The sequence below is a fragment of the Corythoichthys intestinalis genome, chromosome 3 (genome assembly GCF_030265065.1).
Source record: "Corythoichthys intestinalis isolate RoL2023-P3 chromosome 3, ASM3026506v1, whole genome shotgun sequence".
In the NCBI taxonomy this organism is placed as follows: Eukaryota; Metazoa; Chordata; class Actinopteri; order Syngnathiformes; family Syngnathidae; genus Corythoichthys; species Corythoichthys intestinalis.
Genome location: NC_080397.1, coordinates 55,118,539 through 55,190,627, shown reverse-complemented (window position 1 = coordinate 55,190,627; position 72,089 = coordinate 55,118,539). Strand labels below are relative to the sequence as shown.

The 72,089-nt window shown below is 43.1% G+C and overlaps 1 protein-coding gene across 1 annotated transcript; it reads right to left on the bottom strand.

The window, feature by feature from the left end:
* Positions 1-43,438: 43,438 nt before the first annotated feature.
* Positions 43,439-64,443, bottom strand: LOC130912850 (mitochondrial import receptor subunit TOM70-like). The gene is made up of 3 exons (XM_057830932.1): positions 63,989-64,443; positions 52,841-53,060; positions 43,439-43,655 (listed from the first exon to the last, which is right to left on the bottom strand). The coding sequence occupies exons 2-3, from the start codon at positions 53,018-53,020 to the stop codon at positions 43,455-43,457; spliced, it is 381 nt and encodes a 126-aa protein (XP_057686915.1). The 5' UTR covers positions 53,021-53,060; positions 63,989-64,443; the 3' UTR covers positions 43,439-43,454.
* Positions 64,444-72,089: the final 7,646 nt, after the last annotated feature.

Sequence of the window (72,089 nt, the reverse complement as noted above, 5' to 3'; positions counted from 1 at the left end):
AACGCTCTGAAAATAGAGCAAGGCTTTATTTTGGGCCCCGCCTCTCCGCGCAAGTTCAGTCAAAGTTTGCTTTCCGTCCAAGACGGCCGTCCACCGCTCACTTTCGCCGAAAAGTCCGATCCAAACTATTGTAATGCCCCGGATATGGGGAAGAAGGAGAGAAGTCTGGATTTGCTTACCCACTTTATTGTGGTAACAATAATAAAGAAAACCAATAACAAAATAACAGCGGGCTGCTACGAGATGTGACCGCTATCTCTCTCGTTCTCCCATTCTTCCTACTCGTTCCCCTTGCGTCTCTTAAGGGGGGCCTGCATAGTTACGAACATTAGGCTACAATACACAATGAATAGGTGTCGCTGAACTCCCCCCACTCGGCTGACGCTAGTTTGAAGCAGCCTTAAAATTTTTTTTTAAATAAAGATAAATAAAATAAATCTCATTTGCCAGGCGTGGCGGCTTTTAATTTAGTGTGGCGGTGCGCCACAATCTGTTGAATATAGGGGAATCCCTGTAATAGAACAATAAACAATAATAACACTATGAATTAAAAAGATAACCCTCTCTGGGTTCTTCACAGAAAAAGCCAGGAAATAACACTATTGAGGGGGGGGGGGAATCAAAATGCTCTCTGGTTTTGTTCAGGGGGCCGGACCAAATGTGGAGGCGGACCGTAGTTTGGGGAGCCCTGTTCAAAACCATAGTGATCCTAGGGTAAAACTGTTTACGGATGCACACGCTTACATTAACTATTGTGCACTTATTTTAGTGTTCTTTACAATAAGACATTTTCTTCGATAAAAATTTGTATACAAACAAAATATTTATAATATCGTAGCTTTAACAAACCGATGCAGGAACCCTGTCATATGTGACCAGAGAAGCTAACGCAGCTAAAGTGACTAGCGTAATAAGCGCACTTTCTTTCAAAAGAGTTCTGACATGACAAGGTATATGTGATGGGAATGATCACACAGGTCAACAGTAATCCTCTTCCAGGATTGGTCAGGTAGTGGTGTTGGTATGAGAGGTTCTTTGCACTGTGTGCGTGTGTCTTAACCTGCGACAAACTTGACAGTTCAGGACTTTTTAGCCTGCTCTCTGCATTTTGTCAGGCCTTAATGTCCATGATGGATCCGGTCCAGGATACCAGCTCTTAACAAGCTTATAATTACCATATAGCATGTTTCTGAAACATTTCACATGCCCAGACACCTACCAGGTTTTCTTTTTCAATCTCTGCAAACCTGGTTTCGGCCTCTGACAGACGACGTGAGCAGTATGCAACAGGCTTCCGTTCCTTGTCGTGTAGTAATTCCAAAGCTGCTGGCATCAGCAGACACAGCTGTATGCCTGTTCAGGTCGTAGAATTTTAAAACTGGAAAAGTGCACAGGATGTCTTTGATGTGTTGGAATGCCTTCTGCTTTGCATGATCCCATGTCATTTTTTTTTTTTTTTTTTATCTCAAGAGCAGAGGTTGCGCTAGACTTTTTCGTTGTCTGTCATTTTGACTGACAGTGTCATAAAAATCCGGTCATAATCTTTTTTTTACCCGTCACTTACATTTTTTAAATGATAATAATGACATTCAATAGTATTTAGTTTTTATTCATTTTTAATTAATATTCTGTCCGAACAAGCTTAACAAGAGGCAGACAGACAGCAGAGTGCACCAATCAGTGACGGGCAGACGTGCCGTTAAGCAAAGCGACGAGGGCAGGATGATGGACTTGCGCGCGGAAGTAAACATACGAGGAGAACGGAGTTTATTCAACATGGCTAGCGCGAGACAAGACTTGTCAATGTGTCGTTTCGATGTATTTTAGCTCATTTAAAACTGAATTTACCGCAGATTGGAACATATTCTTGGCTCTCCCGCCATCCGTGCTGTTGTAGAGACGACTTTCGGCGCGCAAGAGTGACGTTGCTCGTGAAGAACACGTCACGCAAATAAACAAATCTGATTTGTCGATTGATTTTGTACCTACTTGAGAGTCCGTGTCCCAGACTTTTCTCTCAGTGTTTGAAAAATACAGGGAGAACAGTCTGGCCGTGCCAGGCAAACACTCAGTTGCCTTGACATTTTTCCGAGTAAGGCCGACGACGTCATGCATCAAGAGAGACAATAGATAATTAATATGCTCACTCACCACCCTGTGGTCTGGGGTGTGAATTGCAACCTGTCAAAATGACGGATGGACTTCAGTATTTTCCGTCACCGTTTTAAAAAACCGGTCAACGACGGAAAATATTTGGTTAACGCGACCCCTGCTCAAGAGTTCATAAGGTGGTTGCCCCACAGTTGACAAATTGGGGATGTATTTTCCCATGTATGTGAACATGAACAAGGTTTTGTCTCAGTTTAGGTACATTCTGCAGCAACAGTAAAAGTCTGATGGCTTTGACTTTTTCAGGATCAGGTTTTACACCTGTCATGTCAATCACTTGACCAAGGAAGTGAAGCTGGTTCTGCTTTGTGAATTTTCGTGGGGGGTGTTGGTGATCACTACATCCTCTCCATTTAATTCACCCACAGAATTAATGTGGAGGATGTGTTCCAGGGGGAACGCTTCGACGCACGGTTTCCAGGTCAGACAAACAAGAGACACAGGCAGCCGAGACGCGACACACCAGCTCAACTCGCCACTTCCGCCTCATAACAACTGCGGCATGTCGTATTTTCTTAACACAACGTCAAAGTGATTCTGATTATTCTCGGATTACGTGAATGAACGCTTTTTTTCGTCAGAAATGTTCTTCTTTCAAGAAGTGATATTGTTCAAAACATTATTTAAAATCATTTTCCCCCTTGATTTTGGTGAAAAATGACCAACCTTTAGATGTATGGGCTTAATAAGAACAAATGGTTTTACCCAAAGTAAATTAAATAATCTGACCCATTAATCTGATAGTCTTTAAAAAACCAAGATGGAAAAAATTATTCGAATAATAGATTTAAGAAAAATTATCAGATTGAAGAGTTATAAATTTGCAGTGTGAAAGTCAATACAGATTTATTTTTGCATTGATCATTTAGCCTATCAATTCCTTAGGTCAGGGGTGTCCAAACTTTTTGCAAAGGGGGCCAGATTTGGTGCGGTAAAAATGTGGGGGGCTGACTTCCTTTACATAGGATAATATATTGAAGCAAATTTTAGCAAGCCATTCTGTGTGTCACATTTGCTTTAAAATAATCAGTAATTTCAACAATCTTGCAACTAGCCTTTGTGGCGTTCTCTTTCCACTCTCGGGCTCTGGTGAAATACTGCTGCTGTGAAATTCAACTAGCTTCAAGTTGCTTCAATTTCTCGCTGTGTATCTTCCCTATAATCGTGTCGTACATGTCAGCGTGTCTTGTTTGGTAATATCGCCTCACATTGAACTCTTTAAAAACAGCGACTGTCTCTGCAAATGAGGCAGACACGGTTGTTGCATATTTTAGTGAAGAACTAGTCCATTTCCACCTATCCTTGACTTTCTTTTGTTGATTGTCACTATTTTAGAAAATTGGAAGGGTCACACGGGGTAATGAGTGCTGCTGCCTTTTAGTGGGTAAATTTAGTGTGTAAGGTACTTCATATGCTCGTAGCAGTACTGCTGACCAATTTATTAAGTCTGTGTGTGGGCCAGACGTTATTGATTTTATGACAGAGGCTGGGGGCCAGATGAAATTTGATCACGGGCCGCATTTGGCCCCCGGGCCGGACTTTGGACATGTCTGCCTTAGGTTCATATTGGTGAGAAATCAAGCTGACCCCCGTTCACCGAATCAGTTTGGTTTTATTGATGCCCTTTTCCCAGCAAAAAGTGTACTTGCTGGCTATGCAGTTATAACGTCCCCATCAATATTGAGACTAGAGCTGGGAATCTTTGGGCACCTGAAGATTCGATTACGATTCAGAGGTCCCGATTCGATTATAAAACGATTATTGATGCACCCCCCCTCTTTTTTTTTTTTTTTTTTTAAATGTTTTGTACATTAGTTCCAAAATTGTTCAAAAATCCTCAGGCTAAACCAAACTACTATTTCAGTATCAAGTTAACATATAACAGAAAACAAATATACAAAAATAACAGTAAATAAAATACTCCAGTCCCTATTCTGTAACAGCAGCTTTAAACTACATTCAATTAATTTAATGTTGCGAATCAACTGTTAAAGTTGTTAAAATTGCTCCCGTTATTCCATAATTTCCCTTCTGTCTACTTTTGTCAAAGTTTAAAAACTATTTAATCATTTAAAGATAGATTCAAGACAAGATTCTGCTGATTTAGGAGTATTTTAGATAAAAAGTTAACTTGGTTTACTACAACAGAGCCTTTTAGAGAAGTCACTGCTTTAGTACTGCTTTAAGATGGCGGCTGTTTACTAAAGCTGGAAAGTGTCATTTTGCATCTCTGTTCAATAATACATGTTGTAACACCGTCGTCGTCTGTCATTTTGCATCTAGTTCTACATACAGTGCCTTGCAAAAGTATTCTGCCCCCTTGAATCTTGCAACCTTTCGCCACATTTCAGGCTTCAAACAAAGATATGAAATTTAATTTTTTTTGTCAAGAATCAACAACAAGTGGGACACAATCGTGAAGTGGAACAACATTTATTGGATAATTAACACTTTTTTAACAAATAAACTGAAAAGTGGGGCGTGCAATATTATTCGGCCCCTTTACTTTCAGTGCAGCAAACTCACTCCAGAAGTTCAGTGAGGATCTCTCAATGATCTAATGTTGTCCTAAATGACCGATGATGATAAATAGAATCCACCTGTGTGTAATCAAATGCACCTGCTCTGTGATAATCTCAGGGTTCTGTTTAAAGTGCAGAGAGCATTATGAAAACCAAGGAACACACCAGGCAGGTCCGAGATACTGTTGTGGAGAAGTTTAAAGCCGGATTTGGATACAAAAAGATTTCCCAAGCTTTAAACATCTCAAGGAGCACTGTGCAAGCCATCATATTGAAATGGAAGGAGCATCAGACCACTGCAAATCTACCAAGACCCGGCCGTCCTACGAAACTTTCTTCTCAAACAAGGAGAAAACTGATCAGAGATGCAGCCAAGAGGCCCATGATCACTCTGGATGAACTGCAGAGATCTACAGCTGAGGTGGGAGAGTGTCCATAGGACAACAATCAGTCGTACACTGCACAAATCTGGCCTTTATGGAAGAGTGGCAAGAAGAAAGCCATTTCTCAAAGATATCCATAAAAAGTCTCGTTTAAAGTTTGCCACAAGCCACCTGGGAGACACACCAAACATGTGGAAGAAGGTGCTCTGGTCAGATGAAACCAAAATTGAACTTTTTGGCCACAATGCAAAACGATATGTTTGGCGTAAAAGCAACACAGCTCATCACCCTGAACACACCATCCCCACTGTCAAACATGGTGGTGGCAGCATCATGGTTTGGGCCTGCTTTTCGTCAGCAGGGACAGGGAAGATGGTTAAAATTGACGGGAAGATGGATGCAGCCAAATACAGGAACATTCTGGAAGAAAACCTGTTGGTATCTGCACAAGACCCGAGACTGGGACGGAGATTTATCTTCCAACAGGACAATTGCCACGTTTACATGGAGCCAAATATTCCGATTACTATCGGAATATTTGTTCAAACCGAATAAATGTGTTCCATATAAACACCTCATTCGGAATGAACAGGCCCAAACCGAATGGAATTTCATTCCGATTCACAGGGGTGGAATATTCCTTTTCTCAAACCGATTAGAAGTAAAATTATATCATGTAAACACGGAAGCGGAATGGTGTCTGCTTGCGTTCTTTCTGCACATGCTCCGTACTGACGTGGTGACGTCACTTGGTGACGTAAGTAACGTCACATGCAACATAGCTTCCAAGCACACGCACCCGCACAACTTTTTAAATGAACGGCGTGTCATTCTGAAGTTTTGTTTCCACTCGAAAAGTTAGAACAGCAGCTGATCTGACGATCGATCTCCATGTTTTGCAACGTGACGCTTTGTTTTGATTAATCTGCGCACGTCAGACGGCAGCTGTCAAACGTCCTTTTGGAATAAAGGCAGACACATGTAAACGCTGGATCGGAATAGATGAAGTGACATGTAAACAGCTGATGTGAAATTTCCATTCGGAATGATTTGAATCGGTATGAATAAAAGTCAGCATGTAAACGTGGCTAGTGATCCAAAACATAAAGCCAAATCTACAATGGAATGGTTAAAAAAATAAACGTATCCAGGTGTTAGAATGGCCAAGTCAAAGTTAAGCCTGTCGCAATATGCAATAATTCCATTTATAGCACAGTAAATCAAAATTAAGGCGATAATTTTTCCGCTGCGATTTATCGCCTCGCGTGCACCTGTGTGCGCGCGTGCGGCTGACGTGCAGTAAAAGTTCGGCATCCTTGTTACCAACTACGCAAAATGCATTTTAGTTCTGTTTTTAGTTTAGTGCAGTTTAAGTTTAGTGCAGGTGGAGAAAAAAAAAAGAAAAGGTGACGCTCACCATTGAAATGAAGATGTGAATGATAGCAAAATATATGGTGTGTGCATCCATGAACTGGGTCGTAGAATGCCGATCTCGGCCGGCGGTCCCCCTCCGTTCGCCAGTCTTTATAAGTTAAGGTGACAGTTCTTATTGTGGTAATATCGTCAAAGAAATCGCCAGCTTCGTCAGGTTTCTAATCATTTATTCCATCAACTCGTCGAGTGTCCACTGCTGTTGACGCCAGGATCGAAACAGAAAGTAAAAAGCGATCTGCTCACCGTCAGCCCCGCGGTGCGTTCAGGTGCAGCAAAAAAAGTCCGCCACATTAGAACCCGATTTGTTACATTATTACAGGTACTGTACTGTATTATTACCGTATTTTTATTGCTATTATTATATTATTGTTATTCTGATTTTTATTCATATTTTATTTTTTTTGGTCTTTGTAATTGCTATTTGCAATAGTAACACCAGTAATTATTAAGGATGTAGTGTGGGTTTTGGGGCTGTGGAACGAATTATTGGAATTATAATGTATTCGAATGAGAAAATCTTGCTCGACATACGGCCATTTCGATTTACAAAAAAGCTCCTGGAACGAATTAACTTCGTATGTAGAGGTACCACTGTATTACACATGGAACGCCATAGCAGAAGCTATGAGGGGAAACGTTTTCATTTGCCTAGATGCTTAATTTATTAAGTGGAATTTTATTTTTCTTAAAAAACACATTTTATTTCTTCTGTTTCTGTGCAGTATTAATATTGTTGTCTTTTACTTAAAAGAGGCATGGTCTATTGTTTTTAGTTGTGATTTCCTAAAAAGTATTTTTGAATTTAAGAGTAAACATTTATCCATCCATCCATCCATTATCTTCCGCTTGTTCCGGGGTCGGGTCGCGGGGGCAGCAGCTTTAACAGGGAAGCCCAGACTTCCCTCTCCCCAGCCACTTCAACCAGCTCCTCCGGCGGGATCCCAAGGCGTTCCCAGGCCAGCCGAGAGACATAGTCTCTCCAGCGTGTCCTGGGTCGTCCCCGGGGTCTCCCGCCGGTGGGACATGCCCGGAACACCTCTCCAGGGAGGCGTCCGGGAGGCATCCGAACCAGATGCCCGAGCCACCTCAGCTGGCTCCTCTCTACGCGGAGGAGTAGCGGCTCGACGCCGAGTCCCTCCCGGATGACCGAGCTTCTCACCCTATCTCTAAGGGAGAGCCCGGACACCCTGCGGAGGAAACTCATTTCGGCCGCTTGTATCCGGGATCTTGTTCTTTCGGTCACGACCCAAAGCTCGTGACCATAGGTGAGGGTAGGAACGTAGATCGACTGGTAAATCGAGAGCTTTGCCTTCCGGCTCAGCTCCTTCTTCACCACTACGGACCGGTGCAGAGTCCGCATTACTGCAGACGCCGCACCGATTCGCCTGTCGATCTCCCGCTCCCTCCTACCGTCACTCGTGAACAAGACCCCAAGATACTTGAACTCCTCCACTTGGGGCAGGATCTCATCCCCGACCCGGAGAGGGCACTCCACCCTTTTCCGACTGAGGACCATGGTCTCGGATTTGGAGGTGCTGATCTTCATCACAACCGCTTCACACTCAGCTGCGAACCGCTCCAGTGAGAGTTGGAGGTCACGGCTTGATGAAGCCAACAGCACTAAGTCATCTGCAAAAAGCAGAGATTCAATGCTGAGGTCACCAAACCGGACCCCCTCAACGCTTCGGCTGCGCCTAGAAATTCTGTCCATAAAAATTATGAACAAAATCGGTGACAAAGGGCAGCCTTGGCGGAGTCCAACCCTCACTGGGAACGAATTGGACTTACTGCCGGCAATGCGGACCAGACTCTGACACCGGTCGTACAGGGACCGAACAGCCCTTACCAAGCGGCTCGGTACCCCGTACTCCCGGAGCACCCTCCACAGGACTCCCCTAGGCACACGGTCGAACGCCTTCTCCAAATCCACAAAACACATGTAGACTGGTTGGGCGAACTCCCATGCACCCTCGAGGACCCTGCTGAGGGTGTAGAGCTGGTCCACTGTTCCACGGCCCGGACGAAAACCACACTGCTCCTCCTGAATCCGAGATTCGACTTCCCGACGGACCCTCCTCTCCAGTACCCCTGAATAGACTTTACCGGGGAGGCTGAGGAGTGTGATCCCTCTATAATTGGAAGACACCAGCCCGGTCTGCCAATCCAGAGGCACTGTCTCGGCCGGCGGTCCCCCTCCGTTCGCCAGTCTTTATAAGTTAAGGTGACAGTTCTTATTGTGGTAATATCGTCAAAGAAATCGCCAGCTTCGTCAGGTTTCTAATCATTTATTCCATCAACTCGTCGAGTGTCCACTGCTGTTGACGCCAGGATCGAAACAGAAAGTAAAAAGCGATCTGCTCACCGTCAGCCCCGCGGTGCGTTCAGGTGCAGCAAAAAAAGTCCGCCACATTAGAACCCGATTCGTTACATTATTACAGGTACTGTACTGTATTATTATTACCGTATTTTTATTGCTATTATTATATTATTGTTATTCTGATTTTTATTCATATTTTATTTTTTTTGGTCTTTGTAATTGCTATTTGCAATAGTAACACCAGTAATTATTAAGGATGTAGTGTGGGTTTTGGGGCTGTGGAACGAATTATTGGAATTATAATGTATTCGAATGAGAAAATCTTGCTCGACATACGGCCATTTCGATTTACAAAAAAGCTCCTGGAACGAATTAACTTCGTATGTAGAGGTACCACTGTATTACACATGGAACGCCATAGCAGAAGCTATGAGGGGAAACGTTTTCATTTGCCTAGATGCTTAATTTATTAAGTGGAATTTTATTTTTCTTAAAAAAGACATTTTATTTCTTCTGTTTCTGTGCAGTAATGATATTGTTGTCTTTTACTTTAAAGAGGCATGGTCTATTGTTTTTAGTTGTGATTTCCTAAAAAGTATTTTTGAATTTAAGAGTAAACATTTATTGCGTTTAAATGGGTGTACATGATCTATTAATATACACTGTATTCTCAGTGTTATTGTAATTTTTTTTTTTTTTTTTTTTTTTTTTTTTTTTTTAAATTGGGGGATGCAATAATATCGCATATCGCAATAATTTATAAAATAAATTATCGCACACTAAAATTTGTTATCGCGACAGGCCTAGTCAAAGTCCAGACCTGAATCCTATCGAGATTCTGTGGAAAGAGCTGAAGACTGCTGTTCACAAACACTCTCCATCCAACCTCACTGAGCTCGAGCTGTTTTGCAAGGAAGAATGGCCCTGGGCAAGAATGTCAGTCTCTCGATGTGCAAAACTGATAGAAACATACCCCAAGCGACTTGCAGCTGTAATTGGAGCAAAAGGTGGTGCTACAAAGTATTAACGCAAGGGGGCCGAGTAATATTGTACGCCCCACTTTTCAGTTTATTTGTTAAAAAAGTTTAAATTATCCAATAAATGTTGTTCCACTTCACCATTGTGTCCCACTTGTTGTTGATTCTTGACAAAAATTTTTTATATCTTTATGTTTGAAGCCTGAAATAAGGCGAAAGGTTGCAAGGTTCAAGGGGGCCGAATACTTTTGCAAGGCACTGTTTATATGATATCTACTGTAGCCGTATGTTTGTAGCAACTAGGCGTTGTTTGTATCGGCTGTCGGCCACAGTCAGGTATGATTGTTTTTTTTAGCTGGCGGCATGAGTTGAACATAAAATTTACTCTCGGTCCGTTCCTCATTGCGTCCCAAAGACCGCGCTGGCTGTGTTTTACCTGGTATAATTCAATAATCGGAATTTGGATGTTTGTGAATCGTTCTCTGAATAAAATTATCAAATAGGGTTTTGGAACTATAAATAAACTAAAGACTTTTTTTGTCAATGGCTCATTTTTTAAGCTGTACCATCTCAACACACAAAAGACCCTCCCCCCCTCAGTTACTTAATGGCAATGCTATTAAAGGTGTCAAACTTTTTGCTTAATGTAAAACAAAATCATTGTGAGTTCTTAAAACGACCATCACAGTTACAAACCACAATTCTCATTACAAGCCTTAACTTCATATGTGACCTGACCAGAAGACCCCAAATCATTATTCACAACAAAAGGCGTGTGTGTGGCTTACCTGTAGTCAAGGGCGTTAAAAATCCACACCGACGCAATGTTCATAATTTTTAGCAAGATCCTTTGACGGAGCCTGGGAGGAAAACCATTGTCTGATGCAGGCGCTGCAAGTATCTCACCGTTTTAGTCTAAATTCCTGCACGTTTTCGCCCTTGGACAGACGAGAGATGCATATAGCATCGTTTCAATGCCTTTTGACTAAATTTGGAATATGGGTTCCTTATTTTTTTTGTTCATATTCGCTTGTGTCGGAGCTGGACGCGGTCGACGCCATGTTGTGTGCAAACAAGACTTCTGATAATGGCTCCCAGCATCATAGTTTGCATATTGTGACTAAATATTGCAATCCAGTGCATTTGTTGAGCTAAATGAGTTGCTAAAATGTTTCAATAGAATTTGACAGAACTCTTAGGTTTTATGTTCATTATGCATATGGCAGAAAACACTCAGGTGACTTGAAGTTCCGATCTGAGACCCCCAATTTGGCCAACTTTCAAAATTGTCCGATATGCATGTGTGATATATCATTGGAAAGCTTCAAATCTCAATTTTCTGGGGGGGGGGAAAAAATTTAACAGGGGGGCATTTAAAAAAAAAAAAAAAAAAAAAAAAGTTTTTTAAACGGCAAAACCCTATCTGGAGGTGAGAGCACGCTAAAGCATAATTACAGACGCCATGACTTTAACGATATATTATCGCGTACTTGCCTTGTTTCGATCCAAAAACTCCATGTAGTGTGTATCACAGTGTCAAGACACAGCTGTGAATGGCCACAGATGGATTTTATGGGTGAAACATGGTAATATAACAAGGGTCGCGATGCAGTAACCGCAGACACCAAGGAGTGGTCGAGATGTTCTTTTCATACATTTACCCTTTGAAATGTTTTTCTTCCCCATTTTTCTTTGTTTGGATCGATTATTAATCTCAAATAACGGGGAAAATGCTCCAGTAAGAGAGAGAGAGATAAAAAAAAAGTACAATTAAGCAAGTTATGAGGTAGATATCCGTGACTTTTTACAGATGCCATTTTTTTTTTATTGTGACGTCATTTTGTTTAAAAGTTTAAAATATGCGAGTGAATAATTTTTTTAAAGTCTTTTTTTTTTTTTTAAACGAAATATTACATCAATTCATGATTCTAAGCTAAAAATGATATTTTGAATCATTACCTTTGTTTTATGGGTTGGGTTTAGGCCTGAACGATATTGGAAAAAACTATTGTTGCGATTTTTTTTAGGTTTGCAATATTATATTGCGATATTTAAAAAAAAAAAAAAAGATCTTTTTTAAAGAAATGTTCACTAAATGACTTGAATAGCTGTTTGGAAATACTTTACATAACACACCGTGACCACAGTGTATTCATACAGGTATAATGCCGTTTAATTTGTGAATGATGAAGATTTCTGTATGAATGTATCCAGGAAGTCATGTCTGCACAAAATAGATCATTTATTGAATACAATATTTTACACTTCAACAGCAGCAAATACATTAAATGAGAAATAAAAGAGCAGGTGCATTAGTCCCCGAAGTTTTTGACAAAATATAACAAATAAAAACTTCTGTAAAATAACAACAAAGTTGTCAACATATTTGAACAAAAATATTAAATATGACAAATAAAAAGAGTTGTTCACAAACTATAACAATAAATAAAAACCTCAGTTAAACAACAAAGTTGTCAACATATTTGAACTTAAATATTAAATCTGACTAATAAAAGTGCAAGTGCATTAGTTGTTTACACAAAAATATAACAATATAAAATTGCAAAACGGCAACAAAGTTGTAAAAATATTTCAACAAAAATATTAAGTATCAAAACTTTATGTGCAGCTGTACTATATATATAGTTATTTGAAAAATACGGTTTACAATAAATTTAAATATAAAAGAAACAAACTCAATTGAACTTGTAAATAATTGAACTGAATAACTGCAAATAACTGATGAACAGAACCATTTTAACTCCCAAATTTCCTGCCTTCCTGATAGCTGTCACATGAATAAAAAGAAAAGACATTCCTTCAGCTGTGTTATGTATTTGTCGGCATATCGTCCACCTTCCTTGCTCAGCAATTCTCAACTGGGTCTCATAGGTTTTTGGCCAAGACTATTAGTTTATCCACTATAGCAGGCTTGAGACAAGAACGTTGGCACGTAACAATGTTCCCACCTGTGCTAAAAAGCCTCTGATGGGGAGCTCGTAGCAGCAATGCATAGATACCTGCGTTTTAAATGGTCCCACATGTTTGACAGATTACTTCTTGTTGAGGCAACCATGGCGAGGCACTGTCGACAGGGCTGTTTTTTGTCCCTTATAGTCTTGTTCTTGCCAAAATACTTCCAAAACTCCTTTTGGATACAGTCTTCCTTGCTCCTCCAACGTGTTGATTGCTTGCTTGCTTTCACTTTGAGAACGGGCCCTCCTCCCTCCGCTCTGCTGTTCGGCCCCTCCTCCCTCCACTCCGCTGTTGCAGGGGGAGGGGGAGGAGCCGATGACTTGCTGGAGGGAAAGAAGCTGTGCGCTTTTTTTTCCCTCTCCTTCCTCAAAACAAACGTTTGTGGATTAAAAAAAAAATGAAATTAAAAAACTATCGCACGTCCTTGCGATGGGACTATTGCACATGCGCACATCGCGATGGCGATGTTTAAACGATATATCGTTCAGGCCTAGTTGGGTTGAAACAAAAGCGGTTGAGCGAAGTCTGTAAACGGGTTTCCAGGGTAAAACGGACAAATTAAAAATACTTCGGAGGCTTAATACACCATGAATCTGCTATGGCAGCATATAGACATTGTTCTATCAAACACAACAGTTGTTTTGGCTTAAAATACAGCAGTTTCTTTTAATGAGGATTGCAAGAGCAGAAACTGCTTTTTCAGTCTTGTCTGTTTTCTGCCATATACTGTATATTTCCACTATTTTGTACTGTATATAACCTGTTTTGACCATATTATATGTAACGGCCAAAAACGTCTATGACCATACTTGCTGTTTATGTTGACTTGTCAAACATTAAACTGTTCAGTCCTTTTTTTTCGATTAAATGTTTTAGGGCTGCAGCTACTGATTATTTTAGTAGTAGATTAATCGATGAACCATTTAGTTCGAATAAGGAACATAAAAATTAAAATACCCGAGCCGAGTCTCAAACGGTATAAATGAGGATCTATGTACAGCAAAAGAACAGTCGGATAACTTACATAGCAAAAGTCCGCTAGCTTAAATGCAAACTTTTTTTTAAACAATGCTCTTAAATGGTTCAGACACATAGACCCTACTCACATGACGTCACAACCACGCCTCCGCGCCATATTGTCCGTCAACTCGTGTTGACGCATTACCGCTACGTAAATTCCTCCTATTATGGCGTGTTTTTCTGCTCGTTAACATTAATAATCAAAATGGTGAAGGCGTGTGTGGTGGTCGGTTACAATAACAGAGAAGATAGACGGAGAGACTTGAAGTTCTACCGTATTCCGAGAGACCCGGAGAGGAGAGCGAGATGGACTGTTGCAATTTGACGAGAAAACTGGGCTCCAAACGATTACCACAGATTATGTAGTAGTCATTTTATATCTGGTAAGATGCATTTAATATATATTTAGAGGGTTTTGGGCTGACAACCACAATTAAGATCATTGCTAGGCTAATAGCCGACAACATACAGTTTCAAATTCAAGATGCTTATTTTTTCCACCATCTTTATTTTTTGAATAATATTTAGCTGGTAACAAGTGAAAGAAGCTGGCCTCGTCTACGGATCATCGGTTAAACAGGGGTGTCCAAACGTTTTGCAAAGGGGGCCAGATTTGGTGTGGTAAAAATGTAGGGGGGCTACCTGGGCTGATTTACGTAGAATACATTTAAAGAAATTTTAGCAAGCCCTTCTGTGTGTCACATTTGCTTTATTATTTTTTTTTCTTCTAATTCATAATTTCAACAATCTCGCCTTTGTGGAGTTCTCTTTCAACCCTCGGGCTCTTGCGAAATACTGACTGCTGTTGTGAAATTAAATTAGCTTTAAGTTGCTTTAAGTTCTCGTTGCGCATCTTCCGCGACTGTCTCTTTGCAAATGAGGCGGACACAGTTGTGTATTTTATTGAAGAAATAGTCCAATATGCACCTATCCTTGACGTGTCGCAGTCAACTTTTGTTTATTGTCGCCATTTTAGAAAATTGGAAGTAAAGGATCACACGGGGTAATGTTGCTTAGAGTGCTGCTCTTTCGTGAGAATAGGCTGAGTTTCTGTGGACAAGATAGTTGTAGATATCAGGGTAGCAGATGTCAGGCAGAGAGGGCGAAGACAGCGGGGGTCGAAAAATATCGATTTAGGCATCAAATATGGATCTGGCGAATGGATAGACTGAAGCTTTTCCACATAACGCCTTTTATGCAACACATCCCATGAGTTTACATCGTCTGAAAGCACCGGGGCTTCCATGAATTGCACGACAAATTGAAACCATTGAGAATATGGATTAACACTGACGGACAATATGGCGGCCGGATACAGCGACACGTCATTCTGTGACGGTGAGTAGGGTCTATTCCCACAAAAATATACCTATATTAGTAAATCACGAATGCATTAAAAAAAAAAAAAAAAATTAGCTCAAACAAAAACCTAGCATATGTTGGTCTTAACAGGGAGCAGATGGATTCAGCCATTTGAAATTAGAATAGAGGGCCGTTTATCCACCCAGATCAATAAAATTAAATGCAATCACTTTCAAAACAAACCATTAAAAGGCCACTTTATATACTCGAAGCAGCAACATTTGAATCCTTTTTTTTTCTAATCGAATACTCGAGTTAATCGATTAATCGTTGCAGCACTAGAATGTTTATCCTAACAAATTAAATAAATATTATCAAGCTGTAAAACTGTTGGTAGACCATGTTTGGTTTTCAATCGGACGTCACCATTTTTCAAGTTCTAATTTGTGCGGTAACCTCAACTCTTGCCCGAACTTTAAAAAGGTGTCATTCAAGAGAATGGACGTGGACAACAATGTATTTTTCTCCTTTTTTTCTTTTTTGAACTTCTTTCAGTGTATAAAGCTAGGCACAGAAAATGTTGTGTTAGATTATGACAATCCTCTCAGTAAAACACAGTTGAAATTTAAAACATCCCAGATTAATATTACTCAACACAATCACCATTAGCAATAGCACGAAACAGTCTTACCAGCAGTCTTTCCATTAAACTGTAAGAGTTGAGTGTTTGTTCTAATTGCACTGGTGCCCATGTGCTTTAAATGAGAGTGGTTAGTGGGTGGCTACCCTAATGCACCCAGGTGTTTTCAATTGGAGTGAAGTAATTAGAGATTGTTTAATGCGATTGATTTGCCTCTGCCGCCATCTGGTGTGCAGATTTGGAACTGCGGAATTTCAGGTTTGGCTTAATAACAATAATAATTTTTATTTACACCATGACAAATTTTGAAAAAAAGATTTTGGGAAATTTCTTTCTTAAAGGCATGCAAATTCGGCCAAAATTGGTTTAGGTGTTAAAAGGTTAAGTTTATTTTGAGCTAGCTATTTTATTTTAACAAAGCTGAAAATTTATTGAGCACTGGCAGATAATTTCACTTATTTCTAGTAGATTTACACTGAAAACAAGGGAAGTTTATTTATTCATTTTGGGGGGTGGAGTTTTGCAGTGCATGTGTAATTGTTTAGGTGGTACACAGTTTGATTCAAACCTTTGTTTTCAAAAACTACCAAAGACGCATTTTGAAAACTTCCAGAATAAGTGTCTGGGTCTTATAAGCAAATTTTAATTGGAATATCTGAACAAAAATTATATTACCAATCATACTCAACAAATACAAACTTGTTAATCATCTGTTACCTATCCAAGAATGAAAAAAAAAAATGGTTCTGTGCATGCGTGTCATGTTAAAAATGGCCGCGAATGCAGCGGTTCCAATGTCAACACTACAAACTTTCTTTAAAGCAGTACTTCTCAAATATTTGGGCGCGACCGCCCCCTCCTGGGGGGTGGCGCATGTGACCTGGGGGAACATACTTGCCACTTGGCGGAATTCGCAATGCTATTGGATGCCATTAGCGCCAGTTACGTTAAGTTCTTTCATGTGCCAATGGCCAAAACCCTTCAAAAGCGTTAAGCACATCTTTTGAAAATTCTTACACAGGCCAGGCCCGTCCGCAATGAGTTCCCAGCAGACGCAGAGTGGTGCTCTTCAGCCGAATCCGTGAGATAAATTACTTCTTTTTGTGGTTTTAGGTTAACTATAGTAGAAGAGTGCCTGACCAGACCATGGGAGACCCGCCCAAATAGTAACCATGCATGATTTAAAGTTTTCATCTCAAAAACAATAAACTATTTGCAGAGATAAAAAACTTTCTCTTTTCTTTTCCAGCTCGTATTGGCTGTATGTAACCAGCCGCCTGAGAGTGCTCCGGATGGGCACCGGAGACACGATCCCAAACATGTAACTATAAATTATCTTTTTATTTTTTTTATTTTTTATTTTTATTTTAAACCTGTCCTGTTCAGCTGTTTGACACAGAGAATGGAAGACTAAGTACCCGAATAGTCTGAACAGTTTTAATGTTTCACATTGAGAGTCTGACATACTCCCATTGTGATCATTCAAAATACCTTTTTATTATGACAAAACAGCGAACAGGAAGGGATTATGGGGGGACAGAAGAAAAGGAATACAAAAGAAGAAAGAAAAGAAATACATACACAAACAAAACAAGAAATACATTGAACAACTAGACGAGTCACTAATATGTTGGGGCTATCGTCAGCGAGGTGTATTTCCGGTTTACACCATGTGGGGGCCTATTGGCCAGTGAAAGAGGGGGATGTAGGTGGGGGTGTCTATAAGTTTATAAGCCAAGTGCTTGAAAGGGGTAGAGTGTACACAAATCAGTTCTGTGATTTAGAACCCAGTAATCGTGTGAATCTCTTATGAGTGTGAGCCCGTTGGCGACCAACCCTACACCGCCGCATCACCAATCCCGGCACCGGGACCCCCAACCCGAGCATGCCCTACCACATCCAGCAGCACGCAAGCCCCACCGGGCGCGCCAACCACGCAGACGGGCGGAGAAGCCGCGTGGGCGCCAACCCAGGGTGAAGCGCAGCCTATCCCTCCTCCCGCAGCCCAGCAAAGGAGCGGTCCCCCCCCTCGGGGCCCAGGGTGGTCCCCCAGGCCACCCGCGCACCCATCAACCGGCCTTCAGGGATGGCCGGAGGGGACGCACCACCAACCCCACGCCTACCCCCACCCCCCGGGCCACGAGCCACAGCCGCAGCCCCCCAACCGGCACAGCACGCCACGGGACCCCCAGCGGCCCACCAAGCCCCAGGCAAGGCAGGGTCCCCCCGCCGGTGCAGGCGACACCCCGCAGATACACCGGCGCCCAGCCAGCGACCCGCAACGGAGCACAAGGCGGATGCCCAGCCAGAGAAGAGAGGGGGAGGCGGAGGCAGGAGAACGCCCAGGAACGGCCACGGGGCGATGCAAGATCAGAGCCCCGACCCCCCAACCCGCCCCCGCGGCTGGCAGCCCAGGCAGAAGGGAGGCCACACCCCAGGAGCCACGCCATATGGAAAAAGTGTGGGACCCACCTACCACCCTATTACTGTGGCTGCCAGGTTCCCGACTGGCAGCCATCACCCAGCACCGTGATGGGAGTGTGAGGGGAGGGTAGTGCAATGTATGCATTAAAATAGGAGAGCTTGGCTTAGGGCAGTGGGACCGCAGCATGGAGTTTCTGCCCAGCCGCCCGTCCCACCGCCCTTTGCCGGAGCTCTCCTGTGGATGATGTGTGGTGCATTTAAAAAAGGTGCAGGGATGGTGGGGCCTGTGGTGAGGAGGCAACCGTGAGGTACCCCCCCCCCAATAGGTCCCAACCATCCCACAACCTTGGTGTGTGGTGCTTTAAAAGCAGGGGGGAGCCGGGCCGGGACTGTAAAGCCCCGTCCCAACTCTCCCCGGAGAAATGTATGAGCATGTAAGTGCCAGGGTGAAAAATATTTACAGTGCCGAAGTGAGAAGTGCGTGAGTTCAGAGGCAGGCTCCCGCGGGCGTGGCCCCGTCCACCAGAACCACCGGCCGCAGGGCGGAAGAAACGTCAGGGCCCCAATCGATCCCCGCCCCAGACCACCCACGGCGCCTCCGCGACAGCCCCCCCCACCGAGCACCCACCCCGCACTCCGAGCAGGTGCCACACCAAGCGCCGGCGACCAGGGGACGACCACCCCACCGGCAAGGGACAGCAAGCCCCACCCAAGGCCCCGCAGGCCCCAAGAGGCCCCGCCGACGACCCCGCCGGCCGGGGGGCAACGGCGGCTGCCGCGGCCCAGGGAGAAGGACAGGGGCGGAAACAGACCAAGGGGACGGAAGCGCACCCCCCACAACCCATCCCCGGGCCAGGAGGGGCGCGCGGTATGACACCAGAGGGCACCTCCCCGGCACCCGGTAAAGGGAGACGCGGCTCCGGCCGTGCGGACCCGGGAGGGAACCATGGCTGTGGCATACACCCCCCGGCCCCCACCCCCACCCCACCCCGGCCGGCCGGGGAAGGGCCGCGGCCCCGGACCGGCACCCGCGCGGCACCCCCACCCGCCCACGACCCCAGCGCGCGCCCGACGGGACCCCCGCACAACCAGACGCAACCAGACAAGCCCCGGCCGAAAATCCCGGGGGCCAAGACCGGCGACGGGACGGCCCAGGGCAGGACGCCAACAAACTTCACCTGTAAAGCTGACAGAAGAAGAGGTTTATTAAACACCATTAGATGTATGCCAAGGACCGGTGAAGTGTATTATTTACGTATAGTTCCTTAATTGTTCCAAGTCTGATAAGTAATATATAGGGTGTCCCAAAGAAAAGTTGCATACGTTCTCCAGCAGCTGGAAACCAAGTTGTCTATGGGTTTCTTTGTAAAATAAGCCCATTGACCGACTAAACTGTGAAGGAAGAAAAATTATTTATTACATGCTGCTGGGAGTGTATGAAACAGTTCAGATTTAAACATGTCCAGTTTGCAGCTGCAGAAGGATGCATACAACTTCCCTGGACACCTCGCATACATTAATTTATGTATACATTTTTGTTATTTTTTGTGGCATTTCTTCGCAGGTGAGAGAGAATCCTTATTCTATGTTCATCATTCTTGCGACCGTTTCCCACTGTTGTTCGTATTTGTCCATTTTATTTGTCTGTTTGGCAGATATTTTCTCTAATGTTATATATTCAATGATTAGATTTAGCCATTGGTTAATGCTAATGTTTTGTTTGTTTTTCCAATTCAACAATAATGTTTTTTTTGGCTATCGTTAAACTTGCTAGTAGTGGACGGGTTTGATGGGTAGAGATATTCACTGTATTCAGATCGCCAAGCAGACAAAGAGTTGGAGACAATGGAATCCTGCAGTTCAATAGGGAAGAGAGTTTCTTCGTTACCTGTGCCCAGAAATCTTGTACTGGTTTGCATTGCCAAAGAGCATGAAAGTATGTATCTGAAGTATCTTCGTTGCAGCTTGTACATTTATCGGATTGGGAGAACCCCATTTTGTGCATTTTAGATTGAGTAATATGCCATCTGTGCAGTATTTTGAACTGTATAAGCTGAAGGTTCTTATTCTTTGTCATTATAAATGCATTTTTACAGATGTTGGACCAATAGTTATTATCTAATGTTACCGAAAGTTCGTTATTCCATTTTTCGATTGGTAGGCAAGTAGAGTTGTTACATGAGAGGGCTATATATACTTTTGAAAGTATTTTTTTGTTGTTGAGGATGTATATTTATTATTTTATTTACGAAAGGTGGTGGGTCTAACGTACCCGTTAGTGATGGAAATTTGCTTCTGATGGCTGCTCTGATTTTATTGTATTGAAGGAAATTGACCCCTTTGATCTGGAAATCTTGTATTATTTTTTCATATGACCTGAATGTATTATCTTTAAACAAATGCTGTAACTGGTTTATTCCCGTATCATCCCATGTGCTGAAATAGATAGGAATTTTATTAACACCAAAGTCTGGGTTGTGCCAGATTGGTGAAAATTTACACGGGACTTGTTGTGATTGCGTAATTTCCATACCTCTCCACCAGGCTTTCAAGGTACATGCTATCATTGGGTTTTTGAAGCAGCTATGGTGCTTAATACTAGAACTAATAAAGGGGAGGTTTGCCAATTGTATATGGTTGCAGTCTGTTTGCTCTAGCCATGACTGTTGTTCAGTGTTAAGATATAACCACCTAATAAGATATTGTATTTGATTTGCTATATAATAGTGTTGGAAATTAGGGGCCTCTAGACCCCCCTCTGGTTTATTTCTTTGCAATTTGGCGAGGCTAATTCTGCTTCTCTTGTTTTTAAAGTAGAATTTTGTGACGGCTGAGTCTGGGTCTTGAAACCATTTTTGAGTGGGTTTAAAGGGAATCATTGAGAACAAATAGTTTATTTGTGGTAATACTTTCATTTTGACTGTTGCTATCCGGCCCAAAAGTGAGATGGGTAGATTATTCCAGTGTGTCAAATCTTCACATATTTTTGCTAAAAGGGGTGTATGATTTAGTTTAGTTAATTCTGTAAGTTTTGGTGAAATGTTGATTCCAAGATACTTTATATTCCCTATTGGAATATTGTGATTTAAATTTTGATCTGCAGGATTCCATGAGTTTGTTGATAAGGGCATTATAATTAATTTTGACCAATTTATAGCATAATCTGATATTTGTGAAAATGTCTTTATTAGTTCAAAAGTCTCATGTAGGGAGGATTCCGGTTTTTCTAGATATAACAGTATATCGGCTGCGTATAAATTAATTTTGTGTTCTGATGTTTGCGAGCAGATCCCTTTGATATTAGCGTTTTGTCTTATTGCAATTGCTAATGGCTCAGTAAATAGAGCAAATAATAGGGGTGAGAGTGGACAACCTTGTCGAGTTCCCCTTTGAAGACAGAAACTTTGTGATGTTACCCCGTTTGTGTTTACCGTAGCTTTTGGGGCGTTGTAGAATATTTTTATCCAGCGGATAAATGGCTCTCCGAAGCCAAATTTTTCCAAAATTTTGAAGAGAAAAATCCAGTCGACTTTGTCAAATGCTTTTTCCTGCGTCCAAAGAGAGGATAATTGCTTTCTGTTTATACTTCTGTGCAATATTAATAAGATTTAACAAGCGTCTTATATTATTTGTAGAGTTACGTCCTTTAATAAAGCCGGTCTGGTCTTTATGAATTATAGTGGGAAGAGTTTGTTCTAATCTAGTAGCTAAAGCCTTTGCAATAATTTTAATATCTGTATTCATTAAGGATATTGGCCTATAGTTTGCTGGTTGGGTTAGGTCTTTCCCCGCTTTTGGCAGTAGTTTGATTACTGCAGTGTTCATATTGTCTCTGATTTGACCCTTGGCACTGATTTCTTGAACCATTCTATAGAAAAGTGGTGCCAGCATATTCCAAAAGTGTTTAAGATATGATGTTGAGAACCCGTCAGGCCCCGGTGCGCGACCTGTTGGCATGTCCTTTACGGCATTCCACAATTCAACTATAAATTATCTTTTTCAAACATGCAGAGATAAAAAACTATCTTTTCTCTCTGATGATTAGATCAGAGGATAGGTGGGATTGGTTCTTATCCTGGCGTCTGTCCGAATTTGTGAAGGAAGCGAACAACCCAAGAAGATATCGTTACAAGTAACTATATATGATATTACAGTTTTCATCTAAAAAACAATAAATTATCTTGTTCGAACAACATTCTAGACTTTCGCAGAGATAAATAACTTTTCTCTCTGACAACAGAATTGGTGTCCGGCCACCCTGCTCGAAGGAGGCACTCTGCGAGCGGACTCTGATCGATAATGCGGCGATGTAACTATATATTATTTTACAGTTCTTATCTCAAAAACAATAAATTATCTTGTCCAAACAACATTCTTGACTCTTGCTGAGATAAAAAAAACTAACTTTACTCTCTGACAACAGTATGGGGCCCGACTATCGTGATGCCTTAGAGGAAGAGCTGAGCAGCCTCCAGGAACAAAGATTGCAAATGGAGTATGATGAATATGACAAACATTACAGACTGTCAGCAGTAAGCACAGATTTAGGTAACTATACATGTTTTTAATGGTCTGCTTTCCCAGCAGACGCAGAGTGGTGCTCTTCAGCCGAATCCGTGAGATAAATTTATTCTTTTTGTAGTTTTAGGTTAACTATAGTAGAAGAGTGCCTGACCAGACCATGGAAGACCCGCCCAAATAGTAACCATACATGATTTAAAGTTTCCAGCTCAAAAACACTGAATTATCTTGTTCAAAACACATTTGAGACTTTTGCAGCGAGAAAAAACTAATTTTCTCAGTCCATCCTCACTGAAGAAGTCGGAGTTCTATGAGATGTATGTTATATGTATGTTATATTCATGCTGTTGTTCAGATTTTCCAAATTTGCTGTAAAAAAATAAAAAATTCTGTTCAATGGGAAAAAAAAGTTTGTTTTTTTAACCCATACGCCTTAAAATGACATTTTAGAGCTATAATTGCAATATCGTTGTACTGTGAAACCGCTGTATATTGGCTTATGGTTATCATACCGTCAAAATCTCAGACTGGCACATGCCTATTTGTCATGGTATTACATATTTCATGTATATTTAGTTACCTGCTAAGCATCTAAACAGAGTGAATTGGAAAGATTGATCTGTACAATCAGTGAGAGAAATAGTTTTATAGGGTGTGATAACAATAATGTGAGAATAAGGCCGTGTGTCAAAATAGTACAGTCATTGCTCATCCTCTTCCTTCTGGAGAATGCATTAATAATGGTGGTATGATCAGAATGCCAAAAATCCAAATTGCAATTTATGCACAAAAACGAGCTTTGAGAATTTCTGTGGCAGTGAGATGAGAAAAGTAAGTTTTTTGGGGGGGGTCAGTAAGATAGAGCAATGTCACCTCTTAGTCCAGCAATGTCCCCACCGGAACACCATTGATCCCAAGGATGCGGTCTCTAACGTGGATGGCATTCCGCACCATACCATACCATCATCTTCCGCTTGCTCCGAGGTCTGGTCGTGGGGGCAGCAGTTTTAGCAGGGAAGCCCAGACTTTCCTCTCCCCAGCCACTTCAACCAGCTCCTCCGGCGGGATCCCTTGGCGTTCCCAGGCCAGTCGAGAGACAGTCTCTCCAGTGTGTCCTGGGTCTTCCCTGGGGCCTCCCGTCGGTGGGACATGCCCGGAATACATCTCCATGGAGGCGTCCAGGAGGCATCTCAACCAGATGCCCAAAGCCACCTCAGCTGGCTCTTCTCAACGCGGAGGAGTAGCAGCACGACGCCGAGTCCCTCCCGGATGACCGAGCTTCTCACCCTATCTCTAAGGGAGAGCCAGGACACCCTGCGGAGAAAACTAATTTCGCCGCTTGTATCCAGTATCTTTTCTTTCGGTCACGACCCACAGCTCGTGACCATAACTGAGGGTAGGAACGTAGATCGACTAGTAAATCGAGAGCTTTGCCTTTCTGCTCAACTCCTTCTTCACCACTACGAACCGGTGCAGAGTCCGCATTACGCTGCACCTATCTGCCTGTCGATCTCCCGCTCCCTCCGACCCTCACTCGTGAATAAGACCTCAAGGACTTGAACTCCTCCACTTGGGGCAGGACCTCATCCCCGACCCGGAGAGGGCACTCCACCCTTTTCCGACTGAGGACCATGGTCTCGGATTTGGAGGTGCTGATCTTCAACCCGACCGATTCACACTCAGCTGCGAACCGCTCCAGTGAGAGTTGGAGATCATTGCCTGATGAAGCCGAAAGCACCACATCATCTGCAAAAAGCAGAGATGCAATGCTGACGTCATCAAACCGGAACCCCTCAACGCTTCGGCTGCGCCTAGAAATTCTGTCCATAAAATTTATGAACAGAATTGGTGACAAAGGGCAGCCTTGACGGAGTCCAACCCTCACTGGGAACGAATTCGACTTACTGCCGGCAATGCTCCCGGAGCTGCCCCCACTGGACTCCCCGAGGCACACTGTGGAACGCCTTTTCCAGATCCACAAAACACATGTAGACTGGTTGGGTGAAATCACATGCATTCTCAAGAAGGTGTAGAGCTGGTCCACTGTTCCACGGCCGGAACGAAAACCACACTGCTCCTCCTGAATTCAAGATTTAACTTACCGACAGACCCTTCTCTCCAGTACCCCTGAATAGACTTTACCGGGGAGGCTGAGGAGTGTGATCCCTCTATAATTGGAAGACACCAGCCCGGTCTGCCAATCCAGAGGCACTGTCCCCGATGTCCACGTGATGTTGTAGAAGTGTGTCAGCCACGACAACCCCACAACATCCAGAGCCTTTAGGAACTCCGGGCGGATCTCATCGACCCCCAGGGCCTTGCCACCAAGGAGCTTTCCAACCACCTCAGTGACTTCAACCCCTGAGATCGGAGAGCCCACCTTGAGTCCCCAGACTCTGTTCCCTCAAAGGAAGGCGTGTCGGCGGGATTGAGAAGGTCTTCGAAGTATTCTCCCCACTGACTCACGGCATCCCGAGTTGAGGTCAGCAGCACCCCATCTTCACTATACACAGTGTTAACGGTGCACTGCTTTCCTCTCCTCAGACGTCGGATGGTGGACCAGAATTTCCTCAAAGCCGTCCTGAAGTATTTGTCCATTGCCTCGCCAAACTCACTCCATGTCCAAGTTTTCGCCTCAGCGACCGCCGAAGCTGCAGTTGGCCAGCCGGTACCTGTCAGCTGCCTCCAGAGTCCCACAGGCCAAAAAGGCCTGGTAGGCCTCCTTCTACAGCTTGACGACATACCTTACCGTTGGTATCCACCAGCGGGTTCGGGTATTGCCACCATGACAGGCACCAACTACCTTACGGCCAGAGCTCCGATCGGCCGCCTCAACAATAGGGGTGCGGAACAGGGTCCTCTCGGACCCAATGTCCCCCACCTCCCCCGGGACAAGGGAGAAGTTCTGCCGGAGGTGGGTGTTGAAACTCTTTCTGACAGGGGATTCTGCCAGACGTTCCCAACAGACCCTCACAATACGTTTGGGCCTACCAGGTCTGGCCAGCATCTTCCCCAGCCATCGGAGATAACACACCACCAGGTGGTGATCAGTTGACAGCTCCGCCCCTCTCTTCACCCGAGTGTCCAAAACATGCGGTCGCAAGCCCACTGACACAATTACAAAGTCGATCATCGCACTGCGGCCTAGAGTGTCCTGGTGCCAAGTGCACATATGGACACCCGTATGCTTGAACATGGTGTTCGTTATGGACAAACCGTGACGAGCACATTAGTCCAATAAGAGAACACCACTCGGGTTCTGATCGGGGGGGCAGTTCCTCCCAATCACGCCTCTACAGGTCTCACTGTCATTGCCCACATGAGCGTTGAAGTCCCCCAGAAGAACGAGGGAGTCCCCAGAGGGGGCGCTCTCCAGCACACCCTCCAAGGACTCCAAAAAGGGTGGGTACTCTGAACTGCTGTTCGGTGCAAAGGCACAAAAAACAGTCAGAACCTGTCCCCCTCTCGAAGGCAGAGGAAGGCTACCCTCTCGTCTTCCGTGGTAAACCCCAACGTACAGGCACCAAGCCGGGGGGGAATAATTATGCCCACACCTACTCGGCGCCTCTCACCGTGGGCAACTCCAGAGTGGAAGAGAGGCCAACCCCTCTCGAGAGGATTGGTACCACAACCCAAGCTGTGTGTGGAGGAGAGTCAGACTATATCTAGTCGGAACTTCTCTGCCTCACATACCAGCTTGGGCTCCTTCCTATCCAGAGAGGGGACATGTCCCCAGAGTTAGCTTCTGCTGCTGGGGGTCGGACCGCCAAGGCCACCGCCTTTGGCTGCCGCCCAAATCTCTGTGCACCAACCCGTTTGGCCCCTCCCACAGGTGGTGAACCCATGGGAGGGGGAACCCACGTTGCCTTTTCGGGCTTTCAGGCCCCATGGGGACAGGCCAAGCCACCAGACGCTTGCCTTGGCGCCCCACCGTCAGGCCTGGCTCCAGAGGGGGGCCCCGGTAACCCGCGTCCGGGCAAGGGAAACCTGAGTCCATTTATTTTTCTCATCATGAGGGGTCATTTTGAGTCATGCTTAGTCTGGCCCCTCACCTAGGACCTGTTTGCAATGGGTGACCCTGGCAGGGGCTTAAAGCCCCAGACAACATAGCTCCTAGGATCATTGGGACACGCAAACCCCTCCACCCCAATAAGGTGATGACTCACGGAGGAGGGCATTCTGCACCTCAGGGCTAATGAGCATCCCTTTGACCCTGGTAGTGCTACCACAACACCATGTACAGTGTCAGCACAACAGGAACACATGTTCATACTGATGTTTAAGGGTATGACAACACCGGGAAAAAATGCTAATATTCCATCATTTATCCATAAACGCATGTCTTTTGGATTCATATCATGCCACTTCGTGTAATTACACACATTGCAACACCAAGAAAATGATAGAAATTTGGATCGATTGTCAAGCTAAAAGGACCCGCCCCCAAGATCCCGGAAATTTAGCATATTGTGTGCGTGACATCACTACAAGGAAAAAACCGGCTCAGTGCTTAGTACTGAATGGCGGCGATGATGGCGGACAATTTTGTTTCCAGTTGCAGCGACGAATCCGACATAACGAACATTTTTCTAATGGTGACGAGCAGAGTTATGAACCTTTCTTTGGTGTTTTGGGTGATCAATTTGAGCCCAAACGAAAGCCAATGCAGCCTAATTAAAGGATCATTGAGGGGAGCAATCGCACTGATGAAACACCGGCAACATTGTGTGGGAAACACCGAAGAGTTTGTTTTGCATTTCTTTTTGTGAAGCTGATACACCGTGACCGTAAAATAATGTAATTTATAGAATAATTATCATTTATTGTGCTATCATAGGTTTTCGCTCTGCCAAGAGACACACATATGAATGGGATTCGATAATTTGTTCTATATATTTTACGAGTGATAATTTATTCATGTGTCAAGTCCTATATCCAATGCGTGATATGTTTTTATTATAAAAGAGTACTCACTCTGGCCATTTCGAGCTTGGCTGCTCCGCTCCTTTGGTTAGCCTGGGGTGGTCTCATCAGAGCCAGTCGTCCTCTTTCTTGATATCTCGGGAAATTTAGGTGGCTGCGCGTGTATGGTGGCTGCTTTCATCAGCAATTTCTTAGCAAAACCTGATTTCATTTGTACATTGTTTGGATAGCTTTCTGGTGTAAAATGCGCACAACACAAAACCGTGCCGGAGGCTGGGTCTGCAAAATTAGCCCTCTTAGGACGGACGAACTTTACTCATTGTCTGCGTAGTCCAGCTCTTTTTCTCGCGTTCGGGAACTCATGGGTACGACATTGCGACAAATGGCAATTTGTAGACCACAAAGCATGACAGGTTTGAACCATTTTAGCGATATTTTGATAAAACACGTACGCAACTCTCTCGTCGATAAACAACGATTGCACCTGCCTCGAACTTTCGTTACCTTGTTATGACTTCTCCGCCCCATTCGGCTGTTTCCGGAATACTTTCGGAAATGATCGTCATTTTCGATCTATTTTCGATAATTGCTCATGAATGAGATTTATTTATATTAATATTTGTTATCTTGCCACATAACGGTTCTATTGCTATCTCACAGCCCCTTAGTGTTTTAATACCCTTTAATGACTGTCACCTGAGCCTAATGGTAACAATACTCCATTTATAATCACAACCGGGACACGTGTACATCCTCAAGTAGGACCAAGGCAGTGATAAAAAAAAAAAAATTTAAAAAGAGTGTCACTCACTCTTTGTCTTGGACACTCGTGGAACCGTTGACGTCCCGCAGTGCCGAAACAGAAAAGCCCCTCTTGCCGGTGGCCGCTGAGGACATTGAGATGAGCGTCACCAGGTGTGGGTGGGAATCCACGACAGGGTCGTGCGAGCGCTTTTCCAACAATGGCGTGAGGATCACCTGCTTGTCGCACTTCCCGCTGCTTACAAAAGCAAGAGTGGGTGAGATCACATGTGATCACACTCTTAAGGAAGCGGCGCTGAGTGTCATGGAAAATTAACGTAGCCTTTGAACTGAATCCATTGTTCGTGAAACACAATGAGATTGTGACGGAGTAGCCCCGTCAGATCCCGGGGGAAACTCGGCGTCCGCAATATAATGGATTAGACATGGCAAACCCAACCTCAATAGAAGTTATAGGACACACACACGCTCGCACCTTACCTGTTTATTTGCCGGTTCCACTTGTTAGGCATCGCGGGGGGTCTGGTGTGCACACTAGACTGCCGCTAAAATAACTTGATGCCATGTGCTTAACATTTACACAAGTATTCCTCCACCGCTCACAGGCTGAACTGTCAAAACCGAGCACGCACGCACTTACTGGTTTTATGACGTCGCGAGCGGGACATCAGCATGTGACGTCACCGTACGGGTTGAGTTTTTTGGCAACGAAAATAGATTTTTCTTTCCAAATGTTATCTAGGTGTAATGGCAACTGTATGTTGTTTGTTGTATTTTTGTTAATTTATCATGAAGCTAATTTTGCACAAACTGCAGTTGTTGGGCAGAAAACTAGACTTTTTGAGTTAATTGGTTTTGAGGGGAGGGGCCTGGGAAATATAAAGACGGACCAACCTAGCCTCCCTAGGTCATTTGAAGTCACGCAGTGGTGCAGATCAGGTAACAGACTTTTTTTTTTAATGTTATTTGTTATGCCATGAATGTTTTTGTAAATATGGTAAATTGTGGTTAAACTGTTGTAAATAATCACTCTTGCACTTTGTCACAGAACACTGTTGGGAACGCTGTTAATAAAAAACACTGAAAAACCATCAAACCGCTTCGGTTGCCATTCATTGCGAGCAAGAACCCCGCCACACATGGTGGCAGTGGTGGGATAAAGTTGGAGGAGGAAGAATTCTCAGAGGACCAAGGGGCAGCAGCAGCGCAACAGCCTGTAGGGGAGCCCCTTGGCCTCATGAAAGAGTTTTTGGCGGGTCAGCAGAGGAGAGAGGAGGGGATGTTGGACGAGATACGCAACCTTCGTGTTTCGCTGAGACCAGCTACCCCGGCCTTTTCAGCTGAACATGACGGGTTATCAAGCGTGGGCAGCATACGGATGGCGTTGCCTACACCGGCTTAATCAAGGCAGCCTCTAGGACAGTCCACGACATTGCGGGCGGGACCAGAAGAGGGCGCCGCCGGAGCTGACTGTCCACCGCCAAATATGGAGCTCAGGCCATATGCCGCTGAGCTGAAAATCCCACCATATGAGAAGGGGGAAGACCTCGTAAATTATCTGTTACGTTTTGAGAGATTTGCGAAGACTTGGCGATGGCCAGAGACTGAGTGGGCATGCCGGCTTGTGCCACTTCTGTCGGGGAAAGCTTTGGAAGCATATGGAGCCATGGATGAAGGGGAAGCGCACTGCTACTCAGACTTGAAAGCAGCCCTGTTAGCAAAGTTTGATATTTCGCCCGAAACGTACAGACAGCAGTTCCGCACCACAATGATTCCACCTGGAGAGACACCGACCGAGACCTGCCACCATCCGAAAGGCCTTTACCGAAGATGGGTGCGCCCAGACCAGCTTACCAAGGAGCAAATCGGGGAGCTCATTATCCCAGAGCAGCTGCTTCGTGTCCTGCCTGCTGACGTCCACACCTGGTTCCGAGACCATGAAACTGGAGATAGTCTGACTGCAGCAAAGCTGGCATTGCAGTACCAAAACACTCGCTGGGGAGGAGTTTCACGACCCCATCAGCTCAGCACCGAGACCTGCCCAGCGTCTGCACCAGCACGGCATACGAGGGAGCCAATGTACAGCTCGCGAGGTACACCCAACTCCACTCCAAACCAGCTTGGGATGGGTAAGCCTTTTATCTGTTATTACTGCCAGCAACAGGGACATAAAGCCTCTGTGTGCCCAGTGCGAAGGGATAAGCTTACGGGGGCCTGTTTTGCACCTCGTGCAGAGGGCAGACCGTTCGCTAAAAGGGATTCGAACAACCATATATTAAAAACTGTGACTTTAAACGGCCACCCAGTGACAACACTGCTCGACAGTGGGAGTATAGCCTCACTGGTAAAAAAAAAAAAAAAAAAAAAAAAAAAAAAAGTTTGGTCCCACTGACCTGTATTGACTATAACCAGAAAACCGATATTGTATGTGTTCATGGTGATAATCATACGTATCACAAAGCGGAAGTGACTGTTAGAATTGATGGACTATCATATTTGATGACTGTTGCAGCAGTAGAAAACTTATCAGTTCACCTGGTCCTTGGCACTGATTTCCCTGTACTGCTAGAACTTTTGGGAAATGCAAAAGGGGAGGTAAATGGGTTGAATCACAATGGGTTTTGTCCTGTTGTCGTCGGCTTCACACTCGTGTCCGAGTATTAGTTTCAGTCGCTTTTTCAAACCTATTTTCGTGGTGGGTGTTTATATCTCATATGACTTGAGAGGCCTAGTCTATGGTGGAATAATCGCTGGCATTGTGTACAAGGGAGGGTCGGTGGAGGACGGGGTTGTTGTTGTCTCTCTTGTCTTTTCCTCTGTTTTGACTCTTCATTTTCTGTTCGTTTTTTTTCGAAAGCATCAATGCCTTGGTGAATGGTTCCCCTCCATGTTTTGCGGTCCATGGCAGTTTGCTCCCATGACAAGGGGTCGATGTCAGTGCGTACCAGGGTGCGCTTGAGCTGGTCTTTGTAGCGCATCTTTGGGGCGCCTCGCGGTCTAGTGCCATTTGCGAGCTCGCCGTACAGCATTATTTTGGGGAGTCGAGAAGAATCCATTCTCCGAACGTGGCCTGCCCAGCGGAGACGGTGGTAGATAATAGTGGCTTCAACACTGGTCACCGAGGCTCGTTTTAGGACATCTATGTTGGTGGTGTGACTCTCCCACGGTATTTTTAAAATTTGTCTGAGCTTGTACTGCTGGAAGCGCTCTAGGCTTTTAATGTCACTGCTGTAGAGGGTCCACGTTTCACATGCATACAAGAGAGTAGACAGGACTATTGCCTTAAAGACCATGATTTTTGTAGAAACTGTTAGTGCATGATTGTTAAATACCCGATTACGGAGCTGCCCATAGGCAGTGTGGGCTGCCCTGATTCTGTTTTCAACATCCTTTTTACATGTGGGAATCGAAGTAAGGATGCTGCCTAGGTATGGAAATCGGTCCACTTCCTCTAGGAGATGTCCATTAATTATGGTATTTGTGTTTGGGAGTGCCCAGCCAGGTGGATTTTGAATCATTATTTTGGTCTTGTCAGTGTTAACTTGCATGCCAAAACGTTCGTATGCGGTATTGTATGCATTTGCTGTTGATTGAAGATCTTCTGCAGCTTGGCACGGGGTGGCATTGTCATCAGCATACTGCAATTCTCGTATTGTTGTGACGGTGGTTTTAGTAGTTGCGCGAAGCCGGGCGAGATTGAAGACTCCTCCATCCATGCGAAAACGCAAGTTTATTGTAGGTGCGTCTGGCGGTATCTCGTTCATCATGGCTGCAGTGTACAATGAAAAACAAGTTGGCGCTAGTACACACCCCTGTTTAAGGCCACTGTTGATAGGGAATGGGCCAGAGAGAAAGTTTTGGTGGCATACTCTGCCAACCATTCCATCATGGAGGCCACGGACTAAGGCGACAAAGTCTGGTGGACAACCATACCGTGCAAGTACTGCCCACATTGCAGGGCGGGGTACTTTGTCGAAGGCCTTTTTTAGGTCCCAGAAGATGAGCAGCAGTGGTCGTTGTTGCTCACGGCTCTTCTCTTGTAACTGCCGGGCACAGAAGATCATATCTATTGTCCCACGGGAAGGTCGAAAACCGCACTGGGACTCTGGAAGGACGTCTTCTGCCAAGATGAGGAGGCGGTCAAGGAGAACGCGGGCAAAGATCTTGCTAGCGATGCTTAACAAAGAGATGCCACGGTAGTTGTTGCAGTTCTCTCTGTCACCTTTTTTAAATATGGTGATGATGTTTGCATCGCGGAAGTCATTTGGCAGGGTCTTTGTTTCCCATATTTTCAGAATCAGGTGAAAAAGGTGGTTTCTCAACTCAGGGCCACTTTGAGTGAGGAGTTCCAAAGGGATATTGTCAGGTCCTGGGGCTTTACCTGGTTTCATTCGTTTCAGTGCGTTGTTGAAGTCTTGGATTGAGGGTGGTACTGACATCCAGTATTGGACTGGGTGCTGCGGGGTCATTCTCAAGAGGTCATTAGGGGTATCAGCTTGATCGTTGAGAAGGTTCTCAAAATGGGACTTCCATCTTGCCAGGATGCCCTCACTGTTGGTTATGAGAGTGGCCCCATCTGTGTCCTTTAGGCCACCCACTGATGATCGTGTGGGACCAAAAATTTCTTTCGTGGCTGCATAAAAGCGGCGCAGGTCTCGCTGGTCAGCGTAGTTTTGAGTTTCTGCGGCTTTTCTTTGCCACCAGGTGTTTTGGGCGTCCCTGATTCCCCTTTGGCAATCTGCTACAGCTTCTTTGTATGCTTGTTTGTTCTCAGCTGTATGTTGGTTCTCTAGTGTTAGTCGTGCCTGACGCTTGGCTTCAATGAGAAGAGAAATTGTTCTGTCATTCTCATCGAACCAATCCCGCTGTTTCCTCTTGCTGAATCCTAAGGTTTCTGTTGCTGCCCGGATTATGGCATCTCTAAGGCTGGTCCAGCGATCGTCTACTGTAGCCTCGACTGCAGGTTCTGCTAGATGTCTTTCACAAGCTGCTTTGTAATCTTGTGCCAACAGTGGATCTTGGAGTTTACCACAGTCAAAGCGGGAATTTGGCTTGCTGTCAGGTGTCCTTCTGGTTGGTTTTCGAATTTTGAAATTAAATCGGGAAAGTAGGAGTCTGTGATCTGTCCAGCAGTCGTCCGCCCCGGGCATAGATCTAGTAATGCAAATGTCTGCTTTGTCTCTTGCCCTGGTCAGGACATAGTCCAATATGTGCCAGTGTTTGGATCGCGGATGTCTCCATGTTGTCTTTTGCCGGTTCGGTAGTCTGAACATAGTGTTTGTCACAACGAGTTTGTTTTCGGCACATAAGCCGAGTAAGAGTTGGCCATTTGCATTGCACTTCCCCATACCGTGGTGGCCGATGATACCTTTCCACAGGCAATGGTCGTTGCCTACTCTGGCATTAAAGTCCCCCAGCACAATGAGCTTATCATTGGCTGGTACTGTCTGGGTAATGTGGTCTAGTTGGTTGTAAAAGGCAGCTTTATCTTCGTCACTTGATGTTAGTGTGGGGGCATATACTGAGATCAGGGTAAGATGCCTGTCCTTGAGGAGTGGTATACGGACAGTCATCAAGCGCTCGCTGATGGCAATTGGAGCGAGGTTGTGTTGTTGCACTAACTGTGAACGGATGGCAAAACCTACACCATGTATGCGTGGCTCTTTTGGTGCCTTTCCCTTCCAGAAGATGGTGTATCCTGATCCAGTTTCCCTGATGTTGCCCTCTTCAGGTAGTCTAGTCTCACTAAGGGCTGCTACGTCGATTTTGAAGCGGGCAAGCTCCTTACAGACTAGTGCTGTGCGTCGTTCAGGGCGGTTAGTGTTTGCTACGTCCTGAAGGGTGCGAATGTTCCACGTACCAAGGGTAAAAAAATTTCTTCGTGTACTTCTTAGTAGTTTGACCGCGTTGTTGGGATGTCCGCCAGCTGCGGTTAGCTGGCCAGACAAGTTTGCCGTGTCCGATGTTTACCCCACCTTTTCTAGGGGCCTCCCCATGTGGGGTGGGCTGCGGTGGTCCTCAAAAGGCCAGCCCAGTCACGGATCCAGCTGCCGAGCTCTGGTGTCACGGCACCGTCATCAGAGAGCGACCATCTTAGACCCGCCGCCGGTGTGCAGTTGTGGGCTAGAGGCTTCCAGCTTTCCAAGCCTGCCTCCGTTACCCACAATACTGTCGCCACAGGACTTGGTAAGGTGGTGAAATGAAAAATGAAGGATGAAAATAGGTGGTGAAAACGACAGAATGCCATTCGCTGGGAGTGTTGTTTAAGGTGGTCGTGGCTGCGCGACTCCCACGCACACACACTTGGCCCACATCATTTCCACTGCGGCTCAAAAAGATGAGACAGGCAGCCTCCACAATGTTGGTTGCATCGGGCTGCCGGATTCTTGTTTGCTGAAGATCCGCCTTGCCGCCTGCCCGACAGGCGTTGCCCTCTTCCGCCGTTGCTAAGTAGCTTCGTCGTTGGGGTCTTGTTGGGTTTTATTTCGGAGTTTCCTTCTCCTAGCCTTTGCCTAAAGAGGCAGACCCTACAAGGCAGCAAGGGATTTGAATTAAGAGTTTTCCTTCTCTTAGCCTTTGCCTAGGAAGGCATACCCTACAAGGCAGCAGGGGGGGACTGAATATACCGTCAGTCCACTCGGTCACTTGCTTGCATTCTGTGATGAACAGGGGGGACCACGGGAAGGTAGCAAGCAAGCAGTTAGGAGGCAGAGGCTGTAATGGGCTTAAGACTAGCTTAGCCTAAGACGCATGCAACTCCAATCACCCCCCCTGTCCTGTTGTAACACGGTCTCAAACAAAAATGTGCTTAAAGTAGGGTGACCAAACGTCCTCTTTTGCCCGGACAAGTCCTACTTTCACGTAGTGTCCTCGTGGTCCGGGCGGGTTTCATAAATTCATAAAAATGTCCGTTTTTTTTGTTTTTTCACGGGACCAATTTGAAGATAATCCCTCCGGCCGCTCGATGGCAGCACTTGACATGGCTCCTACTAGAATGGAAGGAAGTAGTAGTTCTTCTTGTTTTTGTTGGCAGTTTACCCCTATCATGGGTTGACGATTTGGCCACAATGCCTGTTTTTTTTAATGACAAATATGTATATAATGGCAACTGTTGACTTCTGTCGGAGCTTTGACTGTAAAATTCCGTTTGGTGTCGCCTCGGCGCGCTGCCGATGATTGTAAACTTTCATAGCAAAGTTTGATTTTTGCCTCAGCTAGCCATCAATAAGCTAAACCGCGCTAGGCATTATGGGAAACGTAGTTTTGAACTGCTACGTTTGGAAACATGCTGATTGAATAGTTTGTCAGTTTATTTCGGTTTTTGTTTGTGTGCAATCTAGAACATTGAATGAGAACATCAATTGAATGGGAGTAACAATTTGTCAAGGACAATTGTCGTGAAAGTAATTTATAAAAATGTTTAGTTGGCACATAGCCTACTGTGTGTATGGGTCTGCATTATATATATATATATATATTTTTTAAGTCATTCTTTTTTTTTTTCAAACTGCATTTTTCCATCCAGAGTGAGGAGGCACACTTTAAATATATTAAACTGATATAGGCATCTTTGAGTGAACTACGAGTAAGATTCAAGTATCTTGAGGCCGGGCTGAGTGTCCTCTTTTTTAGAAATCAAAATATGGTCACCCTAGCTTAAAGCCCTTACCAGACTTGGACGATAGCATCTGTGAAGGAGGCCTCAAAGGGCCCAGAAAGTCCAAACGCCAGCGGCGAAGCGAAAAACAGCTAAAGCTAAGTCGCTCAGACTCCAGCAACTTGAATATTGAGGAGGGGTGGAAGATACCCGAGAATATAGCAGAATTGCAAAGACGGATTAAGACCCTAGAAAACTGTTTTAAGAATGTGAATGCTAAGGCTATTGCTAACTCTAGTGCCACAGGAAAAGACCAGTTTATTCTCATTAATGACTTACTATACATTGTTAACAATACTCAAAAACGTCTGGTGGTTCCTGCGTCCTGTTGGCAAATTAGTATTGCATGTTGCGTGGGTTGGACATCTTAGGTGTCACAAAACATACTTGCGTGTGAGTGCTCGGTTTTACTGGCCAGGCATGTACAATGACATACAGACGTATTGCACCACATGTCCAACCTGCCAAAAAACATCGCCAACTCGGAGATCTGACAGGGCTCTCCTCCATCCACACCCGATAATATCCACACCATTTCGCCGAATCGCCATGGACATTGTTGGACCGTTGGTCAGAAGTGCTCGGGGCCATCAGTATGTAGTCTGTGACTATGCCCCTAGGTATCCAGAAGCCTTTCTGTCACGTACAATTACTGCTCCAGCTGTCCTCCATTGCCTCGTACAGTTATTCTCCCAAGTTGGGATCCCCAATGAAATCCTGACTGACCAAAGAACCAATTTCACTTCTCGTCTCTTACAGTTGTTCCATAAACAGTTAGGGATTACAGCCTTGCGGACCACACCTTATCATCCTTAGACAGACGGCCTTGTCGAGAGATTCAACCAAACGCTGAAGAGGATGCTGCAGAAGTTTGTGGGCGACACAGGAAGTGTTTGGGATAGATGGCTGCCATTCCTTTCTTCGCCTACAGAGAGGTACCTAAGGCTTCCACTGGATTCTCACCTTTCGAGCTTTTGTATGGATGGGACGTGCAGGGACCCTTGGACTTGCTAAGCAAAACATGGACAGCATTCGAGGCCAAAGCCAGTGAGAGGGGAATCATCAGGTACGTGCTGCAAATGAGGGATCGCCTGTCAAACTATCTCGAGGAGGCTGAAGAGAACCTGAAGGAGGCACAAAAGAAGCAAAAGCTATGGTATGACCAACAAGTCAGACACCGTGACTTCCAGCTGGGCCAGAAAGTACTGTTGTTGCTTCCATCCTCCAACAGCAAGTTAGTAGCAAAGTGGCAAGGCCCCTACACCATTCTGCGACGAATGGGACCGGTCACTTACGAAGTACATCAGCCTGACAAGAAAAAGTCCAAGCAGACCTACACCGTGAACCTTTTCAAGGAATGGAAGGGGGCTTCTCTAGCAAATCCAGACATCACCTGTTTAGTGACGAAGGTGGAGGTGGATGATGAAGATGCTGGTGTTCCTGTGGTCACCGATGCATGACCCTCACGTCATTCACCTCACGGTTGACCAAGCTGCCGGCCTTCAAAACATCTTCGAGGAAATACCATCAATCTTCAGGGCGGAGCCTAGCAGGACCGCCGTAACAGAGCATAAAATCCGGTTGAAGAACACCAACCCCATTCGTCAACGCCCATATCGGATCCCCCAACAACTGACAGACCAGCTGAAGAAGGAGGTGCAGTCGATGCTGACACTGGGAGTTATTGAGCAAATCAACATCAGAATGGTGCAGCCCAGTTGTCATTGTTTTTAAGAAAGACGGGTCTTTGCGCATCCGCATTGATTTCTGAAAGCTGAATTCCATCTCTGCTTTTGACGCTTACCCTATGCCCAAAATAGACAACCTCTTGGATCGCATCAGCTCAGCAAGTTTCATTACAAAATTGGACTTGTGTAAGGGCTATTGGCAGGTACCGCTGGAAGCCTCCAGCCGGCCATATACTGCCTTTGGAACACCTATTGGTCTGTATCAGTTCACAGTAATGCCATTTGGCCTGCACGGTGCCTCAGCGACCTTCCAACGCCTCATGGACAGGGTTCTTCAAGGCTGTGAAACATTCAGTGCAGCTTACCTGGATGATGTTGTGATTTTCAGTAGCACATGGGAAGAACATCTTGAACACCTGAGAGTAGTATTGCTGAAGATCAAGGAGGCGGGGCTGACCCTGAATGCATCAAAATGTGAGTGGGCACGCCAGGAAACCAGATACCTAGGGTATCAACTGGGTGGAGGAGAGATACGACCCCAAATTGACAAGATGGAAGCAATTCAGAAGTGTCCTCGTCCTCGCACAAAAAAAGGTGCGATCGTTTCTTGGGCTTGCAGGATAGTATCGCAGGTTTGTTCCACAGTTTGCCACAATTGCAGCTCCACTCACCGCTCTGACTACAAAGGACAAAAAGAATCCAGTGACTTGGACAAAGGATTGTGAAGCTGCCTTTAAGACTGTGAAAACACTCCTCTGTTCATCTCCAGTACTGCGCAGTCCAGATTTTAACCATCGCTTCTTGGTCCAGGTAGATGCCTCCGATGTAGGGCTCGGAGCAGTACTTGCACAGGGCGACCCCGTAGCCGAGCAACCCTGTATCTGAGCCGGAAGTTGCTACCACTTGAAGCCAGGTACTCTGTGGTGGAAAAGGAGGGACTAGCCATCAAGTGGGCTCTGGAGTCTCTCAGGTATTATTTATTGGGTAGAGAATTTGATCTAGAGACAGACCATCGGGCCCTGACTTGGATCAACTCAATGAAGGACCACAACAGCCGGTTGACATGCTGGTACCTTTCGCTGCAGCCTTTCCAGTTTAATGTCAAACACCGGTCTGGAAAGTCCAACTTGGTAGCTGACTACCTCTCAAGGTTCCCGAGACTTTTGTCAACCTTCGGGAGGAGGTGGATGGTGTGACGTAGTAGCCCCGTCAGATCCCGGGAGCAACTTGGCGTCCGCAATATAATGCATTAGACACGGCAAGTCCAGCGTCTTCAATAGAAGTTATAGGACACACACACACACACACACACACACACACGCTCGCACCGTACCTGTTTATTTGCCGGTTCCACTTGTTAGGCATCGCGAGGGTCAGACCAACCTAGCTTCCCTAGGTCTTTTGAAGTCACGCAGCGGTGCAGATCAGGTCACCGACTTTTTATGTTATTGGTTATGCTATGAATGCTTTTGTAAATATGGTTAATTTTGGTTAAACTGTTGTAAATAATCACTCCTGCACTTTGTCACAGAACACTGTTGTGAACGCCATTAATAAAAAAACACTGAAAAACCATCAAACCACTTCGGTTGCCATTCATTGTGAGCAAGAGCCCCGCCACAGAGATTATGAGATACTGTGGCACAATCAAAACCTTATTCTACTTCTGGTGAAGGAGAAACTTTCCTCACGCTTGGGGAAAGTGGAAGTGATCTATGTACTATGTTCATTAAAATACATATCTATCATTGTAGCTGTACGGCTAAAGCCTAATTCCAGAATTGGTGGACATCTTACGTCGTTCTCTTCATATTTTACGTAACCCACATACAATGTACTAAAATATGCTTTTTATTGTTAAATTTAGTTCCTAAACTCATTTGAGTCAGCTTTTATTGCATTCCCGGCAGCTCGGACCATAACAACAGTAACACAACATAGACTTCCTGTCCGTCACTTATATATGTCCCTCTCCAACATCAAACTAAATAAAAATAGTTCCTATTGTTACATCCTTTCTCTTTTCGGAGAGCATTCTCCTTTATAACAATACCTCCAAATCTGAAAAATAAATTGAACATGAAAAACAACATTTTCAAAAATATGATCAGGTTAGTCTGACTTTGGAAAGCTCTATAACACGACTTAAAACCAACAGTACGTAAACGTTGTGGCTTCCTTTTGGTATGAACATATGTCAACATTCACCATGTTTGAACATTGTAGCATATACAGACATTTCTATTTAAACAGAGCAATATTTTTTTCTTCCATTCTCCTTCTCAAAGTCACAAAATCCTTGAAATGTTGTGGGGTCACAACGATACGACCAGCTCTGGTGGTCACAGGTGTACTACTGTCACCAGTGACAACAGCAGCTCTTCTCTCGGTGAGAGAATGGGGAGGAGAAGACTCCATCTTCACTTGAATCTCAGTCTTGATGTTCTTGGGCTCACTAAGCGCAAGTCCTTGAGCATGCCTGAGATGTCTCCGGTTCCTCCTGAAAACTCCACCTGATTGTAGCTGGACATCGTAGGACCTCAGATCCACCTGCTTCAACACTCTGCCTTTTCTCCAAACCGTGTGGGGTGTAAGCGGCTGTATCCTCACACAGTCCCCTGCCTTCAGTGGGTCCAAGTCTGATCCAAGCTGATCTGTTGTAGTAGGCAGACTGGCGATGCTGATTGTTCCTCAGTCCAAGTTGTGCATGTTCCACCTTAAGCTGCAGTAGACTTGTTTTTGTTGACAGTAGTGTCCTGGTGCGGAGACTGAGAAGTCTCTGTGCAGGACTAGGACTAGGCCCTGTGATGGTATGTTGCGGTGATCAAGAATTGCAAAATAAGGGTCTTGTCCCACTGCTTTTGCCTTACTGAGAAGTCTCTTGCAGTCTTCACTGCCGATTCTGCTTTGCCATTGCTCTGTGGATATCCAGGTGACGAGGTCTTTTGCTTGAATTCCCAAAGTCGGCTGAATCTCACAAACTCCTGTGATGCATATTGTGGGCCATTGTCTGAAATTACAATGTCCGCCTTGGTGAGCAAAGTGGGATTTCAACTTCTTAATCACAGTAGTGGATTTCGTACCAGGCAGGTAGTCTATCTCCCAGAAATCGGAATAATAGTCAACTGTGTAAGTTCATCCTTGTTGTCAAAGGAGAAAAGATCAGTACACACCTTCACCCAGGGTATGTTAGGCATCTCATGAGGAATCAGTGTTTGTTTTTGTTGCTTTTAGTCCACTGATCTGCAAATGTCAAATTTAGCAATATAAATTTTGATTTGATCAGTCATTCCAAGCCAGAAAACACTCTTTAGCTCTCCGCAGGCAACCCTCTACACCCAGATGTGAGGAGTGCAAACGACTTGTGATCTCCCTGCGCAGTGCATCAGGTATGATAGCACGTCCTCCTCTAAAAACTATTCCATCCTGATACCTCAGTTCATCCTGGAATGAGAAGAACGGCCCAATTTCCGCTGGTGCTTGCTGCTTGTTGTCTGGCCACCCTTGGCTCATTGTTTTAATGAGCAACTGTAGTGTTTCATCTTCTGTTGTTGCAGATCGGATTGCAGTCAATCCGTCCTCTGAAATAGGTAAATGTAGTACTATATTAACAGTTTCAATTTCAGCTTCCTCCTAGCCTTCCACTGAATGCTCGGGAAGATAAGGTCTCCAAAGTGTGTCAGCAAGATGCATGTATTTTCCTGGTACATTTCTCACTTCTAGATCATATCTCTGAATGCGCATCAGCATCCTCTGAAGTCTCTTTGGTGCACTCAAAAGTGGCTTCCTCACTATGGTTTCTAATGGTTTATGATCACTTTGTACCGTTACTTTGTGTCCATAAGTGTACTGGTGGAACTTCTCCATGCTGAACACCACAACCAGTAGCTCCTTTTCTATTTGAGCATAACCCTGCTCTGTTTGTGTGAGTGCTCTGCTAGCGAAGGCGATAGGCTTACCTTACCTTACCTTTCCGCTATGAAATACGGAAGCAGAACGCCGTTATGGCATACTGTGCTTTGATCCCGAAAATATGACGGTAACTGTCAAAAACCTGCCATGCTGGCACACACCCATCTCCAATATGAAAAATCTACTAACGTCAGATTTACAGACACAAGTGTTAACAACAAGCCTAATAAAGAGCTTGTGTAGCGTCATCCATCCATTCCATCCATCCATCCATCATCTTCCGCTTAGTCCGGGGTCGGGTCGCGGGGGCAGCAGCTTTAGCAGGGAAGCCCAGACTTCCCTCTCCCCAGCCACTTCAGCCAGCTCCTCCGGCAGGATTCCAAGGCGTTCCCAGGCCAGCCGGGTGACATAGTGTCTCCAGCGTGTCCTGGGTCGACCCCGGGGCCTCCTGCCGGTGGGACATGCCCGGAACACCTCTCCAGGGAGGCGTCCAGGAGGCATCCGAACCAGATGCCCGAGCCACCTCAACTGGCTCCTCTCAACGCGTCGCTAGTATCAGCTGCCCAGTCAGCATCAATATATGCCTGAATACCAAGTTTTGCATTGTCGTCGCTTTTGAAACTAAGGCCCTTTTCGGAAGTACCTTTTAGGTATCGTAAGACATGTTTCACAGTAGTCCACTGCTCCTCCATGGGTTCATTACGGTACTGCGATAACCTGCTTACCCCATATCTTAAGTCAGGTCTTGTGCAAACAGTTAGATGTATAAGGCTTCCGACTGCTTCCCTATACATCCTCACGTTGCTCATTTTTATTGCATCCTCGGAATAGTCAAGTTTTTGTTCACAGGGTGTTTCTCTGATTTTGCAATCAAGCATATCAAAGCGCTTTAGTATCTTGTTTGAATACTTTTCCTGTTCAAGAAGAAGCTTTATTGAGTGCGCACAAAAAAAACAAAAAAAAAAACTTTATTGGGTCGCATGCCTGAAAAATTTAAATTGAACTACTTGTCAATATTTTTTAAAATACTTTTTTTCAATGTTATATATATTTTTTCTTCACTATAATCTTTTCAATTTTTATGTAGATGTGTGTGCGAGAAGCTTGAGTGCATGTACATATATACTTTTAATAAGGTGATGGGTACAACACCTAACTTCACAAAGAGATATCTTCCTAACCCTTTTTGTGTTAGATGATATATATAAAAAATTTTCTCACTATTTTGCACACTGTATAGACTGTTTTGACCATAGTATGTGTAAAGGCCAAAAACGCCTATGACCATACCTGCTGTTTGTGTTGAATTGTCAAACATAAAACTATTCAATCTTATTTTTGTCTATTGAATGTTTATCCGAACAAGTTGAATAAATATTATCAAGCTTCAAAACGGTTGGTCGAGCATGTTTGGTTGTCAATGGGACGTCAACATTACAAATTTTGAAACAAGATTTGGGGATTTTTTTTTGTCTTTTTGGGTCCAAAATGTGGATTATAATTGGTCAGTGAAGAAAACAACAGTTTAGACATGAAGTTCAAGGTGTCCTGAAAAAAGAGACCCAATTTGGCCATTGTAAACATTTTTTTCTTTTAAATATAAAGGCAACATCAAATGCATGCAAATTCGGCCAAAATAGGCTTAGGTGTTAAAGGGTTAAAGAGGAGTGCAAGAGCAGAAACTGCTTTTTTCAGTCTTGTCTGTTTTCTGCCATATTTTTTTTTTCATAAAACTGAATTTTTCTATCGAGATGGAGGAGGCACACTTTAAATATAATAAAGTGATATAGGCATCTTTGAGTGATCTTCGAGTAAAATTCAAGTATCTCAAGGCTGGGCCGAGTGTCCTCTTTTTTGGAAATCAAAATATGGACACCCTATGGTAACTCCTACCTGCCCCCTGTGATGGTACACATCGGGATTGCATGCGTCGATCTCTGCTGCCATGTTGAAGTGCTTTCTGGAAAGCAAGCGTTCGTGAGTCTGGTTGTATAGGCTCCCACGCTTGATGAGAGCGTTGGCACGCAGCTGCGGACAACCATGGACAAGAAAATTAATGAACAGGTGTATGAGGAAGCAATTTAAATAGGATTTTCCCCAGTGCTTTATAAGGCTGACAGGCCACCATGCTTAGATGTTGGGGCTTTGGGTAGTTTTAGTGTCTCTGCCTACTAGGAGAAGTGTGCCATTACATAACAACACTCTTGAGTTATAAAGTGTAGCAGTCCGCGTTTATCGTGGACTGTCAAAGCGTCATAGTGCTAGCATTCCCACGGCATCATTTGTGAGAAGGCGACCAGTAAAGGCTGACAAGATGTTTAATGATAATACAGAAGAAGAATTTAAAGCCAACCATTTTTTTGTTATGAATAAACAGCCACATTTTGCTTCGACGAAGTGGCTATGCTAGCGAGTCGCTTGCTGTGTTCGTAAGGCACAATCAGGATTTTATTGCTAAAGAAGACTAATGATTTCTACCACGACTGAAGAACAAGTTAAAGCTAGCCATGAGTAGTTTGAGAGATTTAAAAAGAAAGGACATCCACATTATGTTACAACGAAGCTGCCATGGTAGCGCTAGCACTTACAGCCTTTAACTCAAGAGTTACTATGGAGATTTTAAAGTGCCTACGATAGGAGTAAAAAAAAGTTTTAAATAGCATTAGTATGTGAATTAGAATACAGTGGTACCTCTACATACGAAGTTAATCCGTTCCAGGACCTTGTTTGTAAGTCGAAATGGTCGTATGTCGACCAGGATTTTCCCATAGGAATACATTATAATTCCATTAATTCGTTCCACAGCCCAAAAACCTTCACTAAATCCTTAAAAAATACTGCTGGTACTATAACAAATGGCAATTACACATAGCAAAACAAATAAATTATAAATCAAAATCGGAATAATAATAATAATAATAATAATTCCTGTATTAATGTAACAAATCGGGTTCTAATGTGGCGGACGTTTTTTGCTGACCCTGAACGCACCGCGGGGGTGACGTGCCAGAGAAAGACCGGTGAGCTTGAGTTTCACTTTCACTTTGAATGTTTTCTTGAGAACACCGTCAATTGCGGCAGACAGAAGGTGTTTTTGTTTTGAATAAGTTGTGAAATAAATGATAAAAAATTGGCAAAGTTGGCGATTTCTCTGGAGATGCTACCACAATAAGAATTGTCAGCTTAACTTATAAAGACTGGCGAACGATGGTCGGAGGAGGACCGTGGAGATGTATTGTTGAGCCATTTCACGGATGCCCACCCTACGCTCATATTTTTCTGTCATTTGCATCTTCATTTAGAAGGTAAGCGTCAACTTTTTCCTCGTTTCACCACCTGTACCAACCTTTTCTGAAACCAGTGTTGATTTGTCACACAAGAAAATCCGCCGTGCATTCGTCTGCGGTGCTGCCATTGTCGTCGTATTTCGAGCATGTCGTCGGATGTAGAAACAAATGGCGAGTCAAATTTTACGTCGGATGTCGAAAAGTTCGTGTGTCGAAGCGATCGTATGTAGAGGTACCACTGTAATTTTGAGACGATTCGACTATATACACAACAATTTGGCAAAGCGCAAATGACGAGGAATTAAGTCTTTTAATCCAGCCTTTAGCCACGCCTACCATTAAAGGGCTCTAGCTTCCACAACAAGAGAATGACGTCGGCGGGGTCATGGTTCCATCTGATTTAGAATTCAGCCCATAGAAGAGGAATTATTCAGAAAGAGGAAAATGCGACTAAGAAAGTCGCAAAATGTCATTGTTTCTGTCTCTGTACTTCAATATTTTTACAGGATATTCTTTTTATCCAAGTATTTTTCCCCAACTGCTAAATAAATGGTATGGTCATGACAAATAACAGTCTTGTGCTAAACGGAATATGAAATATTAAAAATGCATTTATTCAGTACGACATGGCAAAATTATTCCATAATGGTCAAAACTGTCGACTTCACCTTTACTGTCGCACCTCCCGAACGATATTTTATGCCACCGGAATTAGTCCGGCTTTTGTCATTTCCCTGCCCCGACTTAAGACAGCGTAAACAAACCAGGAGGCGTGACAGCTAGCCGACATGCTAACACGAACAGAGTGATGTTTCAAAGTCTATTCTCGGCTTTCGAAGCAAAAAAATCACTCAAAACTACCCGGCATCATATCACACGGCGGCGGGGTTGTCGATTGTCTTCGTTGATCGGCAACCTGCTCGGCGACGAGCAAGTTACAGCTTCTTCCCTGCTGCGGGCAGGAGAGCATGTTTGCCGGGGAAGCAGCTGGAGAATTTCCGCCGGACAAACCGGCCGATGTCGGAGGAGCGCGTCGCTGCAATATCGTCAACACGAATATGGCATAAAATAATGCTTAACTACACGGTGAAGACGTAAACAGTAAGAGAGCAGTTGTTGTGCAGCTAACATGGCAAGATGTGTGTGAGGAGAACTTTCTACATGTCCATCCATGATCAAACGTAAGTAAATAGTTTATTTAAAGAAAGTTTGTAGTTTTTACTTTGAAATCGCTGTATTCACACAAAGTTGCAATTTCTGATCGGGTGGAAATTTTGACAAAACACCGGGCGCACGAAAAGGGCAATAAGCCGAGTGTAGCGCTCTCCCGGCGGGGGGGACATCGACAAGCCACCAGTCGTCGGCCGAGTGCCATTCTCGGTTGACAAGGAGCATGTCAGCCACAAAATGCAAGCCCCCTCCGTATTAAAACGTGTGCCATGATCCCAGTATTTGACATAATACAAAACACGATGTTTACTCACTTCCTCGTAAGTCCAATGGTCCCGCAGTTGTAGCACATCTGTTTTGGCTGATCTCGGGGTGTATGGGAACTTTCTGAAACCCAAAAAGGCTCACACGCCTCTCCCTGGTGCAGCTACAAAAGCCTGCAGCCATTTGGCTGGCGGGATGCGAAAAATAAAAGCTGCTGCAAAATCAGCTGAATCCACAGTCCATCTGCATGCAGTAAAGCAATGCTGTATTGTGAGATGCTGACCCGGGTGACGTCACATTCGCATTCGTCCTAAACCCGAGACTGGAGCCGGAAGTAACTCATTTTCATGGCGCGGGATTCAAAAATTGAATATATTCGATCGCTTTCACACACATCCTAGCAGTCCATTTCATTCATAATCATAAAAATACCACGTGAAATATGAAATAAACATGCTTTTTGCTGTCATACGCACTTTCAGACAACTGATGGCTATAATCAAAGGAGTTAAGGTAAAGTTTGTCTTCTTCATATTTGTAGCAACCTTTTTTTGGGTTTTTTTTTTTTTTTTTTTTTTTAAGTGTTTTGTAGCTTTTTGCAGATTGGACTATTGCAACGGTATATTTACAGGTCTTGATAAAATAAAAAAAAAATCAGTCAGGAAGCTGCAGCTAGTACAGAATGCTCACAAATACAAGGAAAATGGACCACATTACACCGGCTTTGAAATCGTTATACTCTAAGGTCGTCTGTAACCGGTCTCCTTCCTTATGCTCAAACTGTTAGCTCCTTTAAACCAGGGCTAAAAACGCTTTGTTTAGCACTGCATATCCATAACTGTCTAAATATTTCAATCTACTTGCTTTCTATTCCTCTTGTGCTTATCTCCATTACTGATTTAAATTATTAGTACCGTATTTTTCGGACTATAAGTTTTTTTTTCATATTTTGGCTGGGGGTGCAACTTGTACTCAGGAGCGACTTATGTGTGAAATTATTAACACATCATGATATCATTTCACATGTTATTTTGGTGTTTTGGAGTGACATTGATGGTTTGGTAAACTTGTTAGCAAGTTTTTTATGCTATAGTTATCTGAATAACACTTAATAGCTATGGCCACATTCGCGTTCTGCCTTTGGCAATGTGTGTTCAATTGTATTATTGACTATTTTATATTGAAATGCATGCATTTAGCTTGGGGCGCTTTCACGCCCACGTGCGGGCGCACTCGCACTTGTTCACGTGAAGAAGAGCGCTCACACGCCAGAAGAAGACGGACAGCTACACACCAGAAGAAGACGGACAGCTACGTAGCTTTGAGTGAGTGGGCGAGTTAGCGAGAGGGAAACACTGCTGCGAACCTACGTTCATCGTTTATGCTTTTAAAATATCTCTACAGAGGCAACGCCTGTGTGTATCATCTTTTCTGTTGTTGTTGTGTTTTCCACCCGCACACTTAGAGCCAGTTGTGTGGTTGTTTGAACGATGTGCTAATGCTAGCGAACGCATGCTAACCGTTGCTGTAAGAGCACCTAATTATCATTTATTTACGTTGACGTGAACCTGTTTGGTATCAAGGACCACATTGATTCAGCAAATTATACGGACATCCAGCATCGTCATTTGGGAGTTCGCTGTATAGCCAGGACCGAGCCGTAGCGTCCTGGTGAGGACAGTATATTCGCATTTCGTTGTTCATGCACTCTACACTGTATATTTTATTCAGCATGTTGTTCTATATTGTATTTTTATATTAAATTGCCTTTCAAGATGACATATCTGTTTTTTGTGTTGGATTTTATCGAGTAAATTTCCCACAAAAATGCGACTTGTACTCCGGTGCGAATTATATATTTTTTTTTCCTCTTCACTGGGCATTTTATGGCTGGTGCGACTTATACTCAGGTGCGACTTGCAGTCCGAAAAATACGGTAGTAGTTTTTGTTTTATTTTTATTCTATTTGTGATTAAATGCGATTTTTATGTATAATTTCATTTCCTATTTTGATTGTCTTTGTTTTTACATTCTATTGATTTAAAGTGCATACGACACGAGAAAAAAAGTCTTAAATAGGATTATTATGTTAATTAGAATCGTATTTTGTGACAATTCGACTATATAAAACAATTTGGCAAAGCGCAGATGACGAGAAATTAGTCTTTTAATCTGCCGGTTAGCCACGCCTACCATTATAGGGCTCTGACGTCCACAACAGGTGGATGACGTCAGCGGGAGAAAGGACTCATGGGGTTTACTATTCAGCCCATTGAGGGGCAATTATTCAGAACGAGGAAAACGCGACGAAGAGAGCCGCAAAATGTCATTATTTCAGTCACTCTACTTCAATATTTTTACAGGATATTCTTTTTATCCAAGTATTTTTCCCCAATAGCTAAATAAATGGCTTGAGAAGGACCAGTTAGCCCGTTGAGGGGGAATTATTCTCAACGAGGAAAACGCGACGAAGAGAGCTGCAAAATGTCATTGTTTCTGTCTCTCTACTTCAATATTTTTACAGGATATTCTTTTTATCCAAGTATTTTTCCCCAATTGCTAAATAAATGGCGTGGTCTTTACAAATAACTTGTGTCTTGTGCTAAATGAATATGAAATAATAAAAATGCACCTATTCAGGACGACATGGCAAAATTACTCCATAATGGTCAAAACTGTCGACTTCACCTTTACTGTCGCACCTCCCGAAGGATATTTTATGACACCTAAATCGTGCTTCTGTCATTTCCCTTCCCTGGCTTTGGAGAATGTTAACAATGGGAGGCGTGACAGCTAGCAGACATGCTATCCCGAACCGAGTGATGTTTCAAAGTCTTCAAAGTGGGAAATCACACATAACTAGCCCGGAACATTTGACATGACGAGTGGCATGTCGATTGTCAACGCTGATCAGCCAACCGCCCGGCGGAGAACAATTTACAGCTCGTTCCCCGCAGGAGGGCGGCTGCAGTTGTTGTGCAACGAACGTGCAGCTAATGTGCATGAGGAGAGCTTTCTACATGCCTATCAATGATCAAACATAAGTAGTCCTTTATTTAAAGAAAGTTTGTAGTGTTTACTTTGTAATCGCTGTATTCGCGGCTATTTTTAACACAAAGTTGCAATTTCTGATCGGTCGGAAAATTTGACAGAACACCGGGCACATAAAGAGGGCAGTAAGCCGAGTAGCCTATAGCCTAACCCATAAAATGCAAGCCACCTACATATTAAAATGATCCCAGTATTTGACATAATACAGAAAACGATGTTTACTCACTTCCTCGTAAGTCCCATTGTCCAACAGTAGTAGGGCTTGTTTTGGCCAATATCCACCGATGAATGGGAACCTTTTGAAACCCCAAAAAGGCCCACACGTTTCTCCCTCGTACAGCAAGAGTTTTCTGCAGCCTTTTGGCTAGCGTATTGCGAAAAATATACGTATTAATCCGCAAAATCAGCCGAATCCTTAGTCCTTCTCATACAACAGTACGGCTGTATAGTGAAGAGGACTCCTTCTACCGTACACGTCACAGCGCCCTCTTTCTCAACTCGAGACTGTTGCCGGAAGTCACTCATTTTCGTGGCGCGGGATTAAAAAAACTAAATAAATATAGCGATCGCTTCCACACACATCCAAGCGGTCCATTTTAGAGCTGAAACGAATACTAGAGCAACTCGAGTAACTCGAGTTTAAAAACTGATCCGAGTGATTTTATTCACCTCGAGGAATCGTTTAATTTTGCCAGCTCCAAGCATCACGTTTTGCCCAGACTACTTTTAATGCGGGACAACGTGCTGATGTCAGAGAGGAAGAAGTAATAGAAAAATACCTTACTGCATCCAACAGCCGCTACAAACTACGCGGACGTTGCTAAATACTAGCCCACATGATGCTACGGTGGTAGCACTAGCAGGTAGCGTCTGATGCGTCTTATAGATTATGTTGAACTAGATGCGAAATGACAGAGTCAGCGGCGTTCGTAAACAGCCGCCATCTTGAAGCAGTAGACTTCTCAGTGCTAATAAATGTCACTCGCTCACACAACGTTCGTCCTGCGGAGGAGGGCAAGGTTTCTATTAATTATGACCACTGTCGATGCGTGGCTAACGTGTCTTACATGCAGGCTTTATTTAATCTGTGAAAACATAGCGCTGTAGAGTGATGAGGGTGTAAAATATAAACTTAATCATGCTAACTGTCAATTTTAGCTCAGTAGTCATTGCTAGATACCAAGTAGCACTGGTCCCTAATGTGTTCCAATACAGCAGGTATCATACTGTAACGTTGACAGAGTCACCCGCTTCGTTAGATTGCAATTATTTATTTTTGGGGAAACTTGTGGAACAACCAACACACGACTGCTGTCTGAGCAGCCGACGCACGCGCACCTGCCAGAAGGACAACAACAGGAAGGCATGTTTCTCGCTCTCCCGCACCTCCCTCACCTCCGCACGTCACGCGGTGCATTCAGGAACACATGCAAATATCCCCGCCATATTATAACCTTATATGTTAAAATTTTATTTTGAACACTGCAAAACCTCAAAATCTTATCAGGACTTACAGTTTAGATTAACTTAAAACTTCTAGAACTTAAAAATAGCTTGACACAAATGGAAATTCAATTGAAACACGTGGGAAAAACACCTAACTTTTAAGTGATGTGCGTTATCAAGCGTAATCGCATTTTTAATATATAGTAATTAACATTTTGAAATATATATGAGATCTAAAAGTTTTTTTGAGTGAAAGCAGTAAATTAGTCTTTTTTTTTCTATTTTAGTCACATCTGAGATGCAATTGTTGGCTGTTTTCAACAATGTACATCGAAAATAAAGACATTGATTGACTGAAAATGGTTCAATATTAGATGAAATGTCTTGTTTTCTCATGTATATTTATAATTACTCTTTACTTAAAAAATTTTGTTTTAGCCGATTACTCGATTGATCAATAGAATTTTCCGTCGATTACTCGAATACTAAAATATTTGATAGCTGCAGCCCTAGTCCATTTCATTCAGGACTAGGGTTGTCCTGATCCGATATTTGGCTCGGAAGGACTGCCGATATGCGCAAAAAAACGCGCATCGGTATCGGGTCGGCCGACACGGAAAGATTTCGATCTAGACTCCCGATCCGGTTTTTTTGTGACTTCCGGGTTTCCCAGCGCACCGATTGACATAATCCATTCCAGTTTTTTGCTTTGGTTTCCTTAAAATCCGGTCCGCATTTTACGGCACGCCTTCAGCACACTAGCATTACCGTCTCCCAATTTACCTCCGTGGCATCTCCTACATTATGACTGCAATGTAAATTTAAAGTTAATCGGTAAAAATGTCAGACGTCACCTGAGCATCTTGAAATGCTTGTCTTTGTCAAAAAAAATCTCCCCATCATGCTAGGACTGCATCCAGGGCAAACAGCTGAAGGGAATGTGTAGAATAGATGGAGATGGAGCAACAAAGTGTGGAGAAGATTGGAGAGTAGAAGTCATTTTTGGTTTAAAATGCTATTATTTGTACGGATTTTTTTTAAAGCCTTGGTACAGTTGTTCAAGAGCAGAGAACTGATGCTGAGTTAATAGTTTATTTTCCACTGAGGTTGTTTCTGTGTTTTGCTTTTTTAAGACCGTTTACAATACTATTTGCACGTTTTACTGACTGAATATGCCATTTCTGTTATTTATAATGTTATGTGTTTATCACTGAATAAAAAGGACAGTTTCTTGTTACCAACCATTGTGTTATTCAAACTCGCCTAATTCAGCTGGGTAGTTGTTATCAAGAGTACTAAAATCGTTTTCAACATGAGTCTGACAACTACGTAAGGAGGCTAAATAACTTTAAACTTTAATACGTGCTCAGATTGGCCGGTATTGGTATTGGCCAGTATCAGTATCGGATCGGAAGTGCAAAACAATATCGTATCGGATCGGAAGTGCAAAAGCCTGGATCAGGACATCCCTATTCAGGAGCATAAAATACCACGTGTATTATGAAATAAACATGCTTTTTTGTGTCACAGGCACTGTAAATGTGATTTTTATGATCTTCATGTGATGTAAAGCACTTTGAATTGCCTTGTGTTGAATTGTGCTATATAAATAAATTTGCCTTGCCTTTTGTGGTTTCAGGCTGTCTATAAAAAAAAACAACAACCAAAAAACAGTCTGGACAAAAACAGTACGACACCAATTGGCTGTATATGAATGACAAGAACATAGCATATTAGGGAGAAGGATGCCACTTGACATGATTTAATTTCAATAAGAGATTTTTGGTCATCGAAATCTTTCAGTTAACCGTATTTCTACATAGAAAACCTCATATTAAAACACGGACACCTGAATTCACGGTAATCAGGGCATCGATCGTGAAAGCTGACGGCAACCCAGCTCACTCCCAACCCTGTACATGCCACCATCCTTAAGTTTCCTGATATTACAACCATGCATCCATCCAAGGGATCCGGTGCTATTAGCAAATGTACCTTGACGTTGGCTTCCTGCATATTGAGGATGCGGTCCAAGTCGACACCAGCGTCCACTTCGTTGCGAGTCAACAGGTGAAAGGTGGCGCGCAGGAGCAGCGCCTCAGCCATGTAGCGGCCCTCCGAGTCCACCTCCTTAGTGCATTCGCTGATAATTTTGTCGTAGCCCTCCTCATCCATGTATTGCTTGGCTTTCAGGTAGCCCGAACTCAGGTGGTGACTGTTGGGAGAAATGTTTTTGTAACAAGTATGAGCCATGTTGTTAAGAGCACCACTGAGGTGACAAAATAGTGGGCATATCAGGAAGATCATGTTCGGCTACGGGAGGGCAGCGGTAATTAATAATGACAAATTTGTTGAAAAGTGTATTAAAGAAATGTGATACAGAGACATATTTACAAAATCTGACTGTACACAATTTAAAGTTGATCAACCGATAGGAAGAAAAAAAAAAAACTTTGCTTTCCCCACCCCGACGTTCGTAAGTAACAAACAGTCAACAGCATGAATGAATGCCTTCAGTTTTATGGAGATACAAGGTGGCTGTTCATTAGTGCTGCTTGAATCATCACAAGTTGAATGGGTATTTGAAGTGCTTGACTTGAGTCGTGGGGAGAGAAAAACGGACTGCAGAGCCTCCTACCAGACCCTGACTTGTATTGAAGACAAAGAAAAAGGATCGTCAGGCTCCTGGCTCAAGTTCTAGCTCGCCATCCGTATGTTGGAGTGGTCCCAAGGCAGGGCAGGACCACCTGGCCTGCATGAACCAACCAACCCAGTTACAAAAAAGCAATACTATTCAAATGTTAGCATTAGCATGTTAGCATTAGCATTTTCATGCTAACATAAAAATACACAATAACAAAGCACAAAGACATGAAAATGCAATAGTATTCACTTGTTAGCATTAGCATGCTAACGTAACAAAATACAATCATAAAGCACCAACAGACAAAAATCGCATGAACCCATAAGGTAGTGTAAGTTAGCATGGTGGCTAATCCGCTAACAACGGATGGAAAAAAGTCAGAGTAGTAGTTGAGCACACACACACTAAACAGGTCTCCAAAACAATTAAAAAGGTCTGTGGCCTATACTGCGAACGGAGTTCAACCTCCCCAGAAGTAATCCTGCTTACTAGCGGGTAACCGGAGTTGACAAAACCTGGTTATCTAGTTTGTGGTCAATCGGTGCTACGACGCCGATTATGAGGTTGATTAGTCGAACCTATGTCAACCCAGTCAGAGTTACTTCGCGTTCACATAAATGGGGCAGAGACCAGAGTCACTACTTGTTACGATGGCACTGGCACCTTACGTCACGGAGGAGGAATGCGCGATGATCATGCGGAGTTATGAGGAGTTAAAATCCACCCTCACTGCGAAATCCAACACCGCTTCAGCAAGTAGAGCGCGACTCATGGTCTGTTGGCAACGAATTACAGATCGTGTGATTTGTGAATGCGTCAATATGCCAGTTTACTCATGTCCATGAAAAGAAATAAAGCCTGCTGTAGGACAGTAAAATAAGATTTGGTACGTTAACTGCAAAAAATAATTTATTGTGCATTACCACATGAAGGAGGATGATTGTATGTTTAGTCCTATTGACTGTATGAATATGTATGTCCTTTGAACATCTTCAGAGTAGAGGTTAGATCGGACTTAAAAAAATCCAGCCCGACCCGAGCCGAGCCGATCAATTAACTTGATTTGCAGGCCCAAGCCCTAAACCCTCCCACAATTTTATGTTATATTTGTGAGGTCTCATGAGAAGAACGAAATGCTGTAATGCGATGCAAGGTTGCGATTTGTGTGATCACTAGAGGCGGGAATCTTTGGGCACCTAATGATTCGATTACGATTCAGGGACTCAGATTCAATTATAAATCGATTATTGATGCCCCTCCCCAAACTTTTTTTTTTTTTTTTTTTTTTAAATGTTTTGTATATTTGTTTCAAAAAATGAACAAAAATCCTCTCAGGCTTGAATAAACAAATGACTATTTCAGTATCAAGTTAACAGTTCAAAACAGTAAATAAAATACTCAAGTCCCCATTCTGTGTCAGCAGCTTTAAACTACATTCAATTAATTTAATGTTGTGAACCAACCGTTAAAGTTGTTAAAATTGCGCCCGTTATTCCATAATTTCCCTCATGTCTACTTTCGACATGAGAAAGTTTTAAAACCGTTTCATCATTTAAAGATGGATTCAAGTCAAGATTTTTCCGATTTAGGGGTATTTTGGATAAAAAGTAATTAGGTTCTCTACAACAGAGCCTTCTAGAGAAGTCTGCTTTAAGATGGCGCCTGTTTACTAGTGCGGGAAAGTCTGTCATTTCACATCTAGTCTAGATATATGTGATATCTACCATAGCCGTATGTTTGTAGCAACTAGCAACTGGACGCTGTTTGTAGCGGCTGACGGCCGCAGACAGGTATTATTGTTTTTTTTACTTAGCGGCATTAGCTGCACATGATATTCACTCTCGGTCCGTTCCTCATTGCGTCCCGAAGACCGCGCTGACTGCGTTTTATTTACGCTTTACCTGGTATAATTCAATAATCGGAATTTGGATGTTTGTGAATTGTTCTCGAATCTTCCACGGCCGAATCGTAAATAATCTAAGAATCGGAAATTTTGCACGCCTCTAGTGATCCCATTTGTGTCGATTCCTGTTGCATAGTGATAAAAATTAAAGCCCCTCTTTTGTAACGAATTCCCACAGTTAAACAAGACTGTAAGATGCATATTCATTAAACATCTTTTATATTTGTGTGTCTTTTCTATCTGGCGGATAGTGGATTTGACATTTTAATCTCTTCGAGTTGGCAGAAAAAACACAAGTGTTCTCAATGTTTAAATAGTCTACATATTTTTATGATTTTTATAAATGCATTTACACAATGAAATAACGATGGAAAAGTTTTTGAAATATATTAGGGCTGTAAAACGATCAAAATTTTTAATCAAGTTAATCACAGCTTGAAAATTAATTAATCGTAAATGATCGCAATTCAAACCATCTCTAAAATATCCCATATTTTTCTGTAAATTATTGTTGGAATGGAAAGATAAGACACAAGACATATATATACATTCAACATACTATACATAAGTACTGTATTTGTTTATTATAACAATAAATCAACAAGATGAGATTAATATTATTAACATTCTGTTAAAGCGATCCATGGATAGAAAGACTTGTAGTTCTTAAAAGATAAATGTTACTACAAGTTATAGAAAGACCTGTAGTTCTTAAAAGATAAATGTTACAACAAGTTATAGAAATTTTATATTAAAACCCCTCTTAATGTTTTCGTTTTAATAAAATTTGTAGCTCGCCATTGTTGATTTCAATAATTACACAATGCTCATGGTGCTGAAACCCTTGAAATCAGTCGCACCCAAGCGCCAGCAGAGGGCGACTGATTTTAAGGGTTTTAACACCTAACCCTAACCCTAAACACCAAAAAACACAAGTAACAAATGGACATGACATTGTGCTGTCATTTTAATCTGTCTGAGCGGGGCATGTGCGTCAAATGCGTCAAGAGGACTGGGAGAATGTGTTATGGTAAGATGAAACCAAAAGAGAACTTTTTGGTAGAAACACAGGTTCTCGTGTTTGGAGGAGAAAGAATACTCAATTGCACCATACCCACTGTGAAGCATGGGGGTGGAAAAATCATGCTTTGGGACCGTTTTTCTGCAAAGGGACCAGGAGGACTGATCTGTGTAAAGGAAAGAATGAATGGGGCCATGTATCGAGAGATTTTGAGCGAAAATCTCCTTCCATCAGCAAGGGCATTGAAGATGAAACGTGGCTGGGTCTTTCAGCATGACAATGATCCCCAACACACAGCCAGGGCAACAAAGGAGTGGCTTCGTAAGAAACATTTCAAGGTCCTGGAGTGGCCTAGCCAGTCTCCAGATCTCAGCCCCAAAGAAAATCTGTGGACAAAGTTGAAAGTCCGTGTTGCCCACCGATAGCCCCAAAACATCACTGCTCTAGAGGAGATCTGCATGGAGGAATGGGCCAAAATACCAGCAACAGTGTGTGAAAAGCTTGTGAAAAGTTACAGAAAACGTTTGGCCTCCGTTAGTGCCAACAAAAGGTTCATAACAAAGTATTGAGATGAACTTTTGGCATTGACCAAATACTTATTTTCCCACCATGATTTGCAAAGATATTCTTTAAAAATCAAACAATGTGTGAAGTCTATTCAGGGGTGCTGGAGAGGAGGGTCCGTCGGGAAGTCGAATCTCGGATTCAGGAGGAGCAGTGTGGTTTTCGTCCCGGCCGTGGAACAGTGGACCAGCTCTACACCCTCGGCAGGGTCCTCGAGGGTGCATGGGAGTTCGCCCAACCAGTCCACATGTGTTTTGTGGATTTGGAGAAGGCGTTCGACCATGTGCCTAGGGGAGTCCTGTGGAGGGTGCTCCGGGAGTACGGGGTACCGAGTCCCTTGGTAAGGGCTGTTCGGTCCCTGTACGACCGGTGTCAGAGCCTGGTCCGCATTGCCGGCAGTAAGTCGAATTCGTTCCCAGTGAGGGTTGGACTCCGCCAAGGCTGCCCTTTGTCACCGATTTTGTTCATAAAATTTATGGACAGAATTTCTAGGCGCAGCCGAAGCGTTGAGGGTGTCCGGTTTGGTGGCCTCAGCATTGCATCTCTGCTTTTTGCAGATGATGTGGTGCTGTTGGCTTCATCAAGCCGTGACCTCCAACTCTCACTGGGGCGGTTCGCAGCCGAGTGTGAAGCGGTTGGGATGAAGATCAGCACCTCCAAATCCGAGACCATGGTCCTCAGCCGGAAAAGGGTGGCATGCCCTCTCCGGGTCGGGGATGAGATCCTGCCCCAAGTAGAGGAGTTCAAGTATCTTGTGGTCTTGTTCACGAGTGAGGGTAGGAGGGAGCGGGAGATTGACTGGCGGATCGGTGCAGCGTCTGTAGTGATGCGGACTCTGTGCCGGTCCGTTGTGGTGAAGGAGCTGAGCCAAAAGGCGAAGCTCTCGATTTACCGGTCGATCTATGTTCTACCCTCACCTATGGTCACGAGCTGTGGGTCGTGACCGAAAGAACAAGATCCCGGATACAAGCAGCCGAAATGAGTTTCCTCCGCAGGGTGTCCGGGCTCTCCCTTAGAGATAGGGTGAGAAGCTCGGTCATCCGGGAGGGGCTTGGCGTCAAGCTGCTACTCCTCCGCGTTGAGAGGAGCCAGTTGAGGTAGCTCGGGCATCTGGTTCGGATGCCTCCTGGACGCCTCCCTGGAGAGGTATTCCGGGCATGTCCCACCGGCCGGAGGCCCCGGGGTCGACCCAGGACACGCTGGAGAGACTATGTCGCTCGACTGGCCTTGGAATCCTGCCGGAGGAGCTGGCTGAAATGGCTGGGGAGAGGGAAGTCTGGGCTTCCCTGCTAAAGCTGCTGCCCCCGCGACCCTACCCCGGACTAAGCGGAAGATAATGGATGGATTATTTTTCGAACAGATCATGCGACTATTGTAATTATATGAGTAAATCATGTCTGCATGTTCGATTAGTAATGTCTGATCGTCACAGCACACGGAAGTTAAAGATACACAGCGAGCTCGATACAGCTGATAAAAAGCCCGCAAGTGGACAGTTAATGTTGATGATGCCTCTCTTCTGTTCTGTAACTAAAGATCTGTCAGTAAAAAACATTAACCTTTCAGTAAGTTGTCTTATTCAAGATACCCACAAATGCAAAGAAACACAGCTAGCACCTTAGCCGGTCATTTACTTTGCTATTCGTAATTTTTTCAAACCTAAGCTTTCAAAAGCGACAACAACTACTGAGCAAGAACCAAGGATTGAAAATGTGGACTATGAAAAGCCAGAGAGAACTGCCAAAATGGTGAGCGGAGTTTAAATTTGCCCCACTAAAGACGGTAAGTGTACAACAAATTTTGCACCCTGACAATATCTTGTTCCCAAAGCTGTTGTGGCGGTGAATAAGCACTCTTTTACAATCAACTGGATTCTCAATGTTATCCACAGGTGTTAAATAAACAAGTAACATCGTAAAACATACATGTTCCACACGAATATGGCGTAAATTCATGCTTAACGACACAGCGAAGACGTAAACAGTGAGAGAGCGGCGTGCAGTTGTTGTGTGCAGCTAACATGGCAATATGTGTCTGAGAACTTTTCTGCTTGTCCGTCCATGATCGTACCTAAGTAAATATTCGTTTTTTGTTTAAAGAAGTTTTGTAGTGTTAATTTGCAACCGCTGTACTAGCGTCCATTTTTAACATAAAGTTGCAATTTCTGATGGGGTGCGATATTTGACAGAACACCTGTTAACACCGGCGGGCGTACCATATTCAATGGATGGCGATCTTGGCGAAAAGTATAGCTGTCCTAAGTAGCCTGATTAAGAATTCCCCTAAAAAATGATGGAAAACAAAAAAACGCTTATTTTCAACTTATTATTATACTTATTCTTGGAAGTTCATTTTATTGCTGAAATTGCGTTTCGGGTTCATCAAGATGTTGTGCCCCCCTGCCCCAAAAGTCAAACTCCGCCTATGCTGCCCGCAAACCCATTGTCAGCAAGATGCTCGACCATGATGAGGTAAAAGACATTGCTAAAGTCCTCCTGTCTGATAATTTTGAGCTTCTCAAGCCTAACTTCTGTATGAAAATAAAAAGAGAATTGAGAGCTGTTGACGAAGATTTCTGCCAATATATCGGCCTTGTGTTCATATAAACAGGCTCAAGTTTCACACTGAGTAAGTATAAATATTGAGAAATTATTTTACAATTAAATATACTGTACAGAAGGTAGTTTTGGAATGTTTTTTGTTTGTGGTGTGCCGTGAGATTTTTTCCAAAGTAAAACAGTGCTGTGACTCAGAAAAGGTTGAAAAATGCTGGTATAGGGAATGGGACGTACTACGTCATTGTTTGGATACGCCGCCATGTTGGGAATATACTTTCGGTCCGGAAGACTCAACGCAGATTGTAACCAGTCTTGCAGTTTACTTCACCGTGGGATATATATTAGGGGTGTCAAACGATTAAAATTTTTAATCCAGTTAATTACAGCTTAAAAATTAAATAATCGGAATTAATATCGCAATTCAAGCCATCTATAAAATATGCCATATTTTTCTGTAAATTATTGTTGGAATGGAAAGATAAGACAAGATGGATATGTACATTCAACATACGGTACATACAGTTGTGGTCAAAAGTTTACGTACACTTGTGAAGAACATAATGTCATGGCTCTCTTGAGTTTCCAGTTATTTCTACAACTCTGATTTTTCTCTGATAGAGTGATTGGAACAGATACTTCTTTGTCACAAAAAAACATTCATGAAGTTTGGTTCTTTTATGACTTTATTATGGGTGAACAGAAAAAAAAAGATCAAATCTGCTGGGTCAAAAATATACGTACAGCAGCGCTAATATTTGGTAACATGTCCCTTGGCCATTTTCACTTCAATTAGGCACTTTTGGTAGCCATCCACAAGCTTCTGGTTGAAACTTTGACCACTCCTCTTGAAAGAATTGGTGCAGTTCAGTTAAATTTGATGGCTTTCTGACATGGACTTGTTTCTACAGCATTGTCCACAAGTTCTCAATGGGGTTTAAGTCAGGACTTTGGGAAGGCCATTCGAAAACCTTAATTCTAGCCTGATTTAGCCATTCCATTACCACTTTTGATGTGTGTATGGTGTCATTGTCCTGTTGGAACGCCCAACTGCGCCCAAGACCCAATCTTCGGGCTGATGACGTTAGGTTATCTTGAAGAATTTGAAGGTAATCCTCCTTCTTCATTATCCCATTTACTCTCTGTAAAGCACCAGTTCTATTGGCAGCAAAACAGCCCCACAGCATAATACTACCACCGCCGTGCTTGACGGTAGGGCATGGTGTACTTGGCTTTAAAGGCCTCACCTTTTCTCCTCCAAACATATTGCTGGGCATTGTGGCCAAACAGCTCGATTTTTGTTTCGTCTGACCACAGAACCTTCCTCCAGGAGGTCTTATCTTTGTCCATGTGATCAGCAGCAAACTTCAGTTGAGCCTTAAGGTGCCGCTTTTGGAGCAAGGGCTTCCTTCTTGCACGGCAGCCTCTCAGTCCATGGAGATGCAAAACAACGCTTGACTGTGGACACTGTGTTCCAGCAGCTTCTAATTCTTGGCAGATCTGCTTTTTGGTGATTCTCGGTTGAATCTTCACCCTCCTGACGAATTTTCTCTCAGCAGCAGGTGATAGCCTGCGTTTTCTTCCTGATCGTGGCAGTGACAAAACAGTGCCATGCACTTTATACTTACAAACAATTGTTTGCACTGTTGCTCTTGGGACCTGCAGCTGCTTTGAAATGGCTCCAAGTGACTTTCCTGACTTGTTTAAGTCAATGTTTGTACAAGTCAATAATCACTCATAATAAATTGCTAATTCGTGTTGCTGTATGTATATTTTTGACCCAGCAGATTGATCACTTTTTCTGTTAACCCATAATAAAGTCATAAAAGAACCAAACTTCATGAATGTTTTTTGTGACAAAGAAGTATCTGTTCCAATCACTCTTTCGGAGAAAAATCAGAGTTGTAGAAATAACTGGAAACTCAAGAGAGCCATGACATTATGTTCTTCACAAGTGTATGTAAACTTTTGACCACAACTGTACATTCAACATACAGTACAAAGGTACTGTATTTGTTTATTATAACAATAAATCAACAAATTAATACATTCTGTTAAAGCGAAAGACTTGTAGTTCTTAAAAGATATACGTTAGTACAAGTTATAGAAATTTAATATTAAAACCCCTCTTAATGTTTTCGTTTTAATAAAATTTGTAAAATTTTCAATCAAAAAATAAACTAGTAGCCCGCCATTGTTGATGTTAATAATTACTTACACAATGCTCATGGGCGCTGAAGGCTATAGACCCTACTCACCAACGTCACAGAATGACGGGTCGCTGTATCTGGCCGCCATATAGACCCTACCCACGTGACGTCACAACTCCTTCCTCCTGACTGGTGCCGCCCAATTGTCCGTCACCACATCATGTTTACCTGTTACGGCTACGTACATTCCTCCTATTTACGACGTGTTTTTCTGCTCGTTAACATTAGTAATCAAAATGGTGAATGCGTGTGTGGCGGCCGGTTGCAATAACAGAGAAGATAGACGGAGAGACTTGAAGTTCTACCGGATTCCGAGAGACCCGGAGAGAAGAGAGCGAGATGGGCTGCTGCAATTCGACGAGAAAACTGGGCTCCAAACGATTACCACAGATTATGTAGTAGTCATTTTATATCTGGTAAGATGCATTTAATATATATTTAGAGGGTTTTGGGCTGACAACCACAATTAAGATCATTGCTAGGCTAATCGCCGACAACATACACGTATGTATGTAGTGAGAGTGCTATCGCTAAACCATATAAACATTAAAAGCCCTAACTTCATTGACAAACGACATGAAATACATTAGACTTGACAGTGGATGTTAGCAATAACAAAAGATTTTGAATTGAAAATTTCGTAACTCACCTTTCCAAGCACAAGATAGATTCCTGCCGAATTTTCGTGGACGAGGACCTGTTTCACCCAACCAGCAACGAAGTATTTATAAGCCTCCAAGCTCTTAAAGTTTTTCAAACTTTCGTGAGAATAGGCTGATTTTGTGTGGACAAGATAGTCCACCTTTTATGCAACGCATCAAGTGAGTTTACGGCATCCGAAAGCACCGGGTCTTCCATGAAATGCATTATAAATTGCTCGATCAATTGAGACCATTGATAATACAGACACAAAATGACGGACAAGGGGGCGGAACCATACAGCGAGCACGTGATTTTGTGACGTCGGTGGGTAGGGTCTATTGTCCGTCATTGTTTATCCGTATTGTCAGTCATTGTTTATCCGTATTCTCAATGGTTTCAATTTGTCATGCAATTTATAGTGCAATTCATGGAAGCCCCGGTGCTTTCAGACGCTGTAAACTCATTAGATGCTTTGCATAAAAGGCGTTATGCGGAAAAGCTTCAGTCTATCCATTCACCAGATCCATATTTGATGCCTAAATCGATATTTTTTGACCCGCTGTCTTCGCACTCTCTGCCTGGCATCTGCTACCCTGATATCTACAACTATCTTGTCCACACAAAATCAGCTTATTCTCACGAAAGTTTGAAAAACGTTAAGAGCAGCACTCTAAGCAACATGACCCCGTGTGACCCTTTACTTCCAATTTTCTAAAATGGCGACAATCAATAAAAAAAAAAAGTTGACTGCGATAGCCGACGCTTGACAGGGAAGATACGCAGCGAGAAATTATAGCAACTTGAAGCTCGTTTAATTTCACAGCAGCAGTACTTCGCAAGAGCCCGAGTGTCGAAAGAGAACACCACAAAAACAAGACTGTTGAAATTATGAATTAAAAAAAATAATAAAGCAAATGTGACACACAGAAGGGCTTGCTAAAATTTGTTTAAATATATTGTTCTATGTAAATCAGCCAAGGTAGCCCCCCGCATTTTTACCACACCAAATCAGGCCCCCTTTGCAAAAGGTTTGGACACACCTGTTTAACTGATGATCCGTAGACGAGGCCAGCTTCTTTCACTTGGTACCAGTTAAATATAATTCAAAATATAATGATGGTGGAAGAAAGAAGCATCTTGAATTTGAAACTGTATGTTGTTGGCGATTAGCCTCGCAATGATCTTAATTGTGGTTGTCAGCCCAAAACCCTCTAAATATATATGAAATGCATTTTACCAGATATAAAATGACTACTACATAATCTGTGGTAATCGTTTGAAGCCCCGTTTTCTCGTCGAATTGCAGCAGTCCATCTCGCTCTCCTCTCCGGGTCTCTCGGAATACGGTAGAACTTCAAGTCTCTCCTTCTATCTTCTCTGTTATTGCAACCAACCACCACACACGCCTTCACCATTTTGATTAATGTTAACGAGCAGAAAAACACGCCATAATAGGAGGAATTTACGTAGCGATAATGCGTCAAAACGACGAGTTGACGGACAATATGGCGCGGATGCGTGGTTGTGACGTCATGTGAGTAAGGTCTATTGATTCCTAGCAGCTAATTGGGGTAACAAAAAAAAATCGATTAAAGTTTACTCACCAGTAATAAAATGTCGGCTGCAAACGTAAATGTGCTTGGATTTCGGTTCCAACAGGCGAGCATAGTCCACGGTACAGTCTTCTTTTACTGTTCCTCGATTAATTGCTTTCAGCCATTTGTTTCTCCTTTTCTTCTCACGAGGAAGAATGAAGAACTTCAAACGCGGCTCCGAACTCTTCCTTGTTTGACAACCCGCAACACAGCAACTATTAGTCATTCTGACGGGGAAAAAGACCGCAAATAAGACGAAAGTTCAACGCGTTTGTATTACAATGCACGACAGAGCAGCTGCTTGTGACTCGTCTTTTGCCCCATTTCAATTGTTTGGAGGCGTTGTTGTTACTGGTGACGTCATTTATTCCGGATGTCCGACTGTCTCTGATACACAAACACGCACGCAGCGAACGAACTACTACGAGTGGAGGCTGGCTTGACCGCAGTCAACTAACGGCGAATTTCTGTTCCACATACAAACAGGAAGGATTGTCTCTGGAGTGATTAGTTCGAGGATTTAAGGTAATTATTGTTTTTCGTACAATGCATGCACTTTGAAACATTGTGGGAAAAAAAGGAGAAATCAGCCGCTAAGGCATTGGCATCATGGTTGGCAATATTTACGTAAAACAAATGCTACCTGAACGTTTTTATGCTTTTAACCAAGAATCGAGACTGTTTTACATCCATATCTATAAAGAATTCAGGGATTTAAGCATTTATTCACTAGAATTTTGACGTAAAAAGCTCTTTGTTGTGGTAAGGCGGTGTCACAGTAAACTTAAAAGACGAGCCGCGCATTCGACATATTTACGTAAATAAATGCTAACATGCACGTTTTTTTGCTTTTAACCAAGAATCGAGACTGTTTTACGTCCATATCTATCAAGGGCGTAGGATTGGTCTCGGCATTGGTCGGGACGATATAACAACATAACCTGCATGTGCAGTTTTTGAACCTAATTAATTGATAGGCGAAATGATCAAAGCACAATGAATCTGTATTGATTTATACTAACTTGGATGTAAATTTGGATTACGTGATACCAAAGGTGTAGGTTTGGTCTCAACATTTTTTGCTGGGGACGGGACATTAATAAGACCAAACAGATTATTGAACGGTGGTCAGAGCCACATTTCTCACGAATATGAACCTAATTAATTGACAAGCGAAATGATCAAAGCACAATGAATATGTATTGATTTATACTAACTTGGATGTAAATTTGCATTACGTGATACCAAGGGTGTAGGTTTGGGCTCAACATTGGTGGGGACTATATAACAGCATAACATAAATGTACACTTTTTGCTGGAGACGGGATATTAAGACCAAACAGATTGGGTGAATGGGGGTCAGGGCTACATTTCTCATGAACATGAACCTAATTAATTGATAGGCTAACCCAGTACTTCTCAATTATTTTCTGTTACGCCCCCCCAAGCAAGACGTAAATGTTTCGCGCCCCCCCCCCCCCAACTCTCTGCCGCCACTGTAAATAGTATCATTCGTCTATATTACTATTAGAAGTACGCCTCAGCCTAACATTGTGTCCTTTTTTTTCCTATTAAAGAAAAAAAGTAACATAGATCAACTTATAATAAAGTATAACTTTTTTAACATTGTGTTGCTTGTAACAGAAAAGACTTAACGCGCATCAATTTGTCTGAAGTTAAAAAAAAAAAAAAAAAAAAAAAAAGTCACATCCATACTGTAAAAATTCACTCAAGGTACATTTTTGACCATTTGATACTGAAAAATAAAATGTAATAAAATCAGTAAATAATAACAAATTCAAATTGATTAGAAACATTTACTCTTCAGGACAACATGCCAAAAAATTTGACCGAAAAAAAACAAAACTGAATAGAAGGGGGGGAAAAAGGTCTTTGGATAGAAGGAATGTTTTTATTTTCGCTGATTCACCACAGTGCTCACTGGTTTACTGATAAAGCACTGACAAAGCGGGACGATTGTGACAATTGGCAATATTCGGCACATTTTCGCTGAAAAACAATCAAGCGGTTTATCAATGAGATTTAGGTCTAATGTCTTTAAGTGGCGTCTTAACTGATTTGGCTTCTCCGCTATAATCATTTTTAGACTCAGTAAACAGTGGTCTTTCCTCATTTCCCACTATATTAAAAGTCAAAGGCAAACGGCCCGAAAAAAGCGCATTCTCGGCGGCCGAGGGAGAACCGTAGGTGAGGGCGGTGGTCGTGACGATCCCAAGCCGAAAACGGCACTTCTCGGCCGGACACGTGAGAACCGAAGAAGACAGTGGGTCGCTGCGTGAGTCCAGCTCTGCATGAGTCTCTTCCGTGTGCTCTTGCTTACTTCAAAAATACTGCACACACTTTGAAAATGAGAGCGCCACTGCCACCCACGGAGTGGATGTGCAAGTACACTTTATTCTAGTACGGCAAAAAAAAAAAAAAAAAAAAAGCATGTTCCCCGAGGTCACTCGCGCCCCCCCTGGCATCGCTCTGCGCCCCCCTGGGGGGGCGCGCCCCACCATTTGAGAAGTACTGGGCTAACCGATCATTGCAAAAATAAATCTGTATTGAGCAGTGTTGTTAATTTTACTTTCAAAAAGTAATTAATTACAGTTACAAAGTACTTCTCCCAAAAAGTAATTGTGTTACTAACTCAGTTACCTGAATGTAAGAGTAATTAGTTACTTGGCAAAGTAACTAGTGATAATTTTCAGAATGTAAGAGTGATTAGTTACTTGGCAAAGTAACTAGTGATAATTTTCATGTTTTTTTTTTCTGGGGGGAAAAAAAAAAAAAAGCAGGTTACACAATATGAAATTTAAAGGGTTTTGGGGACAATTGGCCGTAGTCCAATTCTTTACCCTCCACTTAACTAGACACAAGGGTATTGCGTTAACTCGATAAGTAACCCGGTAAGTAACCTTTGCAATGTGTGGAAGTCATTTAAAGTTGGGAATCAACCGTTAAAGTTGTTAAAATTGCTCCCGTTACTGCATTAGTTCCCTTCTGTCTACTTTCAACATGTGTAAGTTTTAAAACTGTTTTAAAACTGTTTCATCCTTTAAAGATTTAAGTCAAGATTTTGGAGCATTTTAGTTAAAAAAAAAAAAAATAATAAGTTAAGTTCGCTAGGAAGGATCTCTACTTCAGAGCCTTCCTGAGAGGTCTACTGCTGTAAGATGGCGGCTGTTTACTAATACATTTAGTTCTCAAAACATGTTGCCAATGCAGCCGTGTCTGTCATTTGCATCTAGTTCTATAATATGTGATATCTACTGTATCATGTGGGCGTAGTTAGTAGGCTATGGCTACAGTCAAGTATTATTGGAGCCACCTAGCATCGTGTTTGCAACGACGTCTTCCCTACTCCTGCTCTGCTCGCTCGTCTCTGTGAGTCCGTCTCTCCCAGACTTTTTTTATTCAACCAACTTAGTAACGCACGCCTTTCCCGCCTCAGTAACGGTAACGGCGTTGCCAAGATGAGAAAATGAATTAATTAGATTACTCATTACTGAAAAAAATAACGCCGTCAGTAACTCCATTATATTCTAACGCCATTATTAACAACACTGGTATTGAATTATACCAGTGCTTCTCAATTATTTGCTGTTACGCTCCTCATAGGAAGACACTGCACTCATGCACTGGTCCTCATGGGAAACGCAGTCTTCAAAAAACTACCGCTTTTGTCCACCAGCGTCGCTTAAATCGACCAAAACTGAAAAGCTACCAAGTGTTGCTTTAAGGCCACATAAACAAAATATAAATGAAAATTGGGTAGAAGGGGGTAAACCTCGGTTCACTACATTTTTCACAGTTTAATTAACATTAACAGCAGAAAACGCATACAGAAGTGGAGGACACTTCTCTTGAAGCAGCTTCCTACTCGAGTTTTGCAGGTTAGCAAATTCATACAGTTTAATGTTATGCAAAATTCTGATGCAGGTTGTAGCAAAATGTCTGTAGCAAAATTAGTGGTGTGTTCCCCACCTCCATCACATTGACATCTTTTTACATTACTTTCAGTGGCTGCTGCTGGCTGAAAAAAAAAAAACTTCTAATATCCCTCTTCTTTGAAGGGAGCGGATGAGGTGGCATGTTGGCGACATGTTGTATTTTCGTCGGGTCAGTGCGCGTGTGTGTGGGGGGGGGGGTGTCAAGTTATCAGCCAATCAAATGTGAGTTTGGGTGGGGGGAATGGACTAGCACATTCAGCAAGTGAAAAAGGGGTAAATGTAAGTCTGAACGTAATAGAAATAATTACCTATATAACTGAAATCATTATAAAATGCAAATAAGGTTGCTTAAAATTTGGAGGGGACAATTTGAATATCCTGAAAAGTTGGTAGTGTTATGTCCCTACCGTCCCTATGTAAACCTACGCCCTTGCATGATACAACGTTCGATTCAAACCTTGGTTTTCAAAAACTACTAAAAACACATTTTAAAGGAAAGTCTCTTAATTTAACAACAACAACAACAAAAAAAAGGAGAGGCTTCTAAGAATGAGTTCACTTCTGGGGGACCTAGACTCAAATCTAAAGTATTGAAATATAAATGTGATTTGGGAAAAAGGATGAACAAAAACCTGGGATATCCAAGGACTGATCTACATCTGAGGCATCCAAAGTACTCTCATGAAATTCTGATGTGTGATTTCATTTCATTTTATTTTTCATGTCAGTTCATGTTCATGTCGGTGTCCCTCTGAAGTGGACCCATTCTTGGGAATTGTACTCTGAAGCCACCGCGTTGCATTACGGTATTGCACATAATGGAAACAATGCTCCAAATGAGGTTCGGCTAGCTTGCCTTCGTTGTTCCTTGTGGAGGTTATCCTGACCACAGTAGTTTTGCAGGTTATCAAGTTCACACAGATTATTGCTATGCTAACTGTGATGCAGGTCGAACGCAGTAGCAAAATTAGTGGTGTTTCCCCCCACCTCCACAACATTGACATCTTTTTACATTACTTATACCCCTTTCCCACTGAAACTAGTGGGTCAACGCACGTTTTCCAAGCCGATGCATCCCACTAGCAATTGGCATTTGACACCTTTCCCATTGACGAAAAAAGCCGTGTCTTTTTTTTTTTTTTTTTCCACCCGTCTAACCCCCACCCCTCCTCAGCCGTGCGTAAGGTGCGTGACGTCACCACGCTAAGATGCGCTTCGACAACTGCGACCGAATTCATTCAGTTCAAGAAAATTAACAGTGCAAAGCAACATGGAAGCCTCCTTTCCGTTTGTGTTCTCTCTTTTCATGCTTTTTACTGCCCGCAAAATGGTCGACATGCAGCAAAGGATCAACACTGTGCTTGTGCTGAGTCAACGTAGGCGACGTAAATTTTGGTTTGAAATTGAAAGGAGTCGTGTATGTCACAGGAGGAGAAGAGCCTTTGTTTCATCTGTTATGGCTATTGCTAACGCTGCTACACCGACTGTTCGCCGTATGCGGATCCGGGCTAGAGCGCATGGTTTTTGTTTTTTGTTATGACGCATCACGTACTAGCCTACATCACCACGTAAATTAGGGTGTTGACTGTTGACTCGGGGTTTTGCTTTCACACTGCATGGCGATCAGAGCCGAGGTGATTTTAACGCGGTCGCTTGACGGGTTGATTGACACGTCGAGGCGGGTCGCTGCACCATTCCCCCTGCCACCAAAAGCCGATTGTTAGCGGGTTGACACGGGTTTTTTGGCCAGTGGGAAAGAGGTATTACAGTGGCTTGTGCTGGCGGGGAAAAAAAACGTCTAATATCTCTCCTCTTTGAAGGGAGTGGAGGAGTTGGCACGTTGTATTTCTGTCGACGAGGTTATGTGAGTGTGTCTATGTGGCGGGAGGAGGGAGCTGGGGGTCGAGTTATCAGCCAATCAAACGTGTCATTTAGGGGAGAAAATAGACCGGCACATTCAGCAAGTGAAAAGGGATAAATGTAAATCTGAACCAAGGGCGTAGGTTTGGTCTCAATATTGGTAGGGACTATATAACAGCATAACCTCCATGTACACTTTTTGCTTGAGACGGGACATTAATAAGACCAAGCAGATTGGGTGAACGGCAGTCACGGCTACACTTCTCACCAACGTGAACCAAATAATTGAAAGGTTAAATCATTAATGCAAAGAAATCAATACAAATTTTTTAACTTCTGCACTGCAAATTTATAACGTCTTAATCTGACATTTTTTCTTAAATCTAGTCGAATAATTTTCTCCATCTTGTTCTGAGTGTTAAAGGCTGGTTAACAGATTAGTGTGTCAGATTCTTCCTCTTTAAGTAAATATCACTACAGTATTTGTTCTTATTAAAGCCATACAACTACAAGTTGTTCATTTTTCACCTAAATCTAGGAAAAAATGCTTTCAAATAATGTTTTGAAAAACGTCTATTCTTGAATTAAGAACATTTCTGACAAACAAGTTTTTTTTTTTTTTCTTTAAATATTAAATATACAAATGTTTTCCTTAAAATATGTTAAGGTTATTTTCAGCTCGGTATTTTCCTTATTTCAAGAAATCTGAATAATATTTACTTGAAGCACTAGCAGATAATTTCACTTATTTCTAGTTGATTTACACTGAAAACAAGGGAAGTTAAGCGTTTTTTCTCTTTTGCAGTGCATATGCATCGGTTTGTTTAGGTGGAACACCATTCGATTCAAACCTTTGTTTCCAAAAACTATTGAAACATTTTGAAAACTTCCAGAATAAGTGTCTGGATTTTATAAGCAAATTTAAATTTAGCCAAAAATTTTACTCAAGTAAGAGTAGCGTTACTTCAAAATAATATTACTCAAGTAAGAGTAAAAGTAGTCATCCACAAAATGTACTCAAGTACAAATAAAAAAAGTATACAGTGAAACGAATACTCAAGTAAGAGTAACATTTTGAGTAACTGCTTATTTTTGTTAGATTTTATTTTATTTTTTTTAAACAACGGTATATGAACCGTTGTTATAATAATACTGGACAATAACACATAACATAACCACGTTAAGGCAAAGAAATACACAAAAAAAAAAAAGTACATTGAATTCCAGTGAGGAAAAAAAAACATAAATGAGGCATTATTCGTCCAAAGAGCAGCAAAAAATAGTTTCTAGTTTGAATAGTGAAGAGTTCCTTCATAATTACTATTTAGAAATTAAAATGAGCATATATACGGTTTTCCTTGGTCAGTCAGTGCCAAATAAAAACTGGGAGAGAGGTTGAAATCGGTTGAAATCCGCAGTTTCAAGTCATGTTGAGAGCAGCGCTCAATATCAAATACGGTGCTAAAGAAACCACATGATTCAGCAGGCCGGCGTGAAACTAACGGCAAGCTTGCGTCTGACTGGTATAATGGAGTCATGTGATTATTTTTGCGACGTCTTTTTACTATTATTATTATTATTTTTTTTTTTTTAATTTCTAGAGCGCTTTTCAGAACACGCAAAGAAGCTTTACAAGAGACATGGAATCGCAGTACGATAAAAAGGTATTAAAAGGATAAAAAATTAAAAGCAAAAAATAAAAAGAAGTAAAAATGTAACAGAACTAGGGGTTATGGTGGGTAAGAAAGAGTGAACAGGTGTGTTTTCAGTCTAGATTTGAAAAGTGATAGGGTAGATATGCTGCGAAGATCAGGGAGTTCCAGAGATGGGGGGCGCAATGACTAAAAGCTCTGGAACCAAAGGTGGAGAGGCGGACACAGGGGACGGAGAGGGGAGGAATAGTGATAGAGCGAAGTGAACGGGTTGGATTGTTTAGACGGAGAAGATCGCAAAGGTAGGGAGGGGCCAGGGCATGGAGTATTTTAAAGGTGATGATGAGGATCTTGTAGTTGATTCTTTGTTTGACGGGAAGCCAGTGAAGTTGACGGAAGATGGGGGTGATGTGGTGTGTTGCGGGGGTTCGAGTGATGAGGCGTGCTGCTGAGTTCTGGAGGAGCTGCAGTTTCTGGAGGGACTTGTTAGGGAGACCGAAGAGCAGTGAGTTGCAATAATCGAGCCGGGAGGGTGAAATCGATTGAGCTACTTGCTTGTTTAAAAAAAAAACAAAAAACATATTTTTCGGACTATAAGTCGCAGTTTTTTTTCCATTGTTCGGCTGGGGACGCAACTTATAC

What these genes read in the sequence shown, in the direction of transcription:
- LOC130912850 (XM_057830932.1), bottom strand. Translation starts at nt 53,020, where the DNA reads ATGGATGAGGAGGGCTACGACAAAATTATCAGCGAATGCACTAAGGAG. An exon ending in TGCAGGAAGCCAACGTCAAG is followed by an intron (nt 43,656 to 52,840) that starts GTACATTTGCTA and finishes GGTTGTCCGCAG; the next exon opens with CTGCGTGCCAACGCTCTCAT.